The sequence below is a fragment of the Chelon labrosus genome, assembly GCF_963514085.1.
Source record: "Chelon labrosus genome assembly, chromosome: 19".
Classification (NCBI taxonomy): domain Eukaryota; kingdom Metazoa; phylum Chordata; class Actinopteri; order Mugiliformes; family Mugilidae; genus Chelon; species Chelon labrosus.
In genome coordinates, this window is record NC_140352.1 from 16,516,808 (window position 1) to 16,581,658 (window position 64,851).

Genomic DNA, 64,851 nt, shown 5'->3' on the forward strand with positions numbered 1-64,851 from the left:
ACAATTGCTGGGGTTCTTATAGCTGAACTGAAAAAAATCTTGTTTGACAAAATTAATCAACGTAAAAGTCAGCTGTTCTCGGTTTGAGACTGAAACAAAAGAAAAAAGGGCACAAAATAGCAGTGAGCAGTGGGCTCACACAGCGTTGAACACAGAGCCGGAGTTTTCCTCACACACTGCAGCTAGCCTTTAGCCCCGGTCTGCGACTGGCATGCTAATCCCGATATCTCTTCAGTTAGCCACACCGCTATGGTCCCATTGACTGTATGGTCCTCGCGGCTCTCACTTCGCACAGAACAATAACCCACAATGCAGTTCGCGGGCCAAACCAAAATGCGCCTGGCCGAAACTAACACATCTCACTGCTGCCACCCTGCGATAATAAATGAAACTTATTTATGTTATTTGTGCACTTTCAACCTTGAAATATGCCATTACAGAGAGAACAAAAGAAAACAAAATATGTTGTGAGACATTGGAAACATTTTACCATTAAGTGGGAATTTTTTTTTATTAATTTACCACCCCGCTACACATTTTGTTTTTCCAATGGCACACGACCTACCCACACTGCCTTCGCGATCTATCGGTCGATCACGATCGACGTATTGGGCACCCCTGTTTTAGAGTATAAGCAGCAATAGAAAATGAATAAAAACCACGTACTGTATGTATTTATGTAGACTAATCATGTATGTATACTTAGACTGCATGCATGCAAACTACACATTTGTGCACCATTACACATTTTGAATTCATGATTATTCCAGCCTTAAATAGATTTATTTAAAGGCGAGCCAAGTCTTCATTTCTTGTAAGATGAAGCAGGAAGTCCTCAAGTCTCCCCCACCTGACCAGCACATATTCTCATCAGCTCTATTTGAGCCGAGGAGGATATCCTGTAGTCATCCTAATGGCTCCAGCGAGTATTAATCTAATACTCCCGTCTCAAGTATGGTGATGGAGGCTTAAAGAAACCTCGCTGCTTGAGCCCGCGTCTTCGGCTTTCTATGTCTCATTCCATCTTTCCTCAGCGTCTCAGTCTCCCCTTTCTGTCATTCCTTATCGACGTCTGTCATTTCTCTCATTAGAGCTTTTGAGCGTGTCATTCTTTAAAACCTTTCTTTGGGCTCACCGTACTGCAAAATGTCATTACACTACATTTAGATATTTATATGAAGCAGAGATTCAGGGGAAAGCATTAGGTCTTGATTGACCTTAAAGAAAGTAGATAGAGGAAAAAGACGTTTTACAGAATCAGTACGCTCAGTGTTCTGGTGCGGCTATATTGGATTGCTTTCGCGTTCGAAACATGCTTAACCAGAACCAGACCCCACACATGATCGCATGGCTTAATTTTGGGCAACTCCGAGACATAAGGGTTCGTTGATATCCAAGTAAGCAGCCAACCTCAAGGTCTTTTGGTCCCACGAACTTGTGCTTATGCTTGATCCACGGTGAGCTACAAGTGAGGGCCCACAACCCCTTGGGCTTAATATAGGCCAATTTTATTTATAAAAGCATTAGGCCAAAGAGTGACTACACTTGGGGACACTTGGAGGACATGTGGCCTGTCCTGGATGATCAAAGGTATAAGCTTGTTCAAGCATGAAAGTTTGCCTCGATTAAACTCTATGACAACTGGAAATTCGAATGATTTGTCTTGTGGGACTTGTGCGTCCTTTGCCTGGTGTGTTTGAAGATCACAAAGAAATAGTAATAAAGATTATAGTAATAAAGCTACGCCCGATGGCTAAATTGCATAGTTTTACTTTGTTTAGTCCCTGCACAAGGCCCAAAGGGTCAGAGAAAGACTAAATGTAGAGACTACAAGGAAAAGCTAAATGACAAAGCAAGTCCAACAGTAAAAGGAAAAACAAGAGGGAAATGGAATTGTTAATGTGAAAACAAAAAGGCCTTTTAAATGCCTGATTATAATGTGTGTTCTTAATTCAGTTTGTGGATCCAGTTACGTATTTCTCTTTTTAAACTACCTTTTCAAATAGAATAAAAAATAAAATAATAAATAAACCTGTAAACTAATTTAGAAATACCTACTGGTATTGCCCAATTAGCTATTAATTAATTAAAAACATTATTACTATTCCCATGGCTCTTGTGGTCCATGATAGCTAAATAGAAAGTCCAATAACACAGCCTTATCTGATATCGTAATATCTCAAGACAAATTCATTGGGTTGTAACAACAAAATCAAATATTCATGCTCCACATAGGATGAACCCAAAGTGCGTTGGTGATCTTCCCCTTGAGCCACTATGAGGTTGACCGTTTTCCAGTGAAACATCCTGAATACCGCTGTTTGCCACAAACCTCAGCACAAATATTAATGCTCCCAGAGGATGAACCCTGATGGTTTCAGTGAGTTCATGACTATTTATTAGAACTCCACCAGCAGTAGTTGGGGCATTTTGTCTTTTCCACTGAACACTCAGGCTTGGTTTTTGCCATTAAGACTTTCTATTTTGTCCACCATGCACTGACATTAAAAGTGCTCGTACATGTTTCAGGATTTCTGTTTGCATTCAGCTCAGTTTGACAAGTCTGGTCATGACAGCACACAGGGAACACATAAGGCATATAAACTAATGACAGTCTAAAACCATAGCTATGAATAATCAGACCAAACAGGTCTGAGTTGTATGGGAGACGTGCCAGTATGTGACTGACAAGCCCTTCTGCTGAAAGACACAGCGCTTCACCGAAGTCTGCGTAGTCAGTGACTTTCTCAACCCGACTAATGTGTGGCAGAGATAAACAGGAGGTAAGACAAATTATATTTATTTTCAGATATTAAAATTAGTAACTGGTGATTCATTTATTTTGAGTATTTAGCAGCAAAACGTAATTTAGGAGTTTTATAGGTCTTGCAGATTTGTTCCTGATTTGCTTTGTGTTAGCTGACCTCTTAAGCTGTTGCTCTGACAGCTAGTAGTAGTTTAAGGGTTTTATCTAATAGTGTTTAATAAAACATATTCACTTTAAGAGTAAGACGATGCACATTTAATTAATTACCTACTAAATAAACATGAATTATAGCTTGCTGCACAATACAACGTAAAGCATTCTACACAGTGTAACGAGTTTTATGTTTAACCGAAAAAGGTTTTAAAAAGTAGAGTTTTTTTGAGAAGACGTTTCACCACTCCACAAGTCCAGTTGCCTTTTTTAAACCTTTTTTGGATATACCACGACCTGGATGACTGAGAACCTCCACAGACAAATGTGTTATGTTTACAGTAAATTTCAGTTTGTGCTTCAAGAATGAGTCGCTACTCTAATGTAATTTAACAGCCTTCTTCCCAAACGGTGCAACGTCCTCAGTTGTTTAAGTAAATCCTCAAATATACTTTTATTTAGAGTTAACAGCCAGACTTGTTTTACATCTTTATCACCACAATCATTGCCTGAAATCATCCTTCAAAAAATACAGGAGAAAACTTTGCATTATGCATCATGGGGCAAATGTTTCCTCTTGATTTTGGCATGTGATACATTTTTTGTAAGAAAGGCACTTGCTTGATTGCTGTAATAGGTCAATAGAACACGGTGGAAAATATATATATATATTCTTCTCCTTTTAAGTCATTAAGGACAAAATGTCCACTTCCAAAAACACTACTATAAAAGGTTTACTGATTAATTTCTTTCTTCATAAATCAATCATTTTGAGGATCTTAGCCCTTTGAGTGCCAGTTTGATAACTTGATATCACTATTGTTATTTATACAAAAAACAAAAAATAACTTGCTAAGCTCAATAACACAAGCACAAAAACTAATGAAATGACGAACCTTATATTCATAGGCATATAATGGGGAAATGGCTTTCAGTGGTTAACAGTAAAAATGGAATGGCTATTGGATTCATATTTTAAATCCAATGAAAAATTTGGCTAATCTTTGACATATCCAAGACTGACTTAAGGAAAATAAATTGATAAGAAAATACCCCAGCCATCCAACATTTGTTATCTGGCAAGCAGTGAAATGTAGAAACTTCCTGTCTCTTTGAGATATGTTCGTGGACAACAAAATATCTACTTTGGCAATAAAATGTATTTCCAAGGAATACCGTCAAGCTCTTTCAGGTTTGGGACTCACGGCAAGGCCGCTGTCTCGGTTACATGTTGAAAAACTCCAGACAGGAGCATGAGATGACATGCTCACTTCATTTACATTTAACCACTTCAGTCTCTCTATTCAGTGTCTTTGTTGCCTAAACCTAGAGACAGAGGACACTACGTCTGATCTCCAGTGTCAGAGCTGTGTACAGCTAAACCTCTGTCCAGATTATAACGCCTGCAGTAGAATAGTGTATGATTCTTTAATGGTTTCAACCCTGTAATGAAAAATTTATTGAAATAATTACTGATGGACTTGTTTCCAATTTTCAGAACACAGTGGACCGATGCACAGGCTCACCTGCAGGGGACACACACCACCAGTCTTCGATTTTCAATATATTTGGGGCTGGAGATAGCACAAGAAGAACAATGGCCAGAGAGCTGCCGCGTCATTTGACTGACCTACTAAACAGACTCTGTGAGACGGCTAGAGCATTCATTAAATCATACAAAGATAAGGAACCAAGAATGAGAGCCATTGTAGACGAGCTCAATGAGATATCTGATAAAATTAAAGAGAGGCAGAATAAAACATACAAGGAAATCGTGACCGGGGCTGCTATTGTTGCCTCAGGAATTGGATTACTTGTGCCACTTTCATTAGGGGTGTCGCCGTTGGGTGAAGGAGCTGGTAAAACAAGAGTAGCTGGAGGTGTAGCCATACTTGGAGCTTGTGCCGCCGCTGCAGGTGGAAGCGCAATTATTTGGAGAGCGCACACAAATAAAAAAGTGACAGAGAAAGAAATGCTAAAACGTGTGGGGCAGCTGGGCAAAGAATTCACGATCATCACCGCACTGCATAAAAATGTCCTGGAAGACATAAAGAAAGCGTCGGACGATCTGGAGCAACAGTCGTCCTTGTTGAGGACAGCGGCTGGAGCGCAGGCAAAAATAACTCTCTCTGACATAGCAGCATTTGAGGAGCTCCTTCAGCAAATAAACCTCACAGATGACGCAACGCAGAGACTCTTTATTACTAAGTCAGTCAGTCAGTGTGAGAAAGCTTTTCAGGATCTTGCAGAAATGAAAGGCAAACTCAAAGACTTTGAAGAAAATTAACATGTAACTCTTGAAAGGCCTTAATGTACAGTTGCTACTGGCTATTTCCTTTCAGTGAAGATCTAACTGAGTATTATGAAGATAGTTTCGTATTTTATTCTTAACACATTAGTTACATGGACTGTTGTTATGACTGGGATTCATATGATGTGTGTTTCCTCTCTGTGTGGTACTGTTCCTCCTCCCTGCCTGCAGGGGGTGCTACTTTCTTCTTTCTGTTTTTCAGCTTCCTGTATGCTGAACAGTGGTTGGAGGAGAAACAATTGTGTTCAATTTGTGGAGCAGCTGCTCTCCCACATCATATATATATATATATATATATATATATATATATATATATATATATATATATTTTTTTTTTTTTTTTTTTTTTTGTTTCAAATTTAGATAAAATTTTGTAGTTTTGTTTATTTTTCAGTTTAACATGTTCTACACTCCAGTCCAGTTGGTGGCAGTAATGCACCTTTAAGCTGGTTTGCCAACTGCTTTTAAAAACGAAGAAGAAGCTAGATCTCCATCTTAGTGTCTTGTGAAACCACGTGTTTTCAGTTTGTTGCCAGTTTTATTTCCTTCATGTTTTCTCCTGTTTTTGGTAAGGGAGGTTAAGCAAGGTTTCCTGTATTTTATTTTGTATTTATTTTTGTTTGATGAGAAAGTTAGAAATTGTGTTAGCGAGTTGTTTTGTTTGTTGTTTTGGCCATGCTCACCCTGAATCTTAATCTTAATCTTATAACAAATAAAGATTACTCTGGACTACATTGACTACGTTCATTGAAGTACCGGTTCTTCTTGGGAGCAGGGAAAAGAGGGAGTCCTCCCTTATGCTACGTACTGGTTTTACCCTAAGCCGGTCATAACACCCATTGAAACTCCTGAACTGGATGGCAATTACTATAGTGTTGTTTTATCCAGAGATCCGGATGCTTCATTTCAGGGATGACATTTGTTTTCATACTTAAAAGTTAATTCAAAGAGAGCATCAACAGATCATTGTCCAGGTCAGAAAAAAAAACAAAACAATATTTCTACTCCTGTTCCATGTTTTTTACTCAGGTTTTAAACATTTTTTGTGATTATTTCCGTGTTGCTGCTGTCATATTTTATTTCTCTGACCTCTTTTCATCTCGGTAAGACTTTCAGTATAAATAAATCAAATTTGCCCGTGTCACTAAATGGCTACTCTGTACCACAGATTAAAAACTGATCACTTCAAAACTACATTAACGAAACACAAACTGGACTCCTCAGGAGGACTTTTCTATGCCTATTAGAAGACTAACCAACGAAACTTAGTGCCCGCATCTACGTTAGCGTTCCTGTACCTGGCAGCAGTCATGTTATAGCTCACATGCTCACAGCCAAAATGCTAAAGAGATGGTTTTTTTTAACAATTCATATGTGTACCATGTTCACCTGATCGGTGTGCTATCATCTGACACAACTGACATCCTTCCCGATCAGAGCTGATCAGAACCTACTTTCTTTGAGGTGAGATTAATTTCAGCGTGGTTTTTGGTAGAAGTAGGGCATCAGTCTGAAATGAGCATATGAGTGCATCTGGGGTTAACTATATATTTATCTCCATAAATACATTGAAGAAATATTTACATTATGCAGAATTAAAGGTGAAGGCCATTCTGGGTATACATATACCATAAATGCACTCAAGTCTATGCTGTAGTTTTTGCTTTGTTGATGGTTATTTAAGAATCCAGTGGCTGAGCAAGGGAGAGTATGAGATATAATAATTTTAGAATTTGTCGTGTTATTTTTACTTCCTATATCATTTTATAATTTTATTTTTAAGTTGTTTTTAAAAGGCCGGTTGCGATTACAGAACTTTGACCTGACAAAGCTCCAGTCTGGAGCAAGTTTTTATCGGTTAAACAAAAAATAAGGTTAAGAGACATTGCTATTTTATTTTATTATTTGGCTGAGGGGATGGCAATCAGGCCATCTGCTGATCCTCCAATTTGGTCCGGACAGAAATAGTTCAACTACAGTTCAGTGGATTGCCATAGTCGTCATTGTACCTAATGTACTCTTGTTTTCTTCTCCCTAGTGTTTCTTTGTTGTCACACGATTGTTCTATGCATCTGTAACGCAACTGCGTACCACTGTTGTTGTTCTTGACAGGATAATGCCTCACTTTCAGTAATTCAGTCTATTCATTAACAGGAAAGGTTTCATGTTTGTATGTTATGACATAACACCACACCTTTATATGTCATATACAAGAGTGAGATTAAAGCCTACATGCCATTCCTATTAATGTCGGCCAAAACAAAGTTTGATTTATGAGAAACTATTTCCACAACAGTGCCGTGTGTCTTACAAATCGTTTCTGCTGAAAGACGAAGCGCTTCAAAGAAGTGCTCCTCAACAAGACCGTGTGGCTCAGTCAGACAAATGTGAGGTAAGACAAGTTATATTTACACAGGTCTTTTCAAATCAATTTGATTTGAACGTTCAGCAGCAAAGCTTCTTGGTTTTTAATTGATTTTGTATATTTGTTCAGATGTATTTCTCTTGATGAGCTTCAAGTTATCTGACGTTTTCAAAACTTTTGCTCTGACTGCTAGTAGTTTCAGTGTTTTATAGAACTGCAAATTAATTTAACCTTCTTCTAGTGAGAAATCCCGACAGAACTTTGAATCAAGAATTTGTATGTTGCTGAACTAAAGTTAGAATGATGGGATTTGTTCATTGTACTTTATTTTCACTTTCAGAGCAAGACTAGACACCTAGTATTAATGATAACTACTAAATAAATAGGAATCCTGGCTCGTCGGACAAACATTCTACACTGTGTAACATGTTTTGATAAATTGTGTTTTTGTCTTCTTATTTCAATTTCTACTTCAAGGATGTGTCACTACAATACTGATCATAACTGCAGCATTCTCGTCTACTGAGAAAAATTCAGTGTTTTCCCTAAAACAATGACGTCCTGAGCTCTTTCAGCAAATCTCAAAGTAGAAAGATGTAGAAAATAATCCTGTCAATAGCCAAACGTAGTTTTTCTTCAAGCATCATTATCATAACCAGTTTTACAAAAGCAGGGACCCAGATTCCGTGGAGGTTACTGGAGTGGTGGATGAATGTAACTTTCTTTAAAAAAATGATGATACGATATTCATATATTTCTAACGTGCATCAGAAAAAGCACCATAACATTATGACCACTGACAGGTGAAGTTGATAACAATAATCATCTGGTCATCATGGTACCTGCCTGTTTGTAGAATATATCTGGCAGCAAGTGAACATTTTGTCCTCAGCGTTGATGCGTTAGAAGCAGGAACAATGACAACTTTGACTTTGCTTGTAGGGTATTCCTGGTCTGCATTGTTAAGTATCTATCAACAGAGATCCAAGGAAGTAACAGTGGTGATCTCCACTAGCATGTCGGCATGGCACCATGAAGCTTTTATTGGTGATTTTTCTGGACTCGTGACCACACTCAAAAAAGACTTGAGCACCAGAGAGGACATGTGTACTTTATTTACATTTAACTTATTAATTTATCTCTGCCCATACAGAGGGATTTTGTCGCCTAACCAACCACAGGGTTTTGGAGTCGCCAGTGTCAGAGCAGCTCTATCCTCTCCTGATTAAAACTCTCTCTGTGGTACGATATTTCTTTAATACTTATTTACTTAACCTGTAACTCAATATTACTATATAGTATATTTTGACCCAATGATTGGCATTGGTGTGCGATATATATGATGTGTGCTTGTCAGGCATCTGATATCTGCTAGTGACGAAGAAATTGTTCTCAAGACTGCGGGTGGAGTTTTATCTGCCTCTTCGTAGCCTAAGCAAGGAAACCAAGCGTCTGTATCCATGTTAGCGTCTCTGTTCTTAGCTGCTAACATGCTAACATGTTCACAGCTAAAACACTGAAGAACTGTTTTTTTTTGTTTGTTTGTTTTTAAGTGGGTGTAACGTACACCCACTCAATACCATGTTTGTGTGTCATATCATCGAATGCAATGTACGCTATTGTAAACCTCCCAAATTTCCTCTTCAACCTGTTCTGTATTGAAAGATCAGTAAGACATTCATGATGGCGAGATTTATTGCACTACTACAACAACTGAAAACTGTTGAAAATATAGTCAACTAACGTAGGCGGTAAACAGTGCAAGAAAACTGTTCAGCATCTTTTAGCAATGAAAAACAAACTCAGTTAAACAGAATAAGTGACACTTGCACTGCCCGAAAGCACAAAACCTTAACGTGCCATATATCTGGTTATCAAGTGTGCTAGTGATCCTGCACCTCTGTGCTTTTATTATTTCCACGTTGCTGACAATAAATAACCGCCTACCAATTTGTCAATTCACAGAACAGGCTTTAGACTTCTGCTTTGTACAATACAGTTAACAACATAACATAAGCATCATTGTGCCACATTTTAAGTTTCTATCATGCTGAGTGCTGGGAGTTACATGAAATAGTGAAAGCCACTGCCACAACCTGTTCTGACAGTTTTCTCTGAGGCTTTCACACTCATGTTTTGTTACCTTTTGACATAGCAATATGACATTTATTCTCATTTTTTTCTCTTTTAGTTAATGTTTTCACTTTATGGGTTTCAGCCATTATGTGTGTTATGTTATGAGATTGTCTTGCTGCTTCTCTGATCCCTTTGTCTTTGTAAGAGCTTCGGTATACATAAATAAAGCTTACCTGACTCACTAAATGACTCACTTTTAAGATTAATTGAAACAGAGCACAACTAAATTCAGTCCTGCAATAGTTTATATTAAAACCTTAGATGGCATACCACAAGTGAAAGAGTGCTGAAAACCCAGATAACTAATGTTATCACATTTAGTGGAAAGTCTAACGTGCTTTTGTCAAACGTTTGTTCACTAACAAAGACCATGCTTTAGTTGATGCAAGTAAGTTTATTGGTAGACAGTACCTGAGGGAAAATCGACCGAGGGGAGGAGATGGATGATGAGGGTTGAAAGGGGATGATAAATGCATAGATGGAAGATAAAAGTGAAAGAAAAGAAAAGAGGGATGGGTAGAGTCGGGGTTGAGAGCTCAGATGAACAGGCAAGGTTAAGACACACCTTTGTAGTTAAGCGCGGGAAATAGAATAACATGAGGGCTTGTTCTGGAACTGTCTCCTGAAGTTAAGTTTTAATCACTTCTACAGTATAGCTACCATTTGCTCACTAAATGTAACGTTGTCAGGCATCTGATATCCGCTAGTGACGAAGAAATTGTTCTCAAGACTGTGGGGGGAGTTTTATCTGCCTCTTCGTTGCCTAAGCAAGGAAACCAAGCGTCTGTATCCATGTTAGCGTCTCTGTTCTTAGCCGCAACAAAAAGCTAACATGCTAACATGTTCACAGCTAAAACGCTGAAGAACTGTTTTTTGTGTTAGTGGGTGTAACGTACACCCACTCAATACCGTGTTTGTGTGTCATATCATCGAATGCAATGTATGCTATTGCAAACCTCCCGAATTTCCTCTTCAACATGTTCTGTATTGAAAGATCTATAAGACATTCATGATGGTGAGATTTATTGCACTACTACAACAACTGAAAACTGTTGAAAATATAGTCAACTAACGTAGGCGGTAAACAAATTAAGGCCAATATCGTCCACGTGTTTCTACTATTCTCAGACTTAATGCTCTCACATGTGTTCCATTTTATTTAGTTTTATTAAAATTTCTTAACAGCATTTCTGGCAAATTTATTTGTCCTGTTCAATATTGGTCTTTTTTTAGGGGCTGATGTGCAGATTCTCTTTTATCTTTGGACAAAGTTAACTCTTTACCCCCAGCTTCTAGGCTTTGTGTTAAGCTAAACTCTTGCTAGCTTTTGCTTCAACGTTAGCATGTAGGCATTGCCTATCTGTCTTTTCACGGTTAATACTTCTGAAACAGCCCGTGCCTTAGCCTACACTTGTGTAATCATTTATGCTTGTGCATTGGTGTGACGGCATCGTTTTTTCAGTTGCGCTACTAAAGCGCTAGCTAGTTTCTTTGTGTACTTCAAGCAATGGTGACTTGGGCTGGAGATGATAAATGCTCAACAATAGTTACTTTTGCTGAAAACCATACAGTTATACAGAATGACAAGCAGCAGCAGCAGAAATACTCCAGGAGTTTTCTAGGCAGAACACTGAGTCTTTCTACCACTGCCGCAGCAGGGCCTGTAACATTGTAAAAGACATCACACATCCTTTCCGTCGCTTGTTCACTCTGCTACCCTCTGGAAGACAATATAGGTCACTAAAGACACGCACAGCCAGACTCAAGAGCAGTTCCTATCCTATTCAGTGTCACTTTAGACTAAATGTCATAGCACTTTCTATTAATAATGAGTGAGTGGGTGTATGCACGGGTGAGGCAGGGAGTGTAAGAATCTATATATGTGCCTGTAGAACTTGGGTGGGGTGTAATTTATGTAATTGTTACTGTTACTGTTTGTTGTGTCTTCTAAGGACAGCCATTGTAATTTCATTGTACATCGACATGCAATGACAATAAAAGCATTCTGATTCAGAAATCACTACAACGCAGAGAAGGAGAGAAGGCTTCTGAGTAGATGGGGTGTAGGAGACAAAGGGAAGGTGGATTTTTGCTTGTTTGCTCACTGAAATACGTGGATGAGGAAATGCATTTTGAACCAACCACAGCTGTTTTAGTCTCTGTCACCGCAACACAAAGTTAATATCTGGGGAGGATTAAGTCTGGATCTGGCTTAGGGTATAATGCAGAAGCATAAATCTAGCTTGACTCTCACCAGCAGTAAACTTGACAGAATTGTCGAACTGTTATTTTAGGCACTGGGTAATAAAGTATACCTTTATAGTGAGGTAGATGATGGTGTATTACTTCTAATTGGACAACATTAGTTATGGTGGTTGAAATGGACATTTCTGACACTGAAAAGGACGCCTGACCCTGCTTGTTTGTGGTCAGAAGCAATAGAGAAACTTTTTGTTTTTAAATCCCGTTACATCGTGGCCGGCTCCAACACCCCTGTCATGTGTTTCCACTTTCGCCGTGACTGTATTACTCTTCATTATTCATTCAAACGGGGTTGCGGCAGTGGCCAGCACTTGGAGCAAATGCCTTCCATGTGTCTCTAATTGCCGCAGTAGAGCTATTTAACACAAGGTGAAGTCATTAACACATGGGCACACTTGTCAGATGTGGAGCCAGGCGGCCCTGGGTGAAAGAGCAGACGGCAGCGAACAAAAGCCAACGCAACATCCACCATGTCCAAAGAAGGAACCCGAGGGACACCTTTGCCAAAATGCTGTGCATCAGTCGTCAGGGTGAAAGCGTACAAATATCCATATTCTGACTGAATGAGTTGATTAATCCAATGCAACTTTATTTAAGAGCCCGCTGGCTCTGAGAAATTAAAATACTGGGGACGCAAAGTGAACGCAGAAATTGCGTTTATGATATATACACTTAAAATGACATGGTACATTAAACTGTATACTGAAATACACTCGCTCGCCAGTTCATTAGGAACACTAGTGAAAACGATGCAATCCAACAGTCCTGCATTAAATCTAGTCTCTGTGAAGGTTATGGTGTTCAGCATAACTGAGGAAGCTGTTGATACCACCGTGGTTTGTAGTACTATTGAACTGGATTGTGTTTCTATTATTTTGACAACCCGATTTTAGTCAGTGGGCTAGACTAAATAACAGAAACTCTTCTTCTTGTTTAATTGAATCCAGTTTACCAGCACCACAAACTACATCCTCCAAAATTATCCTAAAGTTAGGAGCTTTCTGATGCATTTTCAACATAGACCAAATCAAGTGCAGGACTGTTACACTGGAATGCACTTGTTTTCACTAGTGTACCTAATGTTTTGTCAAGTGAGTGTTTAAGATCACTGAGCCCGCAGGTTTTGTTTCGCCATCCGTAAGTCAATACCTCCATCTGCTGTTCAACTGGGAACGCTGCATCCACACAGAGCTGAATAAAGACCACTGTATCAGATAAAAACGGAGAGGGAGCAAGCAGAAGACAGGCCGACATTTGCCTGACAAACTTTCAAAGCAATGCTGAGATCATGGCGTGGTTTAAAAGTGATCATTGTTTAACACAGACCAGGACATGCCGTTCTTTAGAAAAATTATCTAGACATGACATTGTAAGAAAAGCACAGCTGTGAATAATATAATGAAAGACTGTTCAGTTTCATTTACAGGCTCCAGTTTGAAGGCGATGGCGCCATGTCTGCTGCCTCGCTGTCCCACCGTCATGGCTTACTGGGACCCTTTGAAAGAACATTAATGTTGTTGATGACAGTAGATCCCAGGGAGACAAACTAGTTTCAGCACTGGTTAGACACATTTCTGATTCCAGTCAACATCTAGAGGCACTGCTACATCTAGTTAAGCTAGTTCATCTTACTCATACCTAGTTTCCAAAGGTTCTATCTTTATCTCTTCATTATTTAAGCTTTTACTTCCAGCAGGTCTAGTTGGATTAGTCTTCCTGTTAGGTAGTTGCACCCCAAAAAGGTACAGCAGGCTACATTGCTGTGGGCAGGCTAGCAGCTTCCATGTGCCACCTGTCTTTATGCAAAGCTAGCTGTCCATGTAGGTTCGCATTTGACTGATAGATATAAGAGTGGTACCAATTCACAAATCTGAAAAAATAAATAAATAAATAAAATAATCACACTGTCAAGAGACTGGAAGATGGGTGTTAATTTGAATCATGAGGGTGGACCATTATCACAGTGGCAATGATTGCATGGCTAATGTGTCTTTAACTCAACTTGAAATCATTCTGATTAGAGATCCTAACTTAACTGTTTAGGTGGACCCTAAATAAAACGACAGGATGTCCCGACTTTTTTGACATGCAGAAAGGGATTCTGCCCGTTGGGAAGCATTGAATCTGCCAGACAGGAAAATAGTTTTTCCCTAAATTTGATCATGCCAAAATCACCACCATGTTTCTCCCATGATGTAAAAATTGTCACATCACTTGATGTTTACCCCACATGAGGCAAAAAAAAGACAAAGAATACAAGAACGTACAGTATTCCCCCATGTCCATGGCTTAGGTGCCTTGAGCAGCCACCTAACCTCCAGTTTGCTCCCCAGGCGCTAAATAAGTAGCAGCCTAGTGCTACGAGTGTACACACTAGTGTGTGAATGAATGCATAGGTCAAATGCAGAAAAATAATTCCCCCATGTGGAATCAATATAGTATACACCGACCAGCCACAACATTATGACCACTGACAAGTTAAGTGAATAACATTGACCATCTTCTGACAATCCAGTGTTCTGCTGGGAAACTTTTGGACCTGGCATTCATGTGGATGTTACTTAGACATGTAGCACCCACCTAGACCAGACCAGGAACCCCCACCCCTTAGCAATGACACTCCTTGATGGCAGCAGCCATCAACAGCAGGATGCAGCATGACACGGACACACACACAAAAACAGTTTAGGAACAACTCATAAAAACATGAAGAACAGCACAAGGTGTTGACCTGGCCTCCAAATTCACTAGATCCCAAACTGATCAAGTATCTGAGGGATGATCCACGGAGGACCCTCCCCTCAACCCATAGGACCCAAAGGCCCCCACTAACAACATTCTCTTGCCTGACACCACGGGACACCCTCAGAAGGCCCATGTCCATTCTCTGATGAGTCTCAACTGTTTTAGACGCACAAGGGAGACATACACAATAGTAGGAAAGTGGTCATAATGTAAGATCTGATCAGTTTAAATTTTAATTATAATTATTCATTCCATTTTTATGCGGGTTATGAGCTGAATATTATCGTCCATGTAAAGGCAGCCTCTGTTTGACCAAAATAAAGCCGTGACACCCAGTTGAAAGCTGTTAAAAAAATGTTATTCACCACAAACACAAAAGCAATACTGGAACATTTTTCATCATGCACAATGTGTGCTTTGGTAGATTTGTCAGGGAAACACAATGTTATTAATAAAAAAGAGGACACTCCGACTTACAGCTCCCAGCTTCTCTGTAGCCGTCACTGTAGACTTGTAATCAGTCAGGTCGGGGTGGTGGTCTTTGCCGAACGGCTATGAGAACATCTGCGTCAAGAGGGCTTCCCTTTAAGTCTATCTGGGATCAGCACACGGTCAGAGCAAACATTCAGGGGCATCCCACGCTCGCCGGCTGTCTCATACAGGTTCACGTGCCACATGTCGCACACATACTGTAGGTCACATGTGCACAGCCTTCATGAGTACCATCCAGATTTGGTACCTGGTCCTCCTTTCTTGACAGGACAGAGGAATGACTTCCACAGCATCTCATTTCATACTCGCCCCTGTGTTTGTCATTAGGATGCCAGGAATCACGAATATCCCACATAAAGTGTGTATGGTTTAACAGTGGGAAAATAACAGCATGCAGCATGAAATGCAAAATGAATGAATACGTAATACAAGTTCTGTTTTAGGGAAATTCAATCACCAAGTGTCATTTGATCTTGCAGTTTACACTGTTTATGGATATAATCTGTCTTGAGGCTCATGGCAGCGGCTACTAAGTGAAAAGAGAGATCAGAAAAAGAAAAAGAAAAGGGGCCCAGTCCCTACGTGGGGTTAAACGTGAGTAATGGCCCCTAAATGAGGGGATCATCATTCCCGTGTAATCGAATGAACAATAGGGGGTTAAGGAGAGGGGGGGGCGACTGAGCCATTGATCAACTTGATGATCTTGGGAATTTGATCCCTCTTGTTCGTGCCGATTGATTAGAGATCATCTCGGATTCATCTTAACTGAGGAATAAACGCGTATTGCCGATTTCGGTGTTAACTCTGAGTCACTGTGCAAACAGTAACGGCGAAGGAGGAGGAGGAGGAAGGGAGGGGGAGACGAGGGGACGACCGGCTTTCGTTTTGTGGAAATGTGCGCGCTAACAGGCAGCTTTTGAAAACGCGCTTCATGTGCGTCACGGCTCGGTTGTTCGTTTGCTCTCCAGCGACTGGCCTCGTGCTGATAACGCATGATGTGGAGCGACGGCGACAAACATCATAATGGGATAACTTTATTTGGTTGGCCGCCTAATTGGCCCCTGGGATAGACGACGGCTGTGCAGGGGCAAGAAGTTGAATAGAAATAGTGTTTATTCTTCTCTATTCCTGATGTTAAAATCTATTTATTCAAACAAACATCTAGATAATACATGTATGGTATATATAAGTCATTTTGTAGTTTCAGCAATGCACAGATCATTCATACTAATCCATGTAGTTTATTATAGTTTCTATGGTTACTGGGCGTGTCAGATGAGTTTTATAGAGATATTAAAGTTTCTATAAACCTTCTGAACAAAGTTTATTTAAATGAACTGGAAAACGGCTGTAACCCGAGCATACAATTAAGGGAAATTAGTCTTTTTTTTTTAATCCTTTATCTTTATAGCTGACTCTCGGGTCGTTTTCACCTTTCCTTTGTGTCCCCCCCCCCCACACCATCAATCACGGCCCAATCATCTCTCGGTGTTAGCCGAACGCTGGGGCAGCCTGTCATCAAACGCAGCGGGGTCACCCTTATCACGCACCGTCCCACAGGTGCAGAGCTCAGTCCACTCTCGCTAAAAATGACAGCAGGAGCTCTGCGCCTCTGCCTCTGCCTCGTCCTCGCTCTCCGGCTCACATGCGTCGCCCCGCTGGCGATCCCGCAGGACGGGGCGACGGCGGGGAAGCAGGAGAGCTCGGATGCGATGAAGGCGGCGAGCGAGAAGCTGGACGCGCTGTTCAACCTAAGGGATTTACCCCGAGGTCCGGCGGTGGCTCCTCACAAGAAGGCGCCGCAGTTTATGCTGGATCTTTTTAACGCGGTGTCAGTCTCCGATGGGATCCCGAAAAGCCAAAAGGACATTCTGGAAGGAAACATAGTGCGAAGTTTTGAGGATAAAGGTGAGCAGACGCGTGTCAGACTGACATTTACGCATGGCCTAATGGTTGTTTTGTGAGAATAAATGTAATTGCATGTCAAACATTATGGCCACACAACAATATAGGCCTGTTAAATATTGTGGAAGCGCGTGCGTAAATCTTACCCAAAGTGCGCATTTACGCACGAATTGCGCACGGTAATTCCTTTGTTTGACAGCTTTTATTTGTTTTATCATTTATCTGAAGATAACAGTTGGTTATTTTGTCGTCCGCAGGTCACACTGGAGAGAGGTTTCACTTCTTCAACTTGTCGTCTTTCAGCAGAGAGGAGAGAATGATCAAAGCGGAGTTCCGCTGGTTCAGAAAGAAACAGAAGTTTTACCTCGGAAAGTCACGCGGCCCCCATTTCTATAAGGTAAACTGGTTTGACAGCAATACAGTGTCTTTATACTGAAAGAGTCACTATTTTAGTGACTAGTGAGGCAAAAAAAAATACTGATCCTTCCTCGGGGTCTGCAAACATTTAATAATCACAATTTTTAAATCGAGATTTGGAGGTTTGGATAGTGGATTAACATCAGGTTTGATTGTCCAGGTGGATCTGTATGAGGTGCTGGACAGCAGGGTGAAGCCATGGAGAGGAAACCTCATCACCTCCAGACTGGTGCCCCTGTACACACAGGGATGGGAAGTCTTCAACGTCACTCAAATGGTAACACCCTTTCATTTCATTTCATTTCTTTAAAAACATTCTTCTGTGTTGTATTACTCTTCTGGAGAATTCTGTATTCTGTTATGAAGTCAGTTCCACTTTACGTCTGATTGGTGCGAGACTGCCATTTGCTCACATCATCTGATTTCTTTCGCCATGTTTTGAAGGTTTCCAAGTGGATCAGGAACAGTCAGGAGAACAATGGCATCCTGGTGGTGACCACGTTTCCTTCTGGTAACTGGATGGACTCCTCGTCGAAGCAGAATGGAGAGCTGCCTAACACAAATGCCTACCTGGTCATATTCTCAGATGATGGGAGGCCAGGAGTATCAACTCAGTCGTACCTGGGTAAGATGGCGTGGATGTTCTTCTTGTAGTCAACCTAACTAAAACTTACTGTTTTGGTTAGATGTTTTGTTTTGAAAGTTAATAATTTAATATTCAACAAATTTCTCTGGTTTCCGAAACCAAATACTTTTTAAAATGATGATAGGATCCTAATCAAGTCTTTGTCTCTCAGCAGGACACGTCCAGCCTGTAGCAGCAGCAGCAGCACCTGAGCCCCATGAACACCGCGGCAGAAGACGCCGTGCATCTCCCGGCTTCTTGCCCCACGGCCGCTCCCAGTCCTGCCAGCGGGTTCCCCTATTCGTCGACTTCGATGAGATCGGCTGGTCGGGCTGGATCATCTCCCCCCGCGGGTACAACGCCTACCACTGCAAAGGCTCCTGCCCTTTCCCCCTGGGCGAGGGCCTCAGAGCCACCAACCACGCCACGGTGCGCTCCATCATGCACGCCCTCAAACTCTCTAGCGAAGAAGTGGGGGCGCCCTGCTGCGTGCCTGACAGACTCCAGTCCATCAGTTTGCTATACTTCGACGACGAGGAGAACGTGGTCCTGAAGCAGTATGACGACATGGTGGCGTTAAGCTGCGGCTGTCACTGACGGGCTTTGCGTCTCCTGCACTCTTTAACACTGGAACAATGAGGGATGGGGTTTGCTTGAGTTAATAGAAACACTGTATTTTTCGTGCATATGTTTAAATATTGTATTATTTTGAGAAATAAAAGAAATATTCCTCGACTATTAATCACAATCCTTTGCGTAGTTCCAAATATGTCACAGTTTTATTAATCAGATACCCAAAGAGCACTGCTCAGTCGAACCTGCTGTACCGCCTACGATTCTTTCTTCTATTTTTTTTATTAATAGTGAACATTTCATGACATCATCCAGGTCAGAGGTTAGTCGGTCAATCTACAGACCCCGGATGATGATAACAGGTAACTCCAGACTCAACAGGGAATAGCACTAGTGTATCATAACAAAATATTGGTGAAATGAACGAGTTTCGCGGCAGATAATAATTTATATTATTTAGAGGCTGTGTTTCGGTGCCCCAGTCACTCCCACTATATGGATATATGCGGCTCTAAATATCTTCCGAAGGACTCCAAATGCCAACAAAGTTATATGGGCGACTAAACGATCGTATTTTATGCCAGAAATAAAGTCCAGGTTGTAAAAAACAGTAGTTCCCCTTTAAGTTGGAAACGTATCCTGCTTATTTAGTATTTAATGTTTTGATCAACACTGATTGATTTCTTTCAATCAGTAGATTGGTTGACCAATTTGTTTCTGACCTGCATCTCAATAGAAATTTGTCTTTACATTTTTCAAAATAAGAGCAGAGATTAAATATGTATGATGTCAAAAATTGGAGAAGATTTTTACGACACATGCTGATAGATTTAAAACGCATATTTGTATTTTATTAAATACAAGTTGTGCTGTTTATATGAGACCTGGTCCTGTGAACCTCCATAAACTGGAATAAGTTATTTGGGAAATTAAAAGCCTGGCCTTACCTCTTCAATTACTTACTATATATTACAGTACAGCTGGTAAGAAAATAAAAGCAGACAACTAGTCAGACGCTCTGGTTCATTTCTGTCTCTACACTGATCAACAGGGGGCAGGGTAGAGGTGTAGGTGAAAATTAGAATCCCCTCTGCAGCTGAAGATAAAGATCAGCAGTCATGGCTTCACTTTCATATTTATATTCTAAATATAATTTCTTAGAGCATTCGGTTTATCTGAGGTGCCGTGTAGTGCAGTGATATTGATAACACGTGCACAGCAAAAATATGTAGCAACTGTACTTTTTTTTATTGGAATGGATCACAGACACAAGACAGCCCTGCTTGATTCTAGATTAGAAAAATGCCAACGCAACAAACCCGCAAAATCAATTCTCCTTCATGTCCGCAGCATATATTTAAAAAACAGTATTCAAAGTAATACCAGTTCAAGCTCTTCAATGAAACTGGACGCATCAAACACGTTTAACAGGTGCAATTGTACCAAGCATGCAACATGTTTTTGAAATTTAGTTGATGATCAGTATCATACAAATCAAAACGTAAAGTTGGTATTTGTTTCAAGTATGTCTAATGACAACTTAAATGACAGCAAACTGTCTGGTGGAAAAAAAAAAGAAATCTCAAGACAACAAACTTTGCAGGTAATAAAAGAAAAGCCATAATACCTGAAAAGTGGTGGAGACCCGATACCACTGTAATATATAACAACCTGTCAGCATTTACAATAAATAAACATTTCATCGTCTACCTTACCCTCTCTGTTTACACTTAAATACATTATGTACATGGATTGTCCATGTTCTTTTTCTTTCTTACTCTTAATTGCACATTAATTTACAGAAATCCTTCAACCCACATTCAAACCACTGCTATCATTCATCCGCAAATTCATTATCTCAGCTCAAACTCAGTCCTCAGTGGAGGACGTAGTAGTTCTGCGTCTCGTCAAAGTTGAAGGCAAGTAAAGCAAAACCAGAAGACCAAAGATCTGAGTAGCTGCTTAAGCTTGAAGACAAAAAAAAAAAGTAAAATCCAACTTGAAACACTGTTAAATATTAAACATGTATTAGCGTTGTACTTTGCATTTCTGGGACCATTTCGGTGGCAATTTCTCGTGCATTTCATTCTCTGTAAAAGGCCAGATATTTGCATCTGAGCTGCAGAAATGCTGATGGTCAAAGAAGCCCTTGGTCTTTTTCATTATAATGACTATCAGCAAAACTGAAAAAGACCAAGGGCTTCTTTCTGGAGTTTTGTGCCAGTGTTGAACAGTCAAACTGGCATACTTAAAATCTTTCCAGGAAATGTAGGATAACATTACGTGAAGTTAAAGTAGGTAAATTTGTCTGAAAAAGGGTATGCCATAAAAAGAGATCACAAAACAACTCCCGGAATGCCACAAACACCACAAGTTAATAATTCAAAGCAGCGTCAGGTGAGGGTAGATTCTTTTCTATCACACATCCTGGCCTATCAGCTAGGACAGTCCAGCTCCTCGGTGCCTATGAACTCCCCTAGCACGTGGTCATGTTGACCGTAGACCGGCTCTAAATACGGATGTCCCTCTTTACAGTGCATCTGCCTTGACCTCTCTAGGTGCCTCTGCTCAAACTCATCCGGTTCCCTTTGAGGCGCCTGTGTGGTAGCCTTCTGAGCCATAGGAGACAGAGGCACCGGGACAAAGCCATGGTAAACAACCATGGGTGGGGTCAAGACTTCCATGGGGGACGCCTGAGGAACGACACCATCTGGTGGCTGGACTGGCAGCTGCACATAGCTCCCGGTTTCAGGATCGAAGAAGGTTTTTGTCTTGACTTGAACAGGCATGTCCACAAAGTAGTACTGCCCGGAGTCTGGGTCCTGGAGAAGCTTACGTTGGGTCATAGGGAAGGACTGCGTAACAATAGTGTGCTCTATGCTAGACTGCCGGGAAAGCTGGCTGGTGTGGCTTGACTGGCGGGACAAGGATGAAGGGTGAGGTATCTCAGTGCTGTACGCATCAATACTGTGACTTCTCCTCAGTGGGTTGTCTCTGCTGGCCTTGTCTCTTGTTCGGCCTCTCTGCTGAAGCTCGTCCATGATAGATTTCTCAATGCGCTGGGCCCTTGGATCAAGCCTCTCATTGACGGACATGTCAGCACTGAGCCTGCGCTCTACTGTGTCTCCTAAGTACCTATCAATGCTTTGGGATCGGTGAAGCGGCCTGTCCGACACTGGTTTGTCGCCAACATGAGCTTTGTACACAGGTACGTTACTGATGACCCTGTCACTGCTGTAATGTCTTTGCTCCGGCTTATCTCGGGCATGCCTGTTGCTGCTGCGACCTTGCCTTTCCGATGCCACGCATTCCTCTCTGTTGTGGCTGTTGCTTCCCACCGAATCATGGCTCTGTCTCCGAGCCTTGTGTCTCATTTCCATTCTGCTGTTGTGGTGTATTTCGTTGTTGCTTGGCAGTTGCTCACGCTGATCATTGCTGTTTTTAGCAGTACGGCGACTTTCATTCTGACCGTGACCGTCTTCAGTTCTGTCTCTGTCTTTTTTCTCACTGCCCCTGCTATTTTTGCTACTGCTGCTGCTGCTTTTGTGCTCAGGTTTGTCACTCTTGTGTCTGTCCGCTCTGTGTTTGCTGCTGCTGCTGCTGCTGCTTTTAGATGACTTCTGGGCCTCCTCCTTCTTCATCCTTCTGTTTGCCAGCTTAATAGCTTTTAGGACTGCCTTTTCAGATTTGGGTAAGACGGCTGGTGGCTTTGGCAGCCCTGTTTGGCTGTCGTTACCGCTGTAGGTGGACCCCGAATGTTCGCTGGGAACCATTGTTACTTCAGGCTCTACCAGCCCTCCGGTGTTCACTGCCATTTCATCAGCTGTATCAGCTGCGCTGGTTGTTAAGCTCTCTACACCTTCAGATGATGGACTCACCCCAGAAAACCTATCTTCCTCCTGTGGAACAGTGAGGAAACTTCCAGCTTGGGCTTTCTTAGGGTTTTCACTTTGGAGATCTGGAGGTGAAATGAGGACAATGGGTGGAGATTGGTTTGATAAAATCTCTTTAGGTTTGAAGATTTCTGTCGGTAATAAGGTGCTACCACTGGTGACAGTTTCATTATTCAGCGTGAGTTCTGGATTTTCCTTTACGTGATTTAAATCCTCCTCTCCTCTCTCTGAACCACTCAGACTCTCTCTTGGTGACCAGGGTTGTACAGTCTTCTTCCGCTTATTAATGACAGTGTTATCTTTGACTTTAAACAAGGCAGGGATCCCCAAAGTCGGTGAGAAAGTATTAGTGGGTGACATTGTTGTTGAGCTACTTTCATCAGTTAAGTTTTGATCTCTAGTGTTATCTTGTCTTTCTTTGCTCTTGTTGCACGGTACTTCTGCCGCCTTTTGACATTTTACAACCTCTGGCTCGCTTTCATGATCACTCAAAGAATAATATTCCACTTCTGCTCTGTCTGAATCCTGCTGCGTGTTTTGCGAAAGATTCTGCAGCGTCTCGTCAACCTCGCCCGCCTCGTCCGCCTCTCCAATCAAGTTCTCCAGTGAGTGGTAAACATTAGACTCGGTCTCAGTGTTTCTGTGCAGCGCACTCTCCACGGAGAAGTAGGAGGACTTTGAGGACAAGCTGGCCTGATCAGGTGGGCTCTGATTGACGGCAGTGCCGTTTATGAGCAGCAAGGGTGATATGCTTCTGGGTATTTCACTGTGATTCTCTCCATCTACATTTACATGCTCACCAGCTCTAGTTTTTTCAGGTTTCTCTAAAGTCTTAGTAGCACTGTTATCTACCTTGATTAAATGGTCTGGTCTTAAAGGAGCCTTTCGCTTTTTCTTACACTTTTCCTGTGACTTCACTTCACTGTTTTCAGATGTGGCTGTCCTTGTGGGGCTCGTACTTATCTGCACCTTATCTGCATTATTTTCACCTGCTGTGAACTCTGGTGATAAACACATTGTATTTTCAGAATGAGAGTTGTTTGAATTTACAATGGACTCCAGTTGAACTGCATCATTTGCAGTAACTGACTCCACATTTGTGTTATTGAGCTCATTCCACCTCTCTCTATCTCTATAGGAACTGGTTTCTCTTTGACTGGGCACACCTTCTTCGCTATCTGCTTCTTTATTTGAGCATACCTGACCATTTTCAAATTCCCCATCGTTGTCAAAGACATTTTCGTCTGCCTCATCTTTCTCTTTAGAGAAGCTTCCTTCTCTCCGGCCTCCTTTTTTGCTTCTGGGAGGAACAGGAGGAGCATCTAACCTTTGGCCTTCAGTTTCATTCCTGAGGTATTCTCCACTCTCTTCAGACACCTGTCTCACTACTTGCCTGAAATTGACCTCTGAATCATCAGTTAGATTAGCATTAACATATTTAGCTTTAGTTTGCAAGAGCGCATTTAGCTCGTTGCCAGTCTTGTCCATGCCAGGCAGTGCTATCCTACCACCTGATCGGTGAGTCTCACCAAGTCTAGGTTCAGTTTGTGACAGAATCTGTCTCAGGAGATTATGGTCAGTCAAATCACTTAATCTCTCTTTTAGCTCTTTCTCTTTAGTTGTAGAGCTGCTGCTATTTTGTTTTTCCCTGCTCTCTGAGGCAGAATCTTTCCTAGCTGATTTACGTTGCTCTAACCTTGCCGCATAACTTTCCTCCCAAACGCTGTCATCCAATGTTGGATTTGCATCCTGCTCAGGGAGTTTATTCCTTCTGTTCTGCCTTTCTGAGATGATCTCTTCAAGTGCCATTTTGGCTTTGTCATAATTGTCATTTATACGTGCTTTGTTCACTATCACATTACTGTCTAGCTTTGTGAAAGTCTCTTCCTTGCTAGGCTCCTTCTCCTTCTTTGTAAATATTTCCCTCTTAGCCGACGTATTCCCTCTCATAGACAGCATGCCTCTCTTTATGTTTCGAAGTTCCCTTGAGATCAAATCATTCTTTGTCTTTGTCTCCTCATCTATGTCAATAACCCCTAGTTTGTTCCTGGCGTTCTCAAGAATACGATCGCCAAGCCTTGCTTTCCCCAGCTCTTTCAGAGCATGCAGATCATTAATTATGTGCTCGCTGTCTCTCATTTCTCTTATCTCGTCATCCGTCTCCATCCTTGTATTCACTTTCAGATTGCCTTCCTCATGCTCCTCCTCAGGTTCAGTATCCATCACTGCATATCTCTGATTTTTGATATAATTGTTCTGCCTGGATGAGAATATATGCTTGAACTTGCCTTGTTTCTGGACTAAATCATTTTCCTTTGGTGGTAAATCTATTCTTGCATCCCCTGAATCACCATTTGAGACTTTCTCAACAGTGTGTTTGTCAAGAGCAAGTTGAACGTCAGATTTTGCAAAATTTCTCATTGGGACTGGGGGAGGCTCTTTCTTGACATTACTATTTCTTCCATCCAGTTTTGCACCAGTGGCTTCATTTCTGTTTTGAGATAAAGCATTGTTGTTTTCTGGTACTGAACCATAGCTCTTGCTACTTAACGTTTTCTCATCCACTTGATTCTGCCTCAGTTCTTCTATATCTGACACAGGCTTATTGGTGCTATCTGAATGAGTTGCTGATAGAGCTTTATTTTTGGCTGCATTAATTGCTTCCCTTGCTGCTCTGATCACATCCATTGTACTCATGATCTGGCCACCAGTCTCTTTTTCCTCAGAAGCCGGCTGCGCTCCAACGTCCTTTTCTTTCGTGTCTCTCAACGGCCGCTTTGTTTTCTCGGCTACATTAGGGGGTCTTTTCCCCGCTGATGACAGCCCCTCTTTCTCAAGCGCGTGGGGTGAAATTATGGGTGAATAATCTTTGATGACATTTAAGGCATTTGGCGAAAGCTCTGTGTTTGTTGGCAGTGCGTTTGGAGAAAGTGCTTTGTTTAGCGTGAGTGGTGAAACTCCATTCGTCTCCACTGGAGGATCCATTTGTGCAGGAGTGGAGGTGCTCTGGGAGACTTGAAGATATTTCATATCACTATCAACAGGGTTGGCCTTCTTGTATAAATTCAGAGATGGATAATTTGACTTTTTAGCCATGGGGCTCTTGTTCTTTTTGGAGTTAATAAAAGGCGAGATGGGGTTCTCTTCCCCAAGACTGCTGCTGGCCTCCTTTTTGGTTTGCAGTAGATTTGATAACAAATAATCTTCTGACATAGGCCTGTCTGACTCATGCTTTGCCAGAACAACAGCTAGGGGGCCATTAGGTTCCAAATTAGGACTGCAAATTGTCAGTCCATCTTTCAAAATGGCAGGTGTGCTTAAGCCAGATGTGTTGCCCTCAGAACCAGCTGGTGCATATTTCACATGATCTGACTGAGGAGATTCTGTGCCGCCTTCCGTCTTCTCTAAAGTTTTGAATTTAGGTGGACTGTAACGGCTCTTCACCCTCTTCCTGTTGTCTTTGAGGTTGAAGAGGATGCTGGAGGCGAGTGATTTATAGCTTTCCCGCTTGACTGGAGGCTCGGGGGTCACTTTGGCCTCAGAGTGTGGTCTGAGTGGGAGGTCAAAGGCAGAGGGCGAGAGAACTCCTTGGAGGATTTCTGATGTTTCTGTCGGTTGTCTGGAGGGAATGAGGGGAGTCATCAGTTGGCAGATGCTGAATGGTGTAGAGGCCAAAGAGCTGACTTCCTCAATGGCTTTCACTTCCACAGATCTTGCTTCCTTTTTGACCAACAAAGGACCTTCCTCCACTGTTTTTGACTGATTGACTTGAGTTGCCATGACAGGCTGATTGACTGGAATAGCGCTTTTTGCCCTTGACCTGTTGCGCCTCCAGGGGGCAGCACTCCCATCCCCTACGTCCGATGAGCACCTCTTCTCAGCTGGAGTCGCTGAGGGCTTTGGCAGCACCTTCGGAGGAGGAGGAGGAGGGATGGGTTTCGGAGCAGTGGGAGGACATGGTTTAACTGTTTCTTTCTGGCATGACTGTGTCTCCTCGATATGCATAGTCTCTTTTCTATGTGCCTCAGTTAGCTCCTTGTAAAACGGCAAGTCATACCATTTAGGGATATTATCTGTTGGGAGAATAGAGGTGACTGTGTCCTCCTGGCCGAAGGGGAACCGGTTACAGTCTGTCCACATTTGGAAAGGACTATACTCACTGTGAAGGAAAAAGTTCTTGATGTTCAGTTTTTTTAGTTTGACAGTGGATTTCCCATTTTTTACCTTTGTGGATTTCCCCGAAGGAAGGCCAGCATCCTTGCCAGTTTTGTTTGATGAACCACTGCCGGACTGTTGCCGAAGCTGGTTCTTGTAATGTCTATCTGTGAGACTGCTGTGATAATCCGATGAGAATTCTGACAGCTCTCTTTGGATGCTGCGAAGCGCCGACTTATCCCACGATTCCCCATTAGAGTCCATTGTACCTCCATTTCTAATCAACATTCCCTCACAGCTCTGCTCTGTGGCACTTAATGCCTTGAGGAAGGACGACATGTGGGACATACTCTTCTTCTGCTGCTGCTGCTGTTTCCACGGCTGGGCATCATTTGTATCATTTTTGTTTTGCCCCTGTTTTTTAGATTCCTTATGATGGTTCTTTTTAAGAGGCTCCCCTGCCAGAGGTTTGTGGCAGCTGAAAGGTGAGTATCCGTACAAGAAATCGTCATTGTAGACTGCATCATCTCCAACGCAGAGACTCCGAAAGGCTCGATCGGTGAGAGTGCTGACCTCCCGGTCAGTCTCGTCCATTAACAGGTCGGTGAAGCCGTTGGGGAAGCGATGGTGGAGCATGCTTCCCACCCGATGGCTCATGTGTCTCTTTTCCACACAGCTCATGATGTCAGCAAGCGTCCTTCTGTCTTGTGCATCACCAGCCTCCTCTACAGCTGCTGCAGCCCTGGAGATCCTTCAGTTTCTTTCCAGCTCAGGATGACATCAGAGAAGTGGTTGCATATGTAAATTTCCTAAAAACAAGCCAGTGATGTCAGTGTCAGTGATTGAAATCCCAGCCGACTCAGTCACATAACATAAAGTACTTATAATTTCTGCATCTGTGCAGTCCAGAAAGTTTGATTAAAATATTTACTATAAATGGGTTTGAACTCTGCAGTTGCACCGGTGACCTTTATGTACACGACATGTGCTGGGTTTGGCCACGCTGTCACTATGCAGGCAGTAGACAAACACTTCATACCATGCGCTTGGCTATTTTGAGCAGCATACTGTGCCTTGAGCTGCGAGCACTGACACCTAAGAACAACCTATTTTTTCTTCTCATTTCTCATTAGGAAACATGAACATTTCCATTATCCATATTTGCATTTCAGAAGAAATACACTCCACACAGGAATGATAAAACACACTTTTTCAAATGTAATCAACATTAATATTTAGATAGTTTTGCCGCGAAGCTGAAGGACAATATTCTCAGCAGCAAGTTTACAGCATGGGGCACAGGAAATGCAAGTAAATCACCACATCAGTCTCAATGCCTCAGCAGCAGCTGCTCTACTGTAGCTTACTTTAGCTATCTGGGTGAGGTCTTAGAATAGATCATTAACCCATTTATATAGCCTGACCTGGGGGCATAGCCACAGACATATAACTCGTTCAACGAGCCACACAACCCTGACTGTCCTTATAAGAAGATGAAACTGGCTGAGACAAGCATAAACTTTCACTCAATCAGTGTTTGATTGTTTGTGTACATTAAAACTGAATAACTGGAGAGTAATCTCAGTTGTCCAGAAGTGTCCGTGTTCACTGTCATGGATGATCTGACAACAGCTACTTTACAACAGACATTAAGACCAATTGCAGCAGTACTATTAACGATTATTTTTGAGTTTTATTCGTGTTTATTATTATTAGAACCTAACAGGCAAATTTGCTAGAAATAATTGACTTTACTGTATATTAATGTAGATTTACAGGACGCTTAGGCTTTCCAGGACGCTTCGGTGACCAAATATCTTCAAGCTCTTATAACCAGAGATCAGTTAGCAACGGTACTTTCCCAGCATCTGCGCACTTATTTATACCCAAGGAATGAGGTAGACCAGTTATAGTATACTGTATAAAGGTGCAACCATTGAGGTTTATGTTGTACCTCATAGACGTGTATCAGTCTGTGGGGTACAACTGGTATGACAGTATGTGCCTATAACAATTTTAAAGTGTGAAAATTCCCACATGCAGTGTCCATTCATCCTTTTTTTTGGGACATTAATGTTGAGTCTACATTCATTAAGCCTTTTTTATATATATATATATATATATATATATATATATATATATATATACAGTATTCTATCCTCATAGCATTCCGTGTCATGGTAAACATCCATATATTCACACGGCTACCTCACCTTGGTGATGGGTCTTTCATGCTGAGTGGTAGCTTCCAATATAGACTTCCGATATCAAACACAAGTCCTCATTGTAGAATCCATGAATCCAGAGCGGGACAACCTGGCGAAGATACAGTGTAGTTAGCAGTTGTCAGTCACGGTAAACAATCTTTTTATGCCAAAGGTGAAGGAACAAAGAAAACTCACCAAAGTGAGTCAAGCCCTCAGATCCACGTTCAAATGCACTGTGCGGCCAGGCTCCTGATAGCGAGCGCAAAAGGTACCAAAATAGACACGCAAGTCGGTGTGGCCAAACTGAGCAGCAACAGAGGACCCAGCTAGCTAGCTCACATTGGAAAAACCAGTGGGTGTCGAGTGGCAGGGCAAAACCGGCCAGCGGAATGAAATGGACACTGTCATTGGTTATTTTTGTAACTAAGCAGTGAGGGCTAATAGGCTCCCACATGGAGCCTCTCTTCACTGTTTGGCACCTTTGAAAACATGACAGGCCCTTCCTGTCAATGGAAAAGAGGCATTGATTAGTTTAGCCTTGGGTAATACAAAGAGGTGTGGCACGTACCTGGTTACACTGTTGGCTAACATGTAGCAGCTGACTTGTTTTGCCCCTGTCACCCAGAGAAACAAGTTTTCTGATATAGTCCATTGCATCACACATTTCCAAATTAGAGCGACAGTCCCTGAAGTGGATAAGGTAGCTGGAGGCAGACGTCTGATGACTGGTATGACTATGGCGGGGTTGGGCTAATACTTGTTATTCCAGCGTTGTTTACATGGCCATGTTGTCGACATGTGTGACTGAGCAGTCTAGTTTTAGGGCTGATGCAGCTGTTGTTGCTGAGAGATTACACTGAAAGTGGAGGGGGCACTTTGTTGACTTGTTACCCTTTGTGAGTCAGAGGAAGTCAACAGACGAGGTCATATGTGATCACTGACCCTGTACATTCCCAAAATGGAGAAAGTGGAGCATTTGAGAAATACTTTGTGGTTCAGCTTGAATGATGGATCACCATCCTCTGTTTCGATCGGCCAGAAAGTGTGTTTAGAAAGCTTGAACTCACTGTTTATGTCGACCCCTTATCTGCCTGCGGCCTCAGTATCCATAGTGCTGTCCTCCGTCAAGGTGCCATTTTTAAACCTGTCTATTTTTGTCATGTTGTAATTCATAAAGTAACAACCTGCCTCTTTACTGACTGCATGTTCCAAGCTTCAGTTAATCTTTCGGACCTTGACGCTGGAGAGCATTGCTACTGGCACTGCTGCATTTGTTGTTCTTCATCTTTGTCATCTTCCTCTTTGTATTGAGCTCTGCTATGGTCTTTTCTTTTCTGATCCAGCCAAGCGTACAACCAATAAGCATTCCACCAACACATAGCACCCAGTGATGGCAGACTGTTAGCTTGTTGGAGCACTGCACCCAAGCACATCGCCCTTAACTTCCACATTGGTTTAAGTAGCATAATCCTTCTCTCTGCATAGACAGAGAGCTACACAAATTGACACAAACGTGGAACCATAAAAAGGCCCTTTTGCATCCAAACCTCCACAGCTATCCAGAAGTATTCGATTATGTTCCATCCAAAAAGTACATGATATAATGGGGGTTAAAGGGGTATGTAAACCAAAATCAAAGCCTTATAAAATGTTATTTGTACATTGTGTTGACCAGGAAACACAACCTTTCTTTTAAATTGTCAGTTTCAAATTCAAATGTTCTTCCATTCGATCCATGTGCATGCCATGTTTTATCTGAAGCTGTTTTTTGTCTCTTCAGTGGAATTAGAAATTAGAGTAGAAATAAGTGACGTGTTTTCTGTATAATCTTATAAAAGTACAGTAGTTTTAAGCACAGAGCTGCTGAGAAACCTTCAGTAATATTTCAGGCCTGTCCCAGAGCACATTTTGTCAAGGTCTTTTTATGCTAGCTAGGGCTGTTACCAATTTGGGATAGGGAGGTTCTACCAACTGGAAGAGTCAGACATGGTTCCATGGAACGTGCCAACATACTGCACCTGGTTTATGACCGTGTGGAGTATCAGAATCTAGACGGAACTAGAACTAGAACATGTTTAAATGTGTTTCTGCAGAAACATGTCACTATATGGACAGTCATGTGAACTTGTCATTTCTGCTAAAGAGGAATATACTAGTTTCTGACACCAAGGTTGTACTTACTTTAACAAAAAAATGTTACATCTAATGATATTTCTGTTGAATAAATTGGATGGGATGTTTTCTTATTTAACAGTGTTCATGGGATGTACTTATTTTTTCACATGACTTTATAGAAGAGATGTAGATTAATGTGGAATGAAGAGTTATTGAAAGGATTTCAAAAGCAGAGAGCATAGTCCAGCCCCCAAACATGTGGAATGAAGAGTTACTGAAAGGATTTCAAAAGCAGAGAGCATAGTCCAGCCCCCAAACAGTCAGGGTCCAGTCTTTGTTTATGCCGTTATGACTGACACCCACATGTGCTTTGGTTGGCTGTGAAATCAAGGGGAGCTAACAAGTAGTCTGGATCATGCTCCTTCATGCCCACTAAGAATTGGGACAAGCAGAGGGGGTATGAGGCCTTTAGGACTGTCAGGCAAATAGACCCTGGTAGGGGAACTTTAGGACAGCTGAGACAGATCAGATATAGGAGGTTAATGGGTACAAAAACCACCATGAAAGACATGAAAGGCATTCATGTCTTCATTAGAGTTTCAGTTCTGAAATACACGAGATACACACGTGTCTTTCACAGCAAAAAGCTAGCTATTATTTCCTGTGCAGAATGAAGTAGGTCACTATAGAAATGAAACCCAGTGAATGAGCACATTTGAAAGTGTTACAGACAAGAAGAATGTATTTCAGATGTAGTATTGTTCTCATTTCAGAAACAAATGCAAAAAGAGTCAAGGTTGCAGCTTCTTCTTTATGCCTCACTCAGCTGTTATTTGCCTTGTGTGAGGGAAGTGATGACAGAACCGCAATAAGAGATACCCCCGAGGTCTGACATGGAAAGGTGGCTAAACAACCAGAGAAGATCCTGGAAATGCAGTTACATAAGCATCGTGTGAACAAGTGAAGATGTCAAATGGGGATGAAAATCAGCCGCCAAAAATACTATCGACTTCATGGTATGGCCAAGGTTGAATTCGCTCCAGTCTTGTTAGAACAGAGACCTTGACTTCTAATGTTTTAATGGCAGCGATAAATCTCGTCTGCCGGGCCAATGCGGGGCCCGTAAATCTCTCAACACAAACAGCAACATTAATACCGGGCATCTAATTTTACCGAGCCACCAAGTGCCAACCGCTTAATGCTGCTCGTATGTGAGCAGCAGTATGCATTTCAAATCCAAAGTACAAACGAGATCCAAATCTGAAAAGTTAGTGCAGTCCGTGATGATGATCAAGTTTAAGAACCAAACAGCACAGCATTTCTTGTGCAACTAATACTAACAACAAGTAAAAACTTTCATGACAGGCAGACCCCTGCTGTTGTAATTACATATCCCAGAAGCCAGACCAACTTCCCCACCCATAAACTTTTTGTGGTGGAAAGTTGGTCTCGAACCACTCCGTTGGGAACTGATTATGCTCCAGTAAAGTTCTGCCAGGGTGGGCTTTATTTGGTGCTGGACAGAAGAGAAACAGCAGGTTTACCATACCTATATACAGTCAATATATACAGTCAATGAGTCATACAATGAGTTATCTGACCACAGTTGAATTGAATTTGTCTAGAATTAAATGGCTCTGGTTGGTTGTCGGACTACCCAATTCCATGCAGAGGTACGTTTTTCACTGTATTGGTTGAAACACAGTCTGTAATGAAATACAAATGCTATGCTACCAAACTTATATTGTAATAAGAATGGAGTATGGCTATACTAGGCTACTAATTATAGCCAACACATTGTTTGAAAGCAGATGTTATTAATCTGAAAAAGATCACAAACATATTCCCATTTTTTGTGAATTTGAAAGAACGAGTACACATGTACAGACACGTAATCGGCAAAGTTACGAAAGCCACAAGTTCAGGAAATGACTTTTCTTCATATGAAAGGCTCAGAGCGCTTCAAGAAGTCAGTAAACATCCCACAGAGACCAAGAGAGATGAGCACGTTTCATATGTGTGGGTGTCTGTCAGCTGTGATCAGGGCTGCCTTTATCACTGGTGAGTACAGTCAATACCACCACTTATTATCATTTCTACAAATGTCAAACAGAATGCTATCTGTTTCTAAACCAATTTTAAAAAGCTATCTAAAAGCAAACTTAAGTAATTACACTTGTAACATGCAGGGCTCTGGAAGCCACGGGAAAATGAGCTAAAATAAGCTAGCTAGATACATAGCCATGGCTAGCTTTGGCTAAAGCTACTACTAAATATTTATTGTTTACTCTGCCATTATCTGAAAAGTCAGTTTAATGAACAAATACCTTGGTAATTCAAGATTCATGAATGATGACTGATGACTAAACTCCTGCTAAAGCTAACTACCCTGCCTTAGCTGAGCTTGCTGGCATCTTAGCTTTTGTTTTGTTGTCTTCACATTCTTCATAGGTTAACCAAAGGCCAACTATCTACATTTTTAATGTTAATTAGTCAAAAAAGGCATTAAATGAAGCCATTACAACCTTTGACATGACATGACATCACCTGGACTTGTATGTGAGAACGCAAGAGCAGTCAGACTGTACATTAAAAGTACTTTATTCGACCTGCTTTGTAGTGCATACTGCATTAAATGTCCGACTGAGCCCTCCTATGAATAGGGGAGGTTGTTGTCCATAGAATTCAGTGAGTGTGTTGATGATGTTGACGATCTTATTGCCAATGAGTATTGCCAGTGCATGAAAACATGGTGGTTTGGATATAAAAAGGGCTTTACAGTCTTCTAAAATAGTATTCCTTACTTCACTGCATCTTTGTAGAAACTGGCTGTTACATGCATGCGAAGTGCATTTGTACCACTCTGTCAGTGTCATTTGTCGTGGAAGGTGGTGTTATTGTCAATCTATAAGACTTATTTTGGTAGTTTGACTTATCCTGTGAGTCAAAGCCTTAGTGAATTTTCAGGCCATGTCCATGCTCTGCTGGCTGGACGAGGCACCTTATGTAACAGGTCACACTTTGGTCACTGGAAACTTTATCTGACCCACTTGTCCATCACTCAAGACGTGTTAAGCTGAAACAACCAATAGACTGACACTCAACACACAGATTGTCTCCTGACCAGTCACAGGTTCAGCCCGAACAGCAGCCAACAGGAATCAAACTCCTGCTTATTTTATTCAGCAAGTTAGTTTACCTGCTCTTACTGAATTATGCTGAAGCTGCATTTATTGTGGTTCTCATCTGCACGCCTGCCTACAGTATCAACATGGCAGCTCTCAGAGTTACCGCAGGAATGTGACTAGAGGGTTCAAACTGTAAGATAGCCACGTGCTATGCATGTGTTCTCATTTCAGTCACCACCCTGCTGCAGTCATACCTCAGCTCAGACAGGACCACTTCACTAATTTTGGCCTCTGAAGGGACTAAGCGCCTGACTAGGAAGGAAAATTTTAATGTTTTATTGAGTATTTATTTATTGTATGGCTTCAGCTAAACAATACATACAGTAAATGCACCTCCAGGAACTTATCAAACAAGCATGATCTAAAATCCCCGACACCTTTGGGTGATCTTAATCTTGTCACTGGTTTGACCCCCTGTATGTCCACAGCTGAGGTGCCTCAAACAAGCACCTAAAAAAACTCAAACTCTTCCCTGAGCGGCTTTGCAATGCTGCCCACTGCTTCTAGTGCGCTCACTTGGATGGGTTGAATGCAGAGAACGAATTCCTTACGTGTACATACATGACAACTACAGTTCGTAAGCAAGAAGAATTTGGCCTTAGCATTTCATGCGTATATTGGTTGTATGTATAGTGTAGGTTTATAGTTGGATTGTTTCCAATAAATTTTGTTACAATAACATATTTCAGTTATTAAATTATGTGAAATTCATTTTAAAAGACGTCTGTTTGTTAAGAAATTTGACATAAAGGGCAAAATAGTTCCAAATCACCTCAATGGACGGACTTAAAGAGGAACTACTGTTTTTTACAACCTGGACCTTATTTCTGGCATAAAATATGATCGTTTACTCGCCCATGTAACTTTTGTGTTATTTGGTTTTGTTCGTCAGTTATTTACATCCGCGTATATCCTTATAGTGGGAGTGACTGGGGCACCGAAACGCAGCCTCTAAATAACACATTATCTGCCGCGAAACTCTGTTCCCCGTTGAGTACGGAGTTACCTTTTATCATCATCTGGGGTCTGTAGATTGACCTACAAACCCCGGATGATGTCATCTCTGAGTGCTGCGCGCACCCGCGACGGTCAGCTGGTTTATCTATAATTTGCTAGTTTTTTGCAACATGGCTCAATATTTTTCCGATTCTGAGGTTGTGGACAAACCACACCATTTTATGCCAGAAATAAGGTCCAGGTTGTAAAAAAAAGTATTTCCCTTTAACTGTTGAAAGTGAAACTGTCAACATACCTACACAACATGCGCATATTAAGTTAGGTCTAAACTAGCTTGCAAAATGTGTTTGTTTACTTATGTGTATGTGAATTATAGTGTGTTTAATCTACATGACCATGAATGTTGGTACTATATCTAAGCCTTGACTACTTACTTGTTACATGATTGCTCTCTGGTGTTCAAAACCAAAGGCTTGGGACAATAACTACTGCCACTGTGCCCTTCAGCAAAACATTTACTATCTCCCCAGCAGGGTTTTTAACAGCAGTGCAATGCAGGTGGTTAAAAACACTACACCACAAACTGATGGTTGTGCAAAGCGAACTGCGCACAGTGGCCTTATCTGATGGAAGCAACAGCGCCACGGAGTAATCTCCTTCCTGTTGGCCTCAACAGCGTATTTGTTTCACCTGAAAATATCAAACTGAAAACAATGTGTTACAGAGTGTCTGCTGACGAGTGTGAGAGGAGAAGATGATTCTGAAGAAGAAATAGGTAAGTAAGAGTTTATACCAAACACACACTGAGCTGATTTCATGGTAGGTTGTAACACCTTCAATTGATATTGACATCAGTAAATGTATTTAATAGTTATTTATTTTCCATGTGGAGGCTTTACAGCAAAACATTAAATTTGTAATACCCGTCAAACGATTGGCCATGTCTACGCATATGAGGGTTTTATGTCGTTTTGTACTACTTTGTACTGAGCAGAACAATGCTGAAGACATCAAAACACCCATGGATCAATGTATAAAACAAGAAAAGGCAAAATATGTTTCCCATTTTAGATTCTTTGAGAATCCACCTTCTGCTTCTATACCAGCTTTGTGCATTTGTTGGTCTCTCAAATATCTTCCTGGGGTAGTCACTTGGAGCTTTTCCAACACTCTTGTTATAAGGAGTTCCCACATATCTAGAACACTTGTTGGCCGCCTCTCCTTAATCTACTGTCCAACTCATTCTAGACATCTAAGTTTGGTTTTGGTCAGGACTGTGGATAATGTGGCATCTGTTTTTTGGTCAAAGCCCCCTCCCAAAAAAAAAAAAAAATGTAACAGAGCCTGGAGATCATTGGTTGTTGTTGCTGAAAGCTCTAAGCAGAAGGGATGAGGCAAAATCTTTTGAAATCTTTGATTATGTGTTACCTTCAAATGGCAATAAATGATCAACAGTGTCGCTAACAAAGACACTGCAGCGACATCTCAGCTCATCCTCCTTGCTTCCTGATAAGAACTACGCATGCAGATATCATCTGTTCACTGGTCTGCGTTTCACAAATACACAGCTGCTGAACCCCATAATCTCAGTTTTGTATGCCTCAAATCAGTTTTCAGCAGCTGTACAGATTAATCGATTAAGTGACTAGCATCATGATGGCAAGTCACTGATCACATGACAATACCAACACCGACAGGTGAGGAGGCCAGAGGCTGATTGTAGCAAACTAGCAGCAGTTCATCAAGTGTGTGGAAATAAAGCCCATGCTACCGTGACATGCAAAATGCGTAGTCAGTCCTGAAAAACATCAAAAGTATCACTGCAATGCACTCATCTGAAAAGATATCTGCTAATGCTAGCAGAGGAACGGTCCAAATCCTCTCAACAGCAGTCCGTTAACAACTTCACAAAATGCCCAATGGTAACAGAGAACAATTTGCTGGTGAATTCCATTGTCAAATACTGTATATTAGACTTTTAGCAGCCGTGCATAGAGAGGGCTTCAGAGAAATACCACATTTTTTTGAACCCAGCTAAACTCTCCCAACTTACAACACGCAGCCTGTTTTTATACAGGCTATACATATCTGCAGCGTACAGTATGTAGCTGTCTGGTCTCAGCATATGCATTCAAGCCATGAATATAGATTTCATTGTTGCAAAGCATTACTTTCTACTGTTTTCACATTATGTCATCAGCAACTAGTCCATGTCGACTTGACTTTAACTACATAATAGTCGACTGTAAAAAATCCGAACTCGTGCTGCCCCTACCCCTGTAGTGGCTATTTTTTGTGTTTCTTGGTCTGAGCTGTTCTTCTGCTCTGCTTTATCTGAAGCAGTACAGCCCTGAAGGCCTGACTCGCACAATCTTCTCCCAACAGCTGATGTTGAAAGGCCGAAAGATTGTTGATTTCTGAGGCTGGTAACTCTAATGAACTTCTCCGCAACAAAGGGAACTCATGGTCTTCTTTTTCCTGGGGCAATCCTCATGAAAGCCAATTTCTGCACAGTGTTAGATCTCAAGTACATTTGACAAACCTTTGAAAGTTCTTACAGTTTAGATAAGTAAAAATATGGAAGATAATTTGCTTTGTTTTATATATTACATAACCCCATGCATTCATTTATTATTCTACAATGTACAACTTATAATAGTAAAAAAGAAAAAGAAAGACAACCCTCCAATGAGTAGACATATCCAAACTTTTGATTTTGTTTAATGTATATATTGTGATTTTTGTGTCTTTTAAAGAAGGGATAAGAGGTGATACATTTTAAGTTTTTGGATCATTTTTTGGTTATAAGTAGTGTTTAACAGTAGTTATCAAGTAAAATAAGCCCACAAAGTAACAGTTGGCATGAAATCATAAAGCTGGTCTTTGCATAATTTTGTACTTTGGAATTACTCAATACTATTTTAATGTGAATTATTACTGTTGTTGTTGTTGTTAGGTCACATGTTGGTTTTTCGTGCTCATTGATCAGATATCATTGCTGGTGTCAGTGTCACAAGTGTTGCACAATACTGAAGCCTCACGCTGACCAGCAGCAACCCCCACTGCGGTGATGCAATTTGATTTGCAGAAAGTCGCATGAGACTTTCATCCTCGACAGAGTAAACAAGTTGTGAAATCAAACTTCGTTCAACTCTTGACTTTCATACACACACGCGTGCTGTTCAGCGTGGACTGAACATGAGCTGGCATTCCTCAAACGGTTGTTTGATGGTGTTGTGTTGCATCATGTTTGTCACTGGCCGCCTCACGTCCGCTGGTTGCTTTCCCTCCAGAAATCAAGTACGTATTGATCGGAGGTGGGATCGGCCTGCTCTTGGCTGCTGGGTTTCTATTGATGAAGATTTGTATCATCAGGAAACAAGTCCATGAAAACTGCACAGGTATGACGGTAGGCTGTAAGGTCGTATTAACTATTTGAACAACTTCTAACACATTTTGAATTTCTTAAGGAGGTTGTTTACAATGTGAAAGTGTTCCTCCTCTACAGATAGCAACGTGAAGAGACCTTCAGAGGTAAGATGTTAACCTTATAAAGCAGCCGCTTATTTTTATAATTAGAATTATAAGATAACAAAACTCTTTTTGTCCATTTTTATAAATGACAGCCATGGAGGATAGATATTTTGTAATGACTGAAGGAAGCATGTTTTGCGCAAAAAGAACAGCTTCCCATAACCTTTATTTACTCTCAACCGCAGCCTCACATCAGCCAATCAGAATGTCCCATGGCGGTGGTGTCATTTGACGTCCAAAGTTAAAGGTCAGGAGGAGTGATTTGCACGAGGATGTAAACCTGGCAAAAGTGGCATCTGGGTGAAGGGTCAACCAGCCGGACCGTTGTCTCGTCACCTTTTGTTGCACAAACACCAACATTGAACTCTTTTACCTTCATTCATAACCTGTATTGTCTGTATAGGGATTGTTAAAATGCTTTTTAAATTGCCTGTAGAGAGTTGTCTTGTTTAAATTGCTTAATAAATGAGTTTTTGACCTTTTAGGAGCCTGGGTGTGTGGGTGTATTTGCGCTTTTCTTCAGTCGTTACCCGGAAAAACGATGTGTCCTACTGACACACATACTGTACAAAGATAGCTTAGCACCCACTCAGCAGAAACTATCAGGAGCAGTTGACACCTTTTCCACAAGGGGGCAATATTTACCTCCAACAATCCCTGATGCTCTGAGCACCAAAGGAGCCTTGTTCTATCCTCTCACTCAGCTTCATTCTCTTGCCCGGCATAGTAAGAGATTTAAAAATACCTTGTAGCTCAAGTGCAGCACATATTTCTTTGTTCATATCACTTTTCCATCTTTCTTTAGTTTGAAGGCACAGTGTTTCCCACCTCCAGACCATATGATCTTTATCATCCGGATTACGACTCTTGGTCCGTTGCCAAGTCGGCGAGGCTGCCTTTTCCAACCTTGAGATAGATGAAGAAGAACCAATAAAAACGCTCTCTAATATCCTGGTAATCGTAAATGCAAATGTGGAATAATAACCAACAGATGTAGTCACTGCTGAAGTCCTGCTATTTACTAGAGTCACTGTACTAAATCTGTTAACTGTTAAAGCTGCTATAGTTGTTATCACAACATCCGTCATAAAATTATCAGCAATTGTTTGCTGTTCTTTTCAGCTCCACTGGCCATTGGAGCATCTCTTAGGTCATTGTTTTGGTTTCAGTGCCTCTTAGCTTTACAGTTTTGGTTCATTCTTTTGGCTCTCGTTTACGTGATTTCCAGATGGGGAACATAAGTCTTTTCAGAAAAAGACAATAAAAACGCAGCCACTGGAAGATGAGAACCTAAAGTCAAAAAGACATATATTTCCCTCGGGGGATGGTGGAGACCGAAGACAGAGCTAATGAATACTGGCCTGACGTGTGTGCTGGATTAATAAATGGACAACAGCTAGTGAACATGTTCACTCTATCCCTTCCCCTATTGTTCACTTGCCAGAAAATACTACTGCTTTACAGCAATATTAATCAGTATTTTATTTATTTTTTTCATTAGGGATTTCAAAGTCAGTACTTAATGCTAACGTGAATTCCTTTAAACAGCGTAAACGGCAACAATTAACATGTGATTAATGCACAAACATATTGTTATTCCGACCTTTTTTAAGGTCAGGTAGTTATATGGCACAGGGACAGTAATCCCTTAAGAATCAGAAGAAGAAAGCAAGCGGAAAAAAACAAGGAGAAACCGATAGACATTAGTCTTTCTAAGTCCTTCCAGATGGCTCTCTCAACAAGAACAAAGTCGTCTGGCTTTACTGTTGATGTGAACTGAGTTATGAACTGAGCAGGGTGATGAGATGTTGGTAAAAGTAATACAAACTGGAAAAATACGTGAAAAATGATATCAGGTACATGTGATTAATATGCGTCAACGCAGACCAACTATGCAAATCATGTGATTAATGTTTTGAGTCTATTACCAGCCCTAATCATTGCCAGATCAAACAACTACTTATAATATCAAGTGTTTCAATGTTGTTTAATGGCATACATCCTCCAAACCTCTGTAAAAGCTAACAAAATACCTATCTATTTATCTCAGGAGCAGGTGGAGACCGAATAATATGTTAAGTTTAGCTTGTTTGGGAGTTTGTCTTCCTCCATCAGAACAATCCTTTGCTGCAGCTTCGAGGTTCAACTCATATGTTTTGCTTACTTTCCAGCCAGTTGTATTGAGTAGATGACTGAGGAAAACATGTTTTTATCTTCAAATTCATTTTTCTGATGTACAACATAATTGTGCACAGAATTGAAAACCAGTAGTTAAAAAGCATGAGCCATGACTGTCTTTCGAGCTCCAATTTGGGGAATCCAACACCACATTTTACCCCGACTCCTGAAGTTTATAGAGCTTTGATAAAGCGGGGACGTCTTTGTCAGGGGAACGTTGGTGTTTGTCAAACTGTCGCCAGACTAGGAGCACTTAAGGGGCCCCTGCCGGCAGACGCCTTTATCTGTAAATCAAACGTGTCCCAGATTTCCACAGCAGTGCTCTCAAATGTTTGATAAAAGCCAGGGAAATGTCCTGGAAAGCCGACAGACCGCTGTAGAAAGATTCACTGTGGGATCTTGTTACACAACAAATACAAAAATGATGGAAGCTGGACACAGACACAGTTTTAGGATGATGAACAGCCAGTTAAGTGCTTGACAAATCTTTCATGTCATTGTATCGGCTACAGAGAGTCCCACACACAAACATAGACACCAACCCACACTGCCCCCCCCCCCCCCCCCCCTTGTCACCGTGTGTGTGTTCCAAAACAAAAGCCCTGACTGAGGTCTGAGCCGGCCACCCTCCACAGCTGGAAGTGTGATTTTCTCGGCGTCAGTCTCAACAACACACCCCTCCCCGCCCTCCATCCTGCACAGGAAATTGCATTTCCCACTCCCTCGCCTGAACCAGAGTTGGGGTGCATGTGTGTGTGTGTCCCCTCGCATATGCTCACCTGTCTATTTCTGTTTGCTCTGCGTTTGTGTGTGGGGGCGCACGTCAGCCCACCAAATGTGCTGTGACAGTGAGAGGGGAGGGACGGAGGGAGGTTCTGAGTAGAAACAGACCGGCCAATGTTTCATATTACACTCCTCAGCTGGGGGAGGAAAAAAAAGAGAAGAAGACGAAAAGGAGGAGGAGGAGGAGGAAACCTGGGGCTTCATTTCTTCAGAGGCATTTAACTGGGAGTTTATGGAGGCTGCAGTCGTGGAAAATGAAGATCTCCTCTGTGGTCTTCGCTCTCCTGGCCCAAGCACTGCTCGAAGGTAGGAGAAGTTTATTTTGCTTCATACCAAAGTGGATGTGGCGGATGGAAAAAAGTTTTCCACTATTTTTTAGAGTAAATGTGTAGAAAACATCTGGGAGGATGTTGGGTTGATGGGTGAGGAGGTGGAGAAAAACATCTTAGGGAGTATAGGAAGGTTTGAGGACTGAAATGTATTTATTTGAATCTTTTTACACAAGACTGCAGGTTGTGTTGGCCAGAAAATAAGTTTATCAAGGCGGCATATGCTTGCTCAGATGAGGAGGAACTCCAAGGTGAAAATTGGTGGCTTTCCTATGAATGTTTGAAAGTAAACTAGAGCTTGCAGATTCACCTCCACAGTAATTTATGGCACTTTAAGTCATTCCAATCAACCTTCAAACTATATTTTGCTCTGTTTTATACTGTCATTTAAGACCAAAGATAAAAAGAAGCAGAGGTTTTAATTAATTTTAATTGCTCAAAACATCTGTCTTGTGTGCAACAGTGTAGTAAAGTGACATATACGTAACTTCCAAGGATGGAAAAGCAGATGTATTGTTTGTCGTCATGCAGCGCACGCAGAAACGAAGCTTGTTTCTTGATATTCATTCCATGTACTGTCATCACAACTATCAAAAACAACGAGGCTGTCAGCATGAGAGGGAATGCTGAGCGACAGCCAACTCATAGTGAGACATTTAACCGTGTGGATTTCAGATAGGACTTAGGGCATTCACTTGTTACACCAATTGCTGTTATTTCACAGTGCCTTGGTTATCAGGTCAGTTAGTCATCTTTAAACCATTAGCCTGTGTACAACGTCACTGTGAAATTTGGGGTCAAATTAGAAGTGGAATGAAAACAGCTTGAACAGTCTGTTTTGGTTTTTGGTGCAAATCATGAGAGCAGTGCTCTCTATCATCTTGGGAAAAAACTGGACTGAAAACTCTCCCTGTTGCTTGCTAAGTATTTTGTTCTAACAATCCACTGTCTGCAGCGCTTTCAAAGCTAGCAAGCAGTTTGAGTCATGCCATGTTTGTGAGGAAAATATAATATATGCTTTAAGGAGCTATTGTTGAACATAGCCAGAAGTCCGGCAAGATGAATTGTACTGAGTTGTTCAAAAACTGTAAAAGTAATCACTTGCTCAAAGCATCTAACTTGCGTGACAGCAAAAAGCTTACGTGTTGTACAAAGTGTGGATTATGAAAGGCTGGAAAAGCAGATGTGTTATTCATTGGATCACATGCAAAAATAAAGTTTGTTCAGCAATTTTTCAGTCATTTACACTGACTGTTGTTCTCACAGAGGTCAGGTGATTGGCATATGTAGTCCGCGGCTCTACCGCAGTCGGTAGAGCATGAGACTCTTAATAGCAGGGTCGTGGGTTCGAGCCCCACGCTGGGCGCAACTCTTTTTTAAAAAGGAAAAAAAATAATAATAATAATTGACATAGACGTAAGAGGTGAGTCAGGAAATTGTGTTCACAGAAGTTGATCCGAGACTGTAACTTTGCTAGCTTAAATCTTCTCTATATTCTCGGCTGAAAAGCCTCTGACCAAAGCCACAAAGTAGGCTAAAAACTAGCCTTCTAACTCCTCAGGCGGCCCCAGATGGGTGGCCGCTCACTGCTTTAAGTGTGATTCCTACTGTTTTGAGTCATAATGGATGGGATAATCATAAAGTACGTCTTCCCAGGGCATAATGAATTATAAATGGAGTGACTCTCCAGTCTAGCATTTTCAGACCTAGCCAGTTTGGTGAAGACATGATCTTCTCTCTCTGGTCATTTCTCTAGAATGAAGAATAGTATTTCTATTAAACTTTATAAGTTTCCATGGTTGCTAATGTTAGTATTGCCAATATTGGTAATATTACTAACCCTAATATTAGTTTCAAATATTGATCGTAATAGTAAGGCTAACTTCGTAGAATGGGGTAAATCTTAATGTTTACGTTAAACTTTAAAGATGCATTTTTTTGAATTCCTCAGGTAACTTTAGTAGAAAACCTCATCAGAACAAAGAAGATAAACCGCTCTAGACTAGCTTCTGTACTCAATTTTACTAGACCACCACTAGACTTACAGTGTAGTCAACCATCTGCAATGGAAACGCAGCAAAACAGCTGAATGTGCTTAAACAGATCCCTCAACTCTGTCATAACCAAAGGACTGCTCTAACCAACAAGCGCTCAGAACAACAAAAGAGGAACATGGCTTCAAAGTTTTCTTTACTTTTTCTGTTTACAATCCACTGTGAGATAAATAAAGAATTATCTTATCTTATGAGGAATATATGAGGTATAATAGAGATAGTCAATCATACAAGCAAATTCTGACTTCTTGACTGTTTTTTAAACTGACCTGTAACTGTAACTTGTTTCCACAGATCTGTGTTTGGCCATCAATGTCACTATAACTCCTTCCCCCTTCACGGTGGCCCAAGAGGGTCAAAACATCACACTCACGTGCATCGTGTCCCAGCGACGCCGCAACACCGCTTTACCGGTGGTTAAATGGACCTTTCTGCCAGCGGGCGCCGACAGGCCGGAGGATGAGCTCCTCATCGCCCGCGTCAACATGAGGAAGGCCCGTTTCTATGGTAACTACACAAAGAGTTTCCCGTGGCCCAAGCTGAAGCTGACGGTGGTGAAGCAGGGGAAGATCTTCGACCTGCTCGTCCTGAACGTGTCAGAGGGAGACCGGGGGCTCTACATGTGCCGGGTGCAGGAGTTTAAAAAGCACCAGGACCGCTGGAAGGCCTCGTCCAACTGCACGGCCGCTACGGAGCTCCGAGGTGAGGAGCTGATTTATTATCTTGTTTTTCCCTGTCTTTTTCTTTTGCTAGGAGAGGTTTAGAGGCCAAGACCACCGGAGTAAAGTCCCAAGAGTGTGTTCACACTGAAGTAGTGCAAGTGACAACATACACATCTATGTCAGTGTAGGACCAGTTCCAAGATTTAACTCCTCAGAATTTCTGGATATGCTCAGTAGTTGTCATTTCTAATAGTGAGGTGCTTTGCCTAACTGGATCAAACCAACAACTCTTACAGATACAAAACTAGTATCTAGGAATTTGGCAGTATATATTCAAACACCATGTAGTACAACTGAACACACAACTAATCTGACAAACATTACCAGAAACAGTCTTATTTGCTTAAGTAACAGCACTGGCGCATTACGTCGAAAGCTAACCAGGAATGATTCATTAGACATCAGTCACTGTATACAGTAAAATCTAGGAAGTTATTATTAGACGCTGGGTTTGTAGTTGTCTGCTGACATCTCCTTTTTAGTCCTTGATTTAAAGTTCTTCAGGAACTACGACATAGCCAGAAGTTTCTTTGCAGTTATTTTTCAGCCCTCGAAAGCATTTGGGAAAACTGAGTCACTTAAGGTTTCAGCTGCATATTGGGTTGTCTGAAATGCAAATAGGCTAGCAATAAGTCCAAATCAACTTAATTTCAAAAGTTCAGTTTAAATTCTTATTATAATCAAAAAAGTAAAACTCTGTGCTTATTATGTCCATTAAAATTGATTATCCTCGACTTACCTGTAAATTGATGCAATCTGAGTTCATCTCATTGCATTAAATTCTACGACTTAATCGTATGACACCGAACGTTGTGGCATTTCTGGTCCAGGCTTGCTGTGACGAATGAGATGAACTACACACTCTCGTCTACACTTACTCACAGTTGGTTCAAAGAAACACAAGTGGCCTCATAGATTATAGTCCTTGAGGATTCCTAAGTAGTGCACCTTTGATAAGAGTCTAAAATGCTTCAGAAAAAGTTCTGTTACTGACATATATCAGCCACAAATAATCCTTGGGTTCATAGTGGGAACTTGTTGGTTTCCCTCATAGACACCATCTGCAGCACATTTCTCACAAAATGATGTCAGTGCGCTTTATGGTGTAGGTCGGAGACTTGACAACTATTTCTCCACCCACAACAGAAGCGATGACAAATGCAGTTTTGATAATAGTATGACCACAAAGAGCAGATACCAGGTTTGTCTGCAGAGATATCTCTGCCAACAGAAGAAAACTGGAGACATTATGTGTCTCCAGTAGCTGCAGTTTGACTTACCACAACTGGATGATGTAATTCATCTGGCTGAAGAGGCTGATGCAGCTTCAGTGAGCAAAAGGCACCAACCTGCTTTTGATTTTGGAAGGGGAAATGTCATTGGTTAGGAACAAGCCTGGAGATAAAAGGATCCTCAATCTCAATAAGTAGCGGCTCTGGCTGCAAAAACTATCTTGGAGAAGAAGCAGAGAGAGTGAGGTTTCAATGCCACCGGGGACGTTCACACAGTGGAATGGATGACACATTCAGCGGCACCACACACTGCGCACAAATCCCTTCACTTTCATAAAACGATTGTTAATAGCCTTTTTCATTGATTCTTGTTTCCAACTTTGGCACTAATCGTCAACACCTCTGTCACCAATCCACACATGGCGCATATGCAGAGGAGTATGATAACAGTGGCAGATTTAAAACTCTAAATTCTGAGTAAATGGGGCTAAATGAGTCCAGGGAGTCAGAGGAAAGCATGCTTCACATGTGTAGCCAGTGATATGGCATATTTTGACTGTTGCTTGAAGATTTTATTGGCTGTCCCTAGCCAGCTAATTAAGATAATGTCAACGCCATAAGTTGGATTGAAACGCTAACCCTGGATGTCTCCATCCTAGTACTTAAGTAGGATTGGGAACAATGGAAACTCTGACTGTTTCTAACAATATAAACCTGTTTAGCTTAGCTTACTTGGCATCTTTTTGCTTTATTGCTAAGTATAACTTATTGAGTCTGACATCTGTTGCTATCTAGGGTATTAATTGCATAGGTTGAATACAAATTTACATCATGGCTACCTGGCAAACAGAGCATAAACACCATACACACATTTCATACTTTCACTTGAGTTTTGACAGTTGAGATGACAATTGAATGTGAATGTGAATAAATCCAAAACGTAACAAAACTGCTATGACTAATTTTCCTAAGGTATGTTTGTATGTGGGACAGGTTAGCTAAATGCAAGCTACTGTGCCCTGTATCCACACTTAAGCGTCAACAGGACGCTGTGAAATGGACTTGAAGAGACATTAATAGGGCACTGATGCTTAAGAGTGGTTTATCTAAAGAGTCAGTGGATCATAACAGTTGAAGGTCGCAAGATGAAGACACTTCATCTTCAGATTTATTACCGTAGCGCTGTCTTCCTCCCCACATTTCGCTCACCACATTTTCCATGGAAGCGTTCCTACTGGCTGCGACTTTTGGGGTGTCGAGACCAGCCAAGTCTGGGCCCAAGCAGACACGCAGTCCCTACCAAGAGCTGTTGACATTGGCCTTGACGTGGAGTTTCCCTCCCAAAAGTGGAGCAGACAGAGAGTCCGGAGAGACTCAGCAGAAAGGGAACAAGAGACAGTTGTGCCGAGGAAGGTAAAGCCTGAAAGTTTGTCTGCAGTGACAGTCAAGCGGGCAGCTGGCTAGCGTCTGGCTCTTAACCTTTGGTGGTCTAGGATGTGGGCAGCTATTTTCATCCTAGGAAGCGGCCGTCCAGTATGGTTTTAAATAATGATATAAAATAAACCTACTGCTACAATTTTAAATGAATACTGCAATTACAACATGAGCAGAAATATAGTGCCGGTAGGAAATACAACTATGTCCACTGAGACAAGACAAGAATAGGAGAATAACTCACTTGTTTAACATATTGTAGGGGACCACACCTCCAAAGAATACTGTGTAGTCTAATCTTGGTCAAACTGAATTCTCCACATGCATGTGTTTGGTTCTATTGTCTGTACATGCACTCTTATTGTCTAGTATCCCATCCCTCGGGCAGGATCAGGACTAATTTTAAATTTTCAATTACATTTTCTCTGATTCATTGGCATAAGGCTGGAAGAACACCACAGTGGCACAAACAGTTAAACCACATCCACTGTGAAGACAATGTTCAGCATTTCTTTTGCATTTTGGCCTGAACCAGGATTTCAGATTCTTGCTGTTGCAGCTACTTACTCATGTTCTTCTTCCTCCAACTCTATGCTCTGACACACTTTGGAATGCCAGGCAGCGGGATTCTATCCCTTTAGGGCAAAACAGATTGACCAAACTTTGCACCAATTTAACACAAAAAAAAAACAATGGGTATTTGTTTGTGTCTTGACTTGTCCATTAAGTTGTTTTAAGAAATAATTCCAGTCCAATTGTCTCTTTTAAAAACTAAACCAAATAATGACCATTAAATAAACTGATATTCTGGCAAACCATCTTTGGCGTCTTTGGAGCACATCTACGTTAGGTAACTGGTTGATACAAAGCATCAAGAACATAGGAAAGCTGCCCTGTTTCTGCAAAGTGGACCGGGCAGGTACTGGAATGTCTTCCTAGCATCCATGCCATGCGTTGACAGCTATGATAAACATCAGCTACACATTTGTAGTCTTGAAACCCCCCATGGGACCATTGCTCATGGCCCCCTCTTGAGATGACAAACAGCACATCACCAAGACTTTGCATGCACGTACAATTTGTGTGGGTTTCTGTGACATCAAACTAATGGAATTCTTGAGTCGGGATAACATCAGGTGGCCAGGTGTTTCTACAATCTGCCTCTCTCACACACACACATACACCCCTCATTACTCCACTTACTACTGCTATAATAAACACATCCAGAGAGGTCAGTTGGTTTGGTAGAAAAGCAAAGGGCCGCGCAAAGAATGGATAAAGCCTCCCCTTGGCATAAACAAACTGAACCATAGGTATTTCTAAAACACATGTGGGCAGTTGCGCGCTACCAAGGGTGTTCCTGAGAGGAACATGGCACACGGATGTGGCATGGGTTTAAGTATAGTAAAACGTCCATGAGGAAAAATGAAAATCCAAACCACAAGCATCTCTTTAGAGATTTTTTCTGTAAGAAAAGGGGGAAATATGACTGAGAAGCCAACAAAACAGGCCTATGTTTATGTCCATAAAGGGGACACAGTGAACTAGATGCTGATAGAGCAAAGACACAACAGGAAGTCGAGAGTGGATTATTCAAAGCTTTGTTGAGACACACAATGTGGCTGTGTACTTGCAGCCATTATAATACAGTGAATTAAAGCAGTGCCTGATTTAGTCACAGACGATCCTTATTGAGCACAGTTTAAGTCTGTGTATAGATGTTTACAGTGTTGGGTTTGTAAGGGCACAGAAAAGCCACAAATATAAAATACAGTCTCCAACTGAACACAGCTCTGTGCTTCTGATGGACAAAAAAGATGAATGTTTCCACTGTGCTCCGACGTCGTCCTCATCCTTTCAAAAGCTGCACTAAAAAGAAGACATTTTTCGAGATGAGGATAAAAGACAGTTTCATGGCACACAGCACACCAGATTCATCCAGTTTCTAATCATTCCAGCCTGTACAGCTGCTACATTGACAGAGCTACACAGAACCTGATGCAAAGACACCACATAAACGTCACAGACGTTATCAAGATTTACGCTGCGAATAATTTACCGAGAAGAAAGGGCGGGCCTTCATATTAAATCATCCGCCCACATGTGTTATAGGAGCAGCCGGAGAGAGTCTGTTTTGAATATCTCACACACAAAGCGCTGGGCCCACAGCAAGGCAGCGTTTGTGTATAAATTACTGCTGTTTTACCGCAGACACTTTCGTATATTTGATTCTCATGAGAAATAGTGACAATCAGGAGAGGGAAAAAATACAATGAGCCTAATTACAATGCTGGTGTTATCATATAAAATATGCCTTTCACACAAGCTTAGCAAAAACAACTAACTGTACAATTTAGATTTCTATCCGGTTGCTAAAACACCAATAAATCATCCTTCTGCATCTATTTTAGTTTAACTCCAAACAAAGGCTATAGATCTTTGATGGAGCATAATCAATTCCCAATGGGGAGGTTCCAGACCAACTTTCCGCCACCAAAAAAATAAATAAAAATTCTTCAGCAACACAAACTACACAGTAAATTGGACTTTAGCCATCATTGCCTCGGCAACTGAGATTTGATCTGTGAAGAGCATTACTCAGATAAATTACTTACGGAGTTACCTCTCCGAGAAGTCAGAGGTATGCAGTGTGTCGTCTGCAGCTCTTCATCTAACTGCTCACTGTGGTTGCTAATTCTAATCTACAATAATATAACTTCAAAACATTATAAGAGAGGTATGACAACCATTAACTGATCCCCTGTGGGAGAAATTCAGACATCAGTAGCTGGACAGGAGACTTTTTACACTAAAATCCGTGACCAAAATTAGATCATGGATGTAATTTTTACAGTGCAGATGATACATTTGGAAACCGATGACATGAGAAAATCAGTAAAAAAACAGGTTTGATGTGTTTTTAATCTAAATATTCTGGTGTTGATACACGCATCTGGCATTTGTCATAAACCTAATAGCTGAAAAATTAAAGGAGTTGGGATTATTTTAAAAGTGGTCTGTGCTGACTCTGTGCAGCCAGTGAGGTACACTATATTACCAAAAGTATTCGCTCACCTGCCTTTACTCATTCTATGAACTGAAGTGCCATCCCATTCCTAACTCATAGAATTCAATATGATGTCGGTCCACCTTTTGCAGCTATTACAGCTTCAACTCTTCTGGGAAGACTGTCCACAAGGTTGAGGAGAGTGTTTATAGGAATTTTTGACCATTCTTCCAAAAGCGCATTGGTGAGGTCACACACTGATGTTGGTCGAGAAGGCCTGGCTCTCAGTCTCCGCTCTAATTCATCCCAAAGGTGTTCTATCGGGTTCAGGTCAGGACTCTGTGCAGGCCAGTCAAGTTCATCCACACCAGACTCTGTCATCCACGTCTTTATGGACCTTGCTTTGTGCACTGGTGCACAGTCATGTTGGAAGAGGAAGGGGCCCGCTCCAAACTGTTCCCACAAGGTTGGGAGCATGGAATTGTCCAAAATGTTTTGGTATCCTGAAGCATTCAATGTTCCTTTCACTGGAACTAAGGGGCCAAGCCCAGCTCCTGAAAAACAACCCCATACCATAATTCCTCCTCCACCAAATTTCACAGTTGGCACAATGCAATCTGAAATGTACCGTTCTCCTGGCAACCTCCAAACCCAGACTCGTCCATCAGATTGCCAGATGGAAAAGCGTGATTCATCACTCCAGAGAACGCGTCTCCACTGCTCTAGAGGCCAGTGGCGGCGTGCTTTACACCATTGCATCCGACGCCTTGCATTGCACTTGGTGATGTGTGGCTTGGCTGCAGCTGCTCGGCCATGGAAACCCATTCCATGAAGCTCTCTGCGTACTGTACTTGGGCTAATCTGAAGGTCACATGAAGTTTGTAGCTCTGTAGCAATTGACTGTGCAGAAAGTCGGCGACCTCTTTGCACTATGCGCTTCAGCATCCGCTGACCCCTCTCCGTCACTTTACGTGGCCTACCACTTCGTGGCTGAGTTGCTGTTTTTCCCAAACGCTTCCATTTTGTTATAATAGAGCTGACAGTTGACTGTGGAATATTTAGGAGCGAGGAAATTTCACGACTGGATTTGTTGCACAAGTGGCATCCTATGACAGTTCCACGCTGGAATTCACTGAGCTCCTGAGAGCGGCCCATTCTTTCACAAATGTCTTGTTTCACAGTCTGCATGCCTGAGTGCTTGAATTTATACACCTGGGGCCAGGCCAAGTGATTAGAACACCTGATTCTGATCATTTGAATGGGTGAGCGAATACTTTTGGTAATATAGTGTATCTACAAACACACATCCACGGTCAATGACAGACCAGATAAATCTGAGCAATCTAAACTAATGCCCTCATGATGTTATGGAAAGACCAATCGTGAAGTTGGCTCTGTGACTGATATATTTTTAATCAAGGGTTCAGACTGAAGGAAAGATTAGGCATAGGCTTGAGTCCTAAATCATTTAACCTGTTAACCTACTTGAAGACTTAGGTAATGATAATTTGATCTTCCCTTTAAAAATGACGATGGGCAGTATCTACAAACAGCAGAATGTAGGTCACATATGGTCAGTTAATGGTTTCACAGATGGGGACTGAATCCAAAGGTAATGTCCCAACAGTCCGAGGATCATTGTTCTCAGCTGTTCAACCCATTGTCTGAAAAATGCAGCTGAGCTTATTGCACTTCCAAGAAAAGTTACCTTATAGACGGTTGATATCAAGGCTCTTACTTGAATTTATTCTTAGTTTTCTTAAGAGATGGAGTCTTTGCAGTAAACATCCCATATTTTCATGTGATGTTTGACAGCTTCTAATTCTCACCAAGGTTGTCCCACTCCGCTTTATGGCACTGCCTATAAACCAACTACCATTTTTTTTCTTGTTATAATTTGTGATAGGTTGTGTTTTTCAGCGTTTATCCACTTCTTTAAAGGTTTTAAGAAATTCCCTCGTAAACCTGCAGAACTGACCTGCAGACGTTGTAGTTCCGAGGCATGCTTGCAGGCTTGCTTGCTGGTTTGTCAGTCCGCCAGTCCGCCTGTGGGAAAGTCTCCAGGAGGCGTGGTGGCGAGCCTGCCCGTCGTCAGCTGCTGGCGGTTTCGGGGTATTTCAAGATGCACTGGTGGGTGTCACTTCACGAGCTTCCTGCCACCAGCTCAGCGAGAGTACAGTGGTGTTAAGGCTCCTGTGGTCAGATGGGGTGGAGAAGTGACTGAGTGTGTGGGACGAGATTTCACGTTGAGTATGGGAAACATATTTTCTCATTATTTTTGACCCAGAAAGAACATAGCTGGGATTCTCATTCCACAGAATTCACAGGCCTTCGCTTGCCCATTAGTGTTTTTTGGGGGTGATATAACATCTGAATGTACCCTGGCATGTTGAGTAATACAGTTATTAAGGTAGTGAAAAGATAAAAAGAATAATGAAGTCCTACATTCACTTTGCTTTTGGATTGTGGCAGTGCCTCTATACAGTAATGCTAAGCAAAATCATGCTAAACAGGTAATGTTGAGAAATTAGCATTTTTAGCATCATTAAACAGTTATCAAATATCAAATATGTAAAATAAAATGCTTATCTAAGATCCCCTGTAAAGGCTAGATCCAACATGAGCTGGTTATTAGAAAAAGTTAACCAGAGTCTGAGTTTCTGACCAGCTCATGAAGCTAACATGAATTAGCTTGCCTACTATATCTGGTAAAATCTGCCAGCAACAGTCAAATCAACCAAATTATTGGACACTTATTTTGCCTTTTAAGCTCACCAAGTTAACTGACAAGTAGGTTGTTACCTTTTATTTCTGTCATTTGTGGTTCTTAACCATTTTTTTCTGAAAATGCAGCTGAACTACGCGTATCTTAGCTGCAAAGCTAACATCGCTAACAAGAGACTGCAACATTTCAGAGAGAGAGTCAAGCTGTGTTTTTGGAACGGACTGAGCGGCCGAAGCTGCCTGTCGACGTTTAGCCAAGGAGCAATCTTTTTTTGCAGGTCTTATGTGATGCTAGTTTGTTATAGTACTATTGTGAAAATCCAAAATGTATTTTTTTTTTTTTTTTACATCCGTCTTTTAACTTTAAAAACCACACATGCACACCGAGCGGACATCAACAAACCAGTGACAAAGAGGGCCGACTGGGGCATTGCTTCATGTTGACTGTGTCTAGACCAAAAAATTGTTCTTTAACACACAACAAACACTACAGCAAATGGCCACTAGCAATGTTCTGCACTTACTTGAGAGGAAACAGTTCTCCAAAGCAGCAGCTGTCAAGCGTCTGTTCAAAATGAGAAATCTTCATAGCTATGACTGCAAATTTTCAAACTGTTGTACACAGCAGTGATCTGTTGTCCTCTGTTAACCCTTAACCCTCAACATGTTAAAACGTCATAAAGCTGCCCAAGAGGGAACCGACAAGTGCCAACAGTGCAAGACACATCAAAAAATATAAGACCGCAGCCTGTCCGCCGACCGTCGGCTTGGTGCGTCAGCCCTAATAAATATATAACCCCTATAGCAGCTGCTGTGTCAGCTTTTTCACCTACTGTCATAGCATTTTTTTTCAGGCTCAAGAATGACCAGCAGATCAGTTGAACTAGGATCCATGCTGGAATCCAAATTAGTGCAACATTTAAATTTTTACGCTGGTTAGAAAACGTCAAACAGCTCATGGGACAGTTTTGGCCGTTTCTACCCTAACAGTTAAGACCAGCATATGAGTGTGAAGCTTAAAAGTTTATGATGATGCATGAGTCCAAACCTAATGTTTGCACTAATATCGTAGTTAACGAGATATTCATCCTTTTTTGCAAAGGTTAAACCCAGTGGATGGTGAATCAGAGAAACAATAAGGCAGGGAGGAGGCCGACTTAAGCTCCTTGTCTTCCTACAATTAGGTTTATTTAAACTTCAGCCGGTGTGTAATCAGGCAGCAGGGAAACCACAATGATGACTACGGGCTTCACGTGTTCCTCTTCTCTCTTTCTTTTTTCTCTGTAGTGCATGTTCTACCGCCCACCGAGGCCAAAGAAAGCCTGTGGAGCTTGTTTGAAGGTAAGCTGTGATATTTTTAGAGCGTCTGAGTTTATGTGTGTGTGTCTGTGGTAGCCCAAAATAGCCCAACCCTAAGGCTTAAACTACAGTGCCTTAAAATAGCTCAGCAAAACATGTACGACACTTTTTTTCCCTTCAGATGTTTACATACTGTAGTAGACATAAGGCTCATGTACTGATGGACAGATGTGTGTGTGTCCATGTGTTCCAGATGTGTACCTGTGTGCGGTGCTGATCTGCTCCGTGGGTCTGCTGTGCATGTGCATGTTCACCGTGACGGTAACCTGCCAGTACATACAGAGGAAGCAGAGGCTAAAAGGTCAGCAGCAACGTCAAGATCAGTCTCCGCTGACCTTTGACTCCCACCTTCTCGTGTCTGCATTTTGTTCCTTCTCCTTCAACCATCTGTTTCTCTAACTAAAATCTAAAATATGTGTGAATTCTCTGCAGATAATTACCTCTTGGTCAAAAGCCCTCAAAACAGGTAAGATTTTACTCCGCCACAGTTTCACCTTTCAAAATACATCCCCAAACGCTAACATGCTGTGACGGGCTCAGATTGAATTTCCACTGATATGGTTCCCCCTCCAGTTCGGGAGAGACGGTCACTAGCGTGGCCAGTGTGTCTCCTGCTTTACCTAAGAAGGAGAGGAGGTACAGGAAGAAAAGGAGCAGAGACTACCAAGAAGAGATACCACCAGAGATACCAGCAAAAGGTAAGGCTGTGGTGCATTCATGTGTACTGAAACATGTTGGAAAAGTTCCCCTTTAGGCTTTTTAACACTCAGAGCTATTCTTTACTTTACCAAATGTTTATCATAGCCACATTCGGTATCTTTTTTTTTTTTTTTGTCCCAGCAGGGCTTCGCCTGTCTGATCTGATAATTTACACTATAACCTACTTTATTAATATATTGGACCCAAAAATACACAAAAATCTTCAAATCCGAATTGAAAAAAAATATACTATTTATTACAAGAAACCCCACAAACTACATACAACTATTTCCCATAAAAACATGTATATTTAGAGGCATTTCCTACCTTGTCAGCTGCAATTCTTCAGAACAAAATTATGTGCAAAATTATACAGAGAGCTACGCTGGTGTTTTGTATTCCTAGAGCTCCAAATAGTGCAAATTTAACATAAGAGGTAAAATGGTATAGTCATTACATAGAGTAGTATCAGCAAATAGTTTTGTACTATCAAGTTAAAAACTGGGAGAAAGTTTCAAGTTGCACTTTCGAGCGAAGTTGACAGCGATGCTTCAGTTGACCTAGATTTGTGTTACGGCGTTTTGTAAACGTCTGTGATCTGACTAGCGTAATCATAGGTTAAGACCACTAGACATGAGATTTGCTCATCTAATTTACAGTAGTAAAGTTTCTTTCCCTAAATAAGTCAACTGTTCTTTTCATCTGAAAGCTATTAACCCAAAACCTTGTGCTGAAAGACGCTAAAATGCTGTAAAGCTCGGGGGGATTCCAAAGTAGGATTGGCTTTGTGGGTTCTTTACCAGAAACACCTCCTCTTCCATTATATCTGAGTAGTTATTTGAGTAAAAATTTAAATGAATCCAGCTCCAGGATGTAAAGTTGGTTACTGGTTTCACTCGAGATAGAATTTTAAATCTTAAAACCAGTAAGGTCCTTCAAATACTTCCCGCTACTGAACTATCTACATATATAGACACTATGTGGAGGGAATGACTGTCAGGTTTGTGTTTTGTTGCTCATACATCCTATTTGTAACCCATAGCTTTCGTTTTGTCCCTGCAGCTCCCATTGGGGACAAAACACGTAAACCCAAACTTTTAAAGCCACAACCAAGGAAAGTAATCTTGGTGAGTACCATCAACATATTTTAACATTTCCTCCGTTGCTTTCATTGATTTCAGTAACCATTTTGCCTTTTTTCATTAATGGATGCAAAACTTATTTATACATGTCTGACTTTTCTTGAAGTGCTCATGCATTGGTACCCTCGGACTGAATCTTATCATGCTAAGCATATATCTTTTTATAATTGCTTATTGCACATATATTGGAAATTATCACCCAACATGTGACAGAAATGTCTGTAAGCTCAAGTGGCATATATACTTCCATAAAATATGCTCCCTAAGGCAGTCTTAATTTTATGACAATCACTGATTATGTGGCAACTTGGCATTTTAATGGCACAAGATGCTGTAACGGGTAATTGCATTTTTGGCAACCTCAGCCCAGAACTCCTGGAAGATGGCGTCCTCTCACTTTAACCAAACCCAACGATTTACCCAAACATTCTACAGCAGCACCTTCCAGCCCTGTAATTAGCTTAATGGAGTTTTGCATAAACTTTTTTTTCCCAGCCTTTCGTTTCTCACCACTGTCTCCCTCTCCTCCGTCATTATTTTCATTCACTTCTTACTCCCTTTTTTCCCCTTTCTCCATCTCCACATCTCCAGCCAAAGATAGTGGAGGAGAACCTGACCTACGCAGAGCTGGATCTGGTGAAGCCAATCCCGGAGACCAAGGCGTCACGTAGCGGCACAGTGTACGCTCAGATACTGTTTGAGGAGCAGCAGCTATGAGAAAAACGCATACACGCATTAGTAACTGTGCCTTATGTTAAAAAAAAAAATAAGTATTGTCTATTTATAGTCTGTATTGTTTTGTATTCAGATATTTTGTGAAGAAAAACTGTTAAATCTCAAAATTATGACAAAGTTGTACATAGGATTTTATATGAACTTTGATATAACTTACATTTATACAACCAACATGCATGATTTTGATTGATTTTTGTGTAGCAATAGAAGACTTTTGTGCTGATTTAGACCAGATTTGTCCAATGTCAGAATCAGATGGAAAATTCGAGGTTTGGACTTGCAGGCTTGGTCTGAGCCTCCCCGTTCATATCAAACATACTTCCTGTGGTCTTTGCAACCTGATGTCAGCAGGGTAAATTCCTGTGGTGTGTGGTTATCAAGGCCAGTGATGGTCAAGTTTGCTTTTGGCGTGAGGGGAAGTGAAATGTCTTGCTGATATAACAAAATAACGCTGCTTTTTGTGATTTTACAGAAATAATTAAACATTTTGGGAAATATCCTTTCCAGCCTTCTTGCTGAGTGTTAGATAAGGTTAATGCTGCTCTCTGCAATCAACAACAATATGAAGGATGGCAATATTATCCAAGCCGAAAATTCAGTAGTTGTTGTTCCACAGATGTAATTCCCATCCATGGACACAATAAGATTTTCCGTGTCTGGCATAACCAGGACTCACTGTTTACACAAAAAGTTTTCCTACCCTATTGGCTGCAGAGCCATGAGCACAGGAATCTCATCACACTTTCTGCCTGTGCCTCCATCCCCAATGCCTTTTCTTTTTCTTCCATTTGATGTAACTCCTCATCAGCGTTTTTTGGTTGGATTAAACAAAGCAGACTGAGAAATCCTCGTGAAGTCCACAAGCATAGTAGGCCGGTGATTAGGTCAGTCGACAAGTATCCCTAGAGGGAAATCCTTAATGCATCTAGTAAAATGGCCATTCCACTCAACTAACTTCTCAGACTGAAAACAAATATTTCAAATGATTCATGTAAAAGTCTTATTTTATTGGAAAGCTCCAGTTAGCTTACGAATGATGCACTAATATAGGCTACATTGTTTTGTGGGACTCATCGTTTCTCCAGATTTCTACAACGGAGATTGCAAAGTTTGAATGATCCACAGAGTCAGAATAGCCATATATCCAATTGAAATAAACCAGAATTATCCTTTAAGCAAGGAGTTAGAGCCATTAGCTTAGCGTGAAGAGGAGAATCAGGCGAAAACAGCTAGCTTGCCTTGAGTTAGCTAGCTGGCTCACCTGGCCATGGGAAATAACATGTGATAACTGTTGCTGACAAATGTTTGCTACAAAAAAAGTAAAGCAACCGCTAACTTGATTACTGTGCTTTGATGTTTTGATATGAGTTTTAAATTTTGGAGGAAACAGATTAGCGGTTTTCCCCTCTGTCCGCTCTTTGGGACTTTCCTAAGCTAAGCTAACTCCCTACTTATCAGCACGAGGGGGGTGTCAGTGTTTTTTATCTAAGCTATTTCCCAAACTGGGTGCCACGGTGGTGTAGTGGTTATCACTTGCGGTTAATGGTTTAAAGTTTATATGTTCTCTGGGTGTTATGGCTTCCTCATCACACTCCCATGACGTGTTTGTAAGATGTCCAGAGTCCTTGCCCCCCATGCCCCCCCCAACCTCCGTAAGGAAGCTGATGGCTATTTCCCAAACTGTTGAACTATACCTTCAAATTCATGAATACAAATTATTCCATATGCTGGCATTTTGTTCAGCTGACACAATTTTGTGTCAGTTGTGTCATTTGTGTCTCATACAAACATACTTCCTGTGATAGCCTTATGTCTCTGATATTTCATTAGCTGCCGGTTAAACTCACTTCCACAGTGAATGTTGGGGAACCCAATCTGATATTAACAGATTTATGAAGGAGGGACCCAGTAAATGACATACATCCTTTGTACTGAATGTGAACCATTATCAAATGTGATTTACTTCTAGTGTATTCCCAGCATTATCTGCTCCACAGCATCTGTGTTTGGTCTGATTTTGTGTCAAGCTGCAGTTTATAATGACCTCAGCTCCACGGAGTTGATACTAAACCAGCAATTAGCCCCCAGACCTCCCCCACAAGCAAGTATGTGAGACCATACGAGCCCTTTTATCTGGTGCCAGCATCAACTTAACAGCCTGTTAGCAACACATACACACTTACATATACATATACAAATGTACACACAAGGGTGTTACACGAAAGCAGTTGCAAGCTCAAACACAAAGGCACATACTGTCAATCCAAAAAAAAGCTGCAAACAATTGTGACACCTGATCTATGGACAGGAACTGACTGAGAGCTGTGTTTGGGCCGTTTCACATTAATGTCAGACACAGTTTACTTTGAATCTCGAGCTGATTTTTGCCGATGGAGATAAGAACTTGGGAGGCCACACTGGCCATAATCCCACATACATTCTCTACGGTCTCCTTGCTTTCTCACTTTCCACAAACCTGAGTGTGAAAGTGCTTTGGACTCGTTTTCCATTTAATGATACTCTGGACTCGGGTACGGAAAAGCAAAGGAGAGTGCTTTTTTTAACAGTGAACTTGAAACCCAGACACAAAGGCACCGGATCCCTTCCTTCCCCCAAATACGTCCACTATCTTATGTGGAGCTAAGCATGCAGATGGAGGACTAGTCCCCCTTTTTGCTGCTCACTTGCTGAAGCACCTCTGAACTTCAGCCCAAAGTGGCGTTCTGCCACGTTTCCAGTCATCAAACGTTAGCAAAACCAGCTATTAATGTGTTAACCAGTAGTTTGAGATGGTAATTAAAGCCATTTGATAACAGTGATTGGACTCATCTGTAAAACATTTAAAGATAAACTTGTATGTGGTATTTGCGTTAGAGTTGTGTGACCACTTTGTGAAAAAATATGTAAAAACTATAATTAGCTAGATTAGATATATATACTGGCACTTTCAAGTTACAAAGGCATGTCTGATAGTATCAAGGAAGTCAAGCTGTATGATTGTACACACAATCAGCTACAACACGGCTACACATATTTCCATCAGTCTATGCAAATGTACATCAAATTTTCCTTTGTTTTGTATATTGTATATTATATGACAATGTAAACCACTGTTGACCTCTGCATTTGTTAGCAGATCCAATTTTCCACTGTTGTTCTTCAATGTTTGTTTCTGTTGCACGGTTGTGTATTATCCCTTCATGAAATGAACTGACTGAAAGTGACCTTAAAGTGGTGGGTAGAAGTGTCTTAAAAATGCCCTTAGACTGTGAAATGTAAAGTTTCTTCCAAACCACATTGTCCTTAATGGGAGTCGGCTAACTCGAACCATGTGTGCGAATCGTGGCTCCGGGCCCTCTCCCTCTCTCTCCTCTCCCCCTCTCTCTGCCCACCACTGACCTCTGCCTTCATCAGCATTCCAGTATTTCTGCTTGTGTTGATTTTGTACATTTCAGCTGCACTGTGTGTATCAATAAGATGAATAAATATTATGGAGGATGTGAGGGGCGTGTTGCAAAAGTGTGTTAGACATGGTAGCAGTTTGGGTGGTGAAGCTGATTGGTCAATGTCCTAGAAAACTATTGGCTGGATTTTCCTGACGTTATGTTTAACTATTTAAACCTGAATGTGTTGCCAGCAGCTCGTTTGCTCAAACGCACTTTGGTTTACCGTAATTATGTGGCAATTTGCGCAACTGGAAAATAATCCAACGGTTTCTGAAAACTGAGACGTTGCGCTTTACAGCCAGTTTGGTGTCATTGCGGTAATTTCACTTTTGCCTCTCCAGGAAGGTTATACACTCTTATAACGTGCAGTAAATTGTAAAATAAGGTATTCTAGAAAAATGGGCAAAAGCACTTATTCGCATTTAATTTTCTGACCTTTTTATAGTCAAAATAAGAAAAGCTCGAGTGGACATTTTGAGGCTTAGGTGTTATAGGGTTAACATTCATGGTCCCCAGCAGGTGAATCTTACTGACTTTGTTGATCATCATTAGATCAAAATTTCAGTTTGAGCAATACTGTCTTTCTTTTTTTTTTTTTTTTCACCTAAAACCTACAAACTTAATAACAAAGTACAGGCTCTGTTATATTTTGTGTTAAGAACACCTTTATTAACATGCTGGCATGCTAATCTAAAACGGACATTATATCCACGTCAAACATTTTTGGCTTTGTCACTGTAAGCATATTAGCATGCTAATGTTAGCATTTAGCTCAAAGTATTATCAGCATGGATATAATCTTGTCATACCCTTATTACCCAGAAATATATCATGTGGAAGTCATTTTGAATGGCAAACATCAGACAGCGTTCCTGTATAGACATGTTACAAAGGACATTTGTGGTTCTTTTGGCAGACATAAGTCATCTGGTTTTATTTAATTTAACTGGCCTCAATATGGTTTTCTTGACCAAAAAGGCTCTTATACTATGGTGGCTTTTAAAATGGCTTGGCCTCTGAAATGCTATATGTCCTATTAAAGATCCTTCAGCTGCTGTGCATATTCTGACCAATGATAGGACTGAACTCCACGGTAAGGGATCTTAGAAAACTGTGGTCGTCAAGTTTCCACATTTTACATAATGCATTTAGTGTTAGGTATCAGTAAAAGTAGCACTGTGGATAAAAGCTCAGATTTTTGCCTCCCTGTTGGCATAAAAAGTAGACTTGCGAGGGGTGCAGCTGTTAGCAGCCGGGATGGGTGTCAGCCCCTCTTGTGGCGGTGAAAGAGCTGTAATGAGAGAGGGGGAGATTAAATGTTAAGTTTAGTCAATTTGCAGCCGCCAAATTATTTTTGAAAAGGAAAAGAGAGGACGTTCACTGTGTACGAGAGAGTCTTATAAAAATGTCTCACCCACAAAGAAAACACATGAGTTGACAACACGATAAGTCAGTAGATGACTTGGTTTGGAGGGATGTGGTCCAGTGACAATAAAATATAATAAGTAAGCAAAATAAATATTAGACTGTTGAAGCAGGTGGGATTGTTGAAAAGGGAAAGAGAAGAAGGTATGAAGGGGGATTAGAAATAATAGAAAAAAAGAGGTAAAAGAAGTTCCTTTTTTTCTTTAGGAAACTAAGGCAGATTCCAAACTAAGGGACAAAGTTATGCTTCTTTTGCTTCTTGTCTGAGAACAAACCAGCGGGCGTTGTAGACGCTCCCCTAAAAAGAAACAACTGATGTCACCAGTAAAACAGCCAAAACAAAACCTATTGTTAAAGCTCAAACTGTTGTGTGTGTCTGCGCTCGTTCTGTCCTCTGCATGCCATTATCTCTCCATAGACATACAATGCATAGTAAACACACAGTCTACAACCATAATATCCTGTGTGGTTATTGTCGTGCACTGGCCTCAGGACAAAAACAAAGAATAATGAAAGACTTCGGCTAACGGAAATCACAGGAAGGAGGAATTAGTTTAAAGCTGCAAAGCATAAGCATCATCCAGTCTCCAGTATGGTCAGTCAGTGTTGGAAGATCTCTTCTCTAAGTACAAGACATAAGGGCCTTGAACCAGGGCCGCTGGGATGGTGCCCACGGGCCTCCGAAGCCAAAGGGCTTCCAGTTGATGGATTTACAAGAAAACACACAGGAATACTCTGGCAGAGTGTAGGACTCCTATGGAGCAGCAAACCTCTGCCTCAAAAGAAGCAGTTAACTGTCCCGTGGGTTACAAATTAACCCCGATTTCTCAGTGTCCTCCAAGTCCAGTCAGTTTAAAAATACACACTGTGTTATTCTGCTCATAAATTTGGAAGGAGACTGCTTGTGTTCTAAGTTCCTACGGGGTGACTAAGAAGGAAAACATCAGGCAAAAAGGCTTTAACTGCTCATGCTCACAAAGTAGTTCTCAAAATGGGAAGGAGAGAAAGTTATATGCTTACAGTTGGGTCCATATATATTTGGACACTGACACATGTTTTGTTATTTTAGCTGTTTACCAAAACATATTCAAGATATAGATATATAAAGTGCAGACTCTCAGCTTCAGTTTGAGGGTATTCACATCCAGTTGGAAAGCCAAAACCTTCCAGTAGGGTTTAGGAATTACAGCTCTTTAATATGTAGCCACCTTTTTTTCAAGGGCCCAAAAGACAATTAAAGGTAGCAGGTAAATGATCTGGAGACCAACATGCGATCAGATCTCAGTGGTAGTGAAACAGACCATCCTTAGGCTGAAAAAAACAAGAAATCCATCAGAGAGATTGCAGAAATGTTAGGAGAGGCCAAATCAACAGTTTGGTACATTCTGAGAAAAAAAACAAAGAGCACACTGGTGAGCTCAGGAACTCGAAAAGACCTGAACGTCTACGGAAGACAACAGTGGTGGACGATCGCAGGATCCTTTCCACGGTGAAGAAAAACCCCTTCACAACATCCACCCAAGTGAAGAACACTCTCCGGGAAGTATCAGTAGCTAAGTCTACCATAAAGAGGAGACTTCATGACAGTAAATACAGAGGGTTCACCACAAGGAGCAAACCATTGATCAGCCTCAAATTGAAAGGCCAGATTAGACTTTGCCAAAAAACATCAGAAGAAGCCAGCCCAGTTCTGGAACAGCATTCTTTGGATAGATGAACCTAACATCAACCTGTACCAAAATGAATAGGAAAGTATGGAGACAGCATGGAACGAACCATGATCCAAAGCACACCACATCTTTTGTCAAACATGGTGGTGGCAGTGTGATGGCATGGGCATGCACGGCTTCCAATGGCACTGGGAAACTAGTGTTAACTGATGATGTGACACGACAGAAACAGGCAGATGAATTCTGAAATTGATGGGTATATTGTTTCTGCTCAGATTGAGTCAAACGCAGCAAAGTTGAATGGACAGCAGTTCACAGTACAGATGGACAATGAGCCAAAACATACAGCAAAAGCAACCCAGGGGTTTTTGAAGGCAAAGAAGTGGACTATTCTGCAATGGCAAAACTTAGGGCAGAAAGACCAACAAACAAGGAACAGCTGCAGTAAAGGCCTGGCAAAGAATCACAAAGGAGGAAACCCAGCGTTTGGTGATATCCATGAGCTCCAGACTTCAGGCAGTCATTGCAAAGGATTCTCAACAGATGATTAAAAATAAACATTTCATTGATGGTAATGTTAATTTGTCCAATTACTTTTCAGCCCCCGAAAGGAGGAAGACTTTGTATAAAAATTGTTGCAATTCCTAAACATTTTGTAGAATAATTTTGTTCAACCCCTTGAATTAAACCTGAAAGTCTGCAGTTGCATCTCAGTTATTACATTTCAAATCCAGTGTGGTGGCATGCAGAGCCCAAATCATGAAGATTGTGTCACTGTCCAAATATTTCTGGGCCAAACTAGTATATCTGTCAGTTCAGAAGATTTTGTGTATTAAAAATAACAGCTTTTACATATTCAGCTCGGGCTGTGTTTGACAGTGACTGCCGAGACATTTCACGGAGAGATTTATTAGACAGCAGCAAGTGTTATTATTCACTCTGCTGTTGTGCGGAACTGCACGCCAAGCAGGACTAATGGGAAGCAGACAGTCAGACTCAGGCTCGCCAGCCGACTGCCTGTCACAACCCTCTCTGGGCTCCCGACGATGATGACATCATACTACAATGACTTACAAGATTAGAAGCTTATGAGAAACGCGATGGGGGGGTGCAAA

The 64,851-nt window shown here is 41.4% G+C and overlaps 3 protein-coding genes across 3 annotated transcripts; all 3 read left to right on the top strand.

The window, feature by feature from the left end:
* Positions 1-16,817: 16,817 nt before the first annotated feature.
* LOC311503987 (bone morphogenetic protein 2-B) lies at positions 16,818-18,772 on the top strand (the record flags this gene model as incomplete). The annotated part of the gene is made up of 5 exons (XM_084566928.1): positions 16,818-17,136; positions 17,391-17,530; positions 17,711-17,827; positions 17,995-18,175; positions 18,351-18,772. The coding sequence occupies 5 exons, from the start codon at positions 16,818-16,820 to the stop codon at positions 18,770-18,772; spliced, it is 1,179 nt and encodes a 392-aa protein (XP_084423054.1).
* A 13,912-nt stretch (positions 18,773-32,684) lies between these two features.
* LOC311503919 (uncharacterized protein) lies at positions 32,685-39,279 on the top strand. The gene is made up of 5 exons (XM_084566829.1): positions 32,685-33,179; positions 35,988-36,038; positions 38,557-38,664; positions 38,772-38,797; positions 38,983-39,279. The coding sequence occupies exons 1-5, from the start codon at positions 33,047-33,049 to the stop codon at positions 39,040-39,042; spliced, it is 378 nt and encodes a 125-aa protein (XP_084422955.1). The 5' UTR covers positions 32,685-33,046; the 3' UTR covers positions 39,043-39,279.
* A 2,684-nt stretch (positions 39,280-41,963) lies between these two features.
* vstm4b (V-set and transmembrane domain containing 4b) lies at positions 41,964-60,690 on the top strand. The gene is made up of 8 exons (XM_084568051.1): positions 41,964-42,064; positions 44,436-44,843; positions 54,548-54,601; positions 54,813-54,920; positions 55,052-55,085; positions 55,193-55,317; positions 56,381-56,445; positions 57,052-60,690. Exons 1-8 carry the CDS (start codon positions 42,013-42,015, stop codon positions 57,175-57,177), a joined length of 972 nt encoding a protein of 323 aa, XP_084424177.1. The 5' UTR covers positions 41,964-42,012; the 3' UTR covers positions 57,178-60,690.
* Positions 60,691-64,851: the final 4,161 nt, after the last annotated feature.

What these genes read in the sequence shown, in the direction of transcription:
- LOC311503919 (XM_084566829.1), top strand. Translation starts at nt 33,047, where the DNA reads ATGACTTTTCTTCATATGAAAGGCTCAGAGCGCTTCAAGAAGTCAGTA. An exon ending in AGTCCATGAAAACTGCACAG is followed by an intron (nt 38,665 to 38,771) that starts GTATGACGGTAG and finishes CCTCCTCTACAG; the next exon opens with ATAGCAACGTGAAGAGACCT. An exon ending in ACGTGAAGAGACCTTCAGAG is followed by an intron (nt 38,798 to 38,982) that starts GTAAGATGTTAA and finishes TCTCAACCGCAG; the next exon opens with CCTCACATCAGCCAATCAGA.
- vstm4b (XM_084568051.1), top strand. Translation starts at nt 42,013, where the DNA reads ATGAAGATCTCCTCTGTGGTCTTCGCTCTCCTGGCCCAAGCACTGCTC. An exon ending in GGCCGCTACGGAGCTCCGAG is followed by an intron (nt 44,844 to 54,547) that starts GTGAGGAGCTGA and finishes TTTTCTCTGTAG; the next exon opens with TGCATGTTCTACCGCCCACC. An exon ending in AACCAAGGAAAGTAATCTTG is followed by an intron (nt 56,446 to 57,051) that starts GTGAGTACCATC and finishes CCACATCTCCAG; the next exon opens with CCAAAGATAGTGGAGGAGAA.